The sequence below is a fragment of the Monodon monoceros genome, unplaced genomic scaffold, assembly GCF_005190385.1.
Source record: "Monodon monoceros isolate NGI ecotype Baffin Bay Population unplaced genomic scaffold, NGI_Narwhal_1 Super_Scaffold_1, whole genome shotgun sequence".
Taxonomy (NCBI): Eukaryota; Metazoa; Chordata; class Mammalia; order Artiodactyla; family Monodontidae; genus Monodon; species Monodon monoceros.
In genome coordinates, this window is record NW_021703765.1 from 41,966,945 (window position 1) to 42,039,033 (window position 72,089).

General features: G+C 37.6%; 1 protein-coding gene across 2 annotated transcripts; it reads left to right on the forward strand.

The window, feature by feature from the left end:
* Nucleotides 1-615: 615 nt before the first annotated feature.
* DSC3 (desmocollin 3) lies at nt 616-38,485 on the forward strand. Of its 2 annotated transcripts, XM_029227886.1 has the most exons (17): nt 616-689; nt 6,697-6,781; nt 8,737-8,936; nt 10,260-10,379; nt 14,479-14,634; nt 16,334-16,478; nt 19,028-19,194; nt 21,790-21,924; nt 22,312-22,497; nt 25,514-25,773; nt 25,886-26,031; nt 26,942-27,166; nt 29,303-29,518; nt 31,882-32,003; nt 36,006-36,248; nt 38,051-38,093; nt 38,174-38,485. In XM_029227886.1, the coding sequence occupies exons 1-16, from the start codon at nt 621-623 to the stop codon at nt 38,075-38,077; spliced, it is 2,502 nt and encodes an 833-aa protein (XP_029083719.1). In that variant the 5' UTR covers nt 616-620; the 3' UTR covers nt 38,078-38,093; nt 38,174-38,485. The 2 variants fall into 2 exon arrangements, with proteins under 2 accessions (XP_029083719.1, XP_029083709.1); XM_029227876.1 differs by lacking the exon at nt 38,051-38,093 and having other exon boundaries at nt 621-689; nt 38,174-38,371.
* Nucleotides 38,486-72,089: the final 33,604 nt, after the last annotated feature.

The window sequence follows — 72,089 nt, forward strand, 5'->3', positions numbered from 1 at the left end:
CCCCTCCCGTCCTTTATCTTATCGTGTGAGGCAAATTTGGGTAGAATACATATATTTTGCATTAACCAGGAGACTTTGCCCAGCATTTGATCAGATGTTGAAGGGAGTATCCGCTGGTCCAATGACAAGGGTGTTGCTGGCACCCAGGAGCGCCCGTGTTGGGGCAGGTATCCCTGCAGGCGGTTTTGGCTTCCGCAGTAGGAACGCGCCAAGCATTGTCTGCGAGGAAGACCCCACTGAGCTTTGGGCGAAAGGCGTGGCAGCCGGAGGCGGGGGAGGGGCGTGGGAGAGCTGGCAGAGAGGGGGTGGCCTGGACAGCTTTCCAGCGAGCGAGCACCCGGCGCGGCCTCCGAGAAGCCTAAGCGCAGTCTTGGGCAGCTCCCCAGAGGTTCTCGCGGTGATAAAACTTGAGAAAAAACGAGGAGGAGCGGCTCGGCGTCTCCCGAGTCCAATCCTGTCTCAGGAGTGAAAACGCCCTCCGGCACGCAAACCTGAAAAAGTCCCGGGCGACGTAACGAGCAGCTGAAAGAAGTGCACCTCCGCGCCGCCGCACCTCAGCGGGCTCTGGTCTCTTACGTCCCGCCCGGTGCCTGCGTCTTCCTCTCCGGCCCCGCACCCCGATGGCTGCCGCCGGGCCCCAGAGCTCCCTGCGCGGAGCACTCTGCAGGCAGCTACTGCTGACCCTTGTGGTGAGTGGAGCCCGGGCGGGGTGGGGCGCGACCACCTACCCGGAGCCGGGATGCGGCAGGGGGTCGAATGGGCACTGGTCCTGCAGGGGGAGCGGTGGGGGCGAAGCCGACCGAAAGGTGACATCCGCGGCTTAGCTCCATCTTGGGGGTGGGGGCGGGAGGGGCACAGACGAGCCAGATTCGGGGTCTGAGGGCTGAGGATGGGAAACGAGTCCTCAGTCAGTTCCGGACTGAGGGTTTTGTTTCGGGCTTGTTCGATTGTTTGAATTACGGGATGGGCTCCCGCTTCGCTGAGCTCTCTCGTGCGCCGTGGCGAGTGGGCTGGCTTGGGGTTCGCGCTCCTTTCCTGGCTCCTAGGGCTGGTGATGATGGTTGGGGTGGGTTTGGGTAGAGAGCGAAGAAGAGTGTTGGGTTAGGTTTTGGAGGATCCCTGAGTGAGTTACCGGGGCTGACCCCCTACCCCAGGGTCCCCTGGGATGGGGACGCTGGTGAGAGGAGGGGTTGGAGCGGTGCCCCTGGGTCCCGGCGTTGAGTTACCTCTGAAAAATGGCTTCCAGGTTTTGCCTCCGTTGAAGCAGCTCACCTGAGCGGTCCACCCGCGCTGGCCACCCGGAGTGGAACAGGGGCGCGAGGGCGTGCGCGGCTCCACTAGGGATGGGGGTTGGGTCGGCGGTGTGATGGGGGAGTTGGGTGGGGCTGAGGGGATAGAATCAGGCTGAGAGGAGTGTTGGGAGAGGCGTGGGACTGGGTGGTTCTTTGTCCGGCTCCAGGCAGGACTGCGGAAGCCCAGAGCCCAGCCTGGGGGTCTTCTATGACCAGGAAACCTGAGACCCCAGATGAGATCCACCCCGAGAGGAAGGTACGGACAAGTCTCGGAGAACTCGCGATACACAAAGCGAAAAATCGGGAACTCTGTGCGATTACGCGGAGCTGCGGGCGAGACCACGGCTGCGCTCAAGACATGCTCTGGAAAGAAGCTGCGAACTCCCGACTACCCCGCGCTTGGTCCGGTGGCGAGAGGACCAGCCTGGCTCGGGAGCAGGTCGACTCTGGCTACTTGGATTCTTGCTGCTCTCAGCCCCCAAGCAGGGCGTGTGGGTGCCAGCTTTGACTTCTCTTTGAAGTCTCTTTGAAGTCATTATTCATCGAGCTATGAATAATGGTTTAGTAGTTATGATCTAAGATATATTTATGGACAAGAAATTGTACAGATGAGGGCGTCGACCTGTCAGGCAGCTGTTCCAACAAAATGAGCTGATGAAATGACTCTTTACAAGTGGGAACTGCTCTCAAAGTGCGCTCTTTTGTGATATCTTTGAAAGTGTTTCCAGCTAATATGTTTAAAAGCATGAATTTAGTGTTTTGTGTTTTCCCTGCGAAAGGAATCCCGGAATGGGGAGAAGAAAACAGCGGAGGTGCTGTGTTCTCAAGATTTCTCGTGTATTCGCTGGAGGGGAGGGCGTGGAATGCGAGTATCTGTCCGGGTGGCGGGGTGTGGTGGTGGGAGTACTGGGGCGCGGCAAGGCAGGAAGGTGCCTGTACATCTAAACAGGGATAGCATCAGCTTTAGTGTATGACTTCCTTTAGGATTATTTTTTAAAAGAATTTCCTAAAGTTTAGATTAAATGGTCTGTCTGGAGACTTGTATACTAGAGAGTGTATATAGAATAATTTCTTTCACCTGCAATCCCCAGTTTACAGACAACTTCAATTTCTGTCCAGATGGATAAATTAAGACTTCTGTTGACCATCCTATATCTGTATTTCCTTTTGACTCCTAGGACTCTTTGGTATGATATTAAGGGCATAACATTTTAGAAACGCAGTTTTCATTTTATGGACCCCTTAATGGATTTCTCAAAGACAATTCCTTGTTTGAAGTGAGCTCTTCAACAGAAAACTGAGACTTTTAAGGTGTTAGCTTTCCCACTGAGCTGCCCCATAGGTTGTGGAATCTTCCCTTCTGCACTTTTCTCCTGAATCTGCATCCCTTTCCCACCTTTCTATCCTCAGTATACTCCAAACTGCTACAATTAACTACAATTCCTAATCATCCTTCCATACACATATACAAAGAAAAGGAAGAAAGCAGAGGGGGAAACTAGAAAAGAAACGTGTCAGATCATCCCATTATTGTTGAAAGCACTGAGTAGCTCTTAAAATGTTTCTCCTTTTAAAGTAGCAAAATTGTTAGGAATGGTGAAAACTAATTCACATTAGCTCAGTTGCTCAGATGTCTTCTGCCCTGTTGTAAATAATGAGATCCTTTTATATGTGTGTTGAATATTGTTTGCCATATCAAATCCACTTCGGGAATTATATTTACTATTATATATTATAAATGGTATGTACTTGGACATGGTTAATCTATCACTTGCTAAAAGGGCTCTTCAAAAGGAATTAAAATAGTATTTTTATTTATAACATAACATGCTTTTCCCCTTGGAGTATGTGAAATTCTGCCTGCAACCTATGTTGACAAACGGGCATTCTATCTTTTCAGACTTTATAGCATTTGAGAATAATGTGACTCCTTTAACAGACTTTTTTGTTATTATTGTTCTTGATAACATTTGACATATTCAATTTTTAAAATAAAAGTGAGTATAATACTTTCTATTATCTTTTGCATTAGTGGGGAAAAAAGCTTAGGACAAATAAAATAAGTAAATGCGAACTAGTTTATTTCAAAACCACGATCTTAAGGAAGTCAGAGTTGTAGTATATATTTATATCAGTTCATTATCACCTACCTTCTTTAATGGAGATTATTGGTGCTCATATTGAGATACAGCTAAATGGTGCAGCACTCTCTGAGTCACTAAATACATGTAAGCTGTGCACGTTTTTTGGCCCTGTTGTAATCCTTGTGGCAGTTGCCATCCCATATATGGCATCTCTGGTGACCTGCAGCTAATCATACTTTCCATTTAACTAGAATCCCATCATACAGAGTTTGGTTAGAAAGAAATTTAGTAGAATCATCAAAGCACTGAGAATACAGAAAGGTAAATCCTACAATTCAGGGTGGTAAGAACTTGAAAGGTAAGATTTCCGTCTCTAAGATGGCAAGTGTCCACAGGAGAAACGACGAATTGAAAATTCTGTAACCAATATGCTCAGTCAAGATCTCCTTTATGTTTCAGATACTCTATAAATTTCTGTTCTTTGGCTTCTTTTTCCTCTATTGAAAAAGGTGTTATTTTAGAAAGCCTACCTTGCCTATTCACTCTAAAATTGAACAACAGCACAAAAATGAAACACTGACACGTATGCCTGTGTTTTCACTCTCCCTTTGGCATTAGATAGTTCTATCAGGATTTAATGATTTGTATGATAAGCTTTCTATGATACAATTAATACAATTTGGACAGTACTGTAAAGTGAAACAAAGCAATTCATTTTTCCCAGACTAGAGTAGATAATACTTTATATTATCATTTTTTAAAACTTAATTTGTTACATTTTAATTTAAAGTTGCTCGCAACTCTAAGTTTTATGTCAGATATTTAAAGTTGTCCTGGAGGGTTCTTCATTAAAATAAATTCTTTTATAACTCAAATAGTCAATCCATAATTCATTAATCTTTAAAATTTTTTTTGTATGTTGTATTTTTTTGTTGTTGGGCACTCATCTGTACAAAAGTTACTTTTAAAATACCTTTAAAAGTCATTAGCTCATCATTGCTAATTAATGGTGGCTTTATTTTATGTTTTTACTTTATTTTCAGTAATATATCCAGTTCCCACAAACATAGTATCAAATTTCTTTATAATTCAGGAAACATGGCATAACTGAAATCTATATATGAATATCATCCTTTCCAATATCGATCCCTTATATTAATGAATTAATTGTACCTGCTTTCCAGTGATGTACTATACAGCGACAAAGATGAATGGGCTGCTGCTATATATTCAGCATGGATCTATTTCACAAACATAATTTGAGGAAAGAAATCAAGTTGCATATAATTGGCATATGACTACATATATTTAAAGCCTAAAGTTGGCAAAACAAACCAATTTTCTTTAGGGATACATACTCATGGGATTAAAATTAAGCAGAAATGGGGAAGTAAATGATTTACAAAAAAAATCATTCATTATTGATATTTGGAGAGGTTGAAGTCAAGAAGAAAATGCAGTTAGGGAGAGTTATATAGGGACTTTGAAAATAATAGTAATGTTTTATTTCTTAACTTTGAAGGTAAGTGCCCTAGTGTTTCTTTTATTACTTCTTAAAATACACGTGTACTTAGAGTATATCTTATGAAGAACAGTTAAAAAAGGAAAAAGAAACAAGCAATATAGAGGATTAGCAAAACCAAATGCTATCATTTGAAAGTATAGACCAACCTGCTATGACTGAACAAGTGAAAAATAGAGAAGGCACAGATAAGACAATATTAGGAATAAAAAGAGGCACAGTTATGGAGAGGACAGATGTTTTAAAAAGTAGATAATAATATTAATATATTATTCTAGTTCATTTGAAAAGAGACAAAATAGGCAATTTTCTACAAGATACAAATTACCAACGTTGACTCGAGGAGGTATACAAACTGTAAATAGACTTATAAAGACACTGAATTGGAAGCCAAATGTCTCCACATACACACACTGTCATATCCATCAAGCCCAGACCTGAGATAGGTGAATTTTTCCATAATTATATGGAACAGATAATCTCTACCTTATATACACTGTTTCAAAGAACAGAAAAAAGTGGAACTCTCCCTAACTCATTTTATGAGGATGGTATGAAGTTGAAAAGTAGTAGCCTGATCTTACTTGTGGACATATATTTGAAATACTAAAATAAGTGGCAGCAAACAAAACCAATAATGTATTTTTAAATATGTAAGGGCCTATTTATGGAATTTCAGTTCCATTCCATTCGTCTATATGTTTGTCCTGACACTCATACCACTCTGCCTTGATTATTGTATTTTTGTAGTAAGTTTTGAAATTGGGAAATCTTTCAGCTTTGTTCTTTTTCAAGTTTATTTGGGTCTTTGGGTCCCTTGCATTTCCTCAAGGATTGATTTTTAATTTCTGCAAAAAAAGTTATTTGGGATTTCAATAGGGAGTGCATTGAATTTGTTAGATGAATTTTGGGAATACGTCTTTTAATCTATGAAGGTGGGATATCTATTGTGAATAGAATTGCTTGCTTAATTTTGTTTTCAGATTTTTTTATTGCTAGTATATAGGAAAACAATCGGTTTTTGTATGTTGATCTTGTATCCTGCAACCTTGCTGAAACCACTTATTATTTTTTTGATAGTTTTTAGTGGATTCCTTAGGATTTTCTATGTACAAGATCATATCATTTGAAAACAGAGACTATTTTATTTCTTCTTTCCCAATCTGGATGCCTTTAATTTTATTTGTGTGTATGTGTAATTGCCCTGGCTAGAACCTCCAGTACAATGTTGAATAGAGGTGGTGAGAGTAGGCATCATTGTCTTGTTCTTTATGTCAGAGGAAAGCATTCAGTCTTTCTCTGTTAAGTAGGGTGTTTTTCATAGATGCCCTTTATCACATTGAGCAAAATCTCTTGAATTCCTAGTTTGTTGAAAGTTTTTAATTGTAAGTCGGTGTTGGATTATGTCAGTTGCTTGCATCTATTGAGATGATCATATGGCTTTGTTCTTTATTCTTTTTTAAAAACTATGTTATTGAGGTGAAATGGACACACAAAAAGCTGTGCATATTCAATGTACACCAATTGATGAGCTTGGAGATAAGTATGTACCCGTGAGAACATCATCACCATCTATCCCATAAACATATCTATTACCTCCAAGTTTCCTCTCACCTTCTTTATATATTATTATTATTTTCTTTTGGTAAGAACACTTAACATAAGATTTACTCTCAGCAAAAATTTTAAGTATACAATACAGTATTGCTAGCTGTAGATCTCTAGGACTTACATATCTTGCATATCTAAAACTTAGTTCTTTATTCTATACTGTATTAATGTGACCATTTTTTCCTAGGTCTTCAGTTTTGCTTGTGAAGCTTGCAAAAAGGTGATATTTCATATACCTTCCAAACTAGAGGCAGACAAAGTGGTTGGCAGAGGTGAGCAATTTCAAAACAGTGTTTTTTTGTTTTTGTTTTTGTTTTTTTTTGCGGTACACGGGCCTCTCACTGTTGTGTCCTCTCCCGTTGTGGAGCACAGGCTCCGGAGGCGCAGGCTCAGCGGCCATGGCTCACGGGCCCAGCCGCTCCGCGGCATGTGGGATCTTCCTGGACCAGGGCACAAACCCGTGTCCCCTGCATCAGCAGGCGGACTCTCAACCACTGCGCCACCAGGGAAGCCCAAAACAGTGTTTTTAAAACAGAAATTTAATTTACTTATGCTGGAAAGAGCATGTTATCCAATCTTTGCCTTTTGGAATTAGCCGGAACCAATAATTAGATACAAGTCAAGTTTAAAATATATGTTCTGTTCTTTAGAACTCTATAGAATTCTGTCATCGATTCTAATGAACATGTGCTAATCCATGCTTTTGTAGTCACTTATGTTTTAACAGTAAAAATTACATAAAGAATTACATGTAGAATGTAGCCCTTTCATTACTCTAGGATTCTAAGCACTTGAGAGATATAGGTAAGGACCTGAGAGAATCAGAGCAGTATTTTTATCAATGCCATAGCTGCAGTGAGAAATATAACAAGGTGAACTATTCCATTCAAAACTGCGCTTAATCAGCCATTTGCACACTTGAGAAGTTAGGGAACCTCAACCTTTCCCAACAGCTGGGAAGCTCTGTCCAGGTGGACTTTCCCTGTGGTACAGGGAATATTGGAGGAAAGCATCATGTTTTTTTCAGAGATATAGGTTGTCCCAGAGACGCCACATTAATTTTCAACAGTGTCCCATTTCTGGGAAGGAAGAAAGGAGAGGATGTAAAGAGAAGTCGGGGGTGTTCCTCCAGGGGAATAGACCAGAGGTTATCACTCTGCTAAAAATATGAACACGAGAGAAATGTGTCATCACTTCTAAAGATGTTCACTTCATTTTGACTTAACGTTTCCATCTGTGACAGATTTGGATTAAAGTGAAAACACTATACATGGGTAACGTGAATCTTTTGAGATGATATTACTTAAGTGAGTATTAGGTTATTACTTAAGTGAGTATTAGGTTATTACTTGAGTATTAGGTTATTACTTAAGTGAGTATTAGGTTATTACTTAAGTGAGTATTAGGTTATTACTTGAGTATTAGGTAATTACTTAAGTGAGTATTAGGTTATTACTTAAGTGTGTATTAATGTATCAGTTTGGTTTCTGTCAAAGCAGATAGTGGACGAATGGGATGGATTTGATACTTTTGATATAAGTATCAAAACACTTGTATGATACTTATATTTTATGACTTTTCACTTGGGAAAATTTCCAGGGGGAGAGGATTCCACATAGCATTTCACTGGGGAGCCCGGGAAAGCAAGGAACAGGAACACAAAGAAAACTCTGGGCCCCTGGGGCGTTGGTGAGGGTCGGGGTGGGGGGTGGGGGAGATGTGACAGAAAAGTGCTAGTGGGAAGAATTTAAAGATTTTTCTTACTTGACTGTTTGCCAAACTCATACACTCTGTCACTCTTTGTGTGAAACTTCTGGCTTAACACAGGTGTATCTTAAAAGACTCAGACTATATTGTTAAGGAAAACTTTTCTGTTTGTTTATCCAGCTGTGTGGGCGGGCAGGTAGCTCAGCTTTGTCATGATTGCAACACACAGACGTCTTTAATAGGAAGATCATTTTCATAAGCCTCTTAGAAGCATATAAAGGTTTAAAAAACCTTATTTAATACAAATATACAATACAGAATTGTCATTTTTTTAACAGAGAAAGTATTATCACTTTAAAAAATTACATGTAAAGAGTCTTAAGATATTTGATAAATGCAGAGTGATTGGTTCATTTCATTTCACTTCAGGATTTTGAAGAAGATTGTATAAATTATTTTAACACTGTTTTTCTTTTTGCATGTGTTTCTTACGTTACAACTTGGAAATTCCTACTTGCAGTTAATTTGAAAGAGTGCCTCGGATCTGCAGACCACATCCAATCCAGTGATCCTGATTTCAGAGTTCTAGAAGATGGATCAGTATACACAGCCCATGCTGTTGCGTTGTCTGATGAGAAAAGATCTTTCACCATATGGCTTTCTGACTCAAAGAAACAGACACAGAAAGAGATTCCTGTGCTCCTGGAACATCAGAAGAAGGTATTCAAAGTACATTGATATTTTCAGGCATGTTTTTCTTCTCATTTAAATACTCTCATTAAAGGTTGCAAAGAAGACAAAAGAAAAAATAGGATTTATTTTCCTCATCTTTTCTCTTCCTTCTGTTTGCTTTCCCTTCCTTCCTTCTCCCTTCCCTCCTTCTCCTTCCCTTTTCAACACTGATTAGACATTGGATCTTACTTTGTTAAATCTAAATGACACCTCCTCTGTGAAGGTTTCTTCCGCCTCTAAAGTCTACTTGCTTTTGTGTGCCAGTGTCAGTTTGGTTATCCCTCTGTTGTAGCATTGGGCATTTTTTATTAGTACAAACAATTTACCTGTCATTGTTTAAGGGCATGAATCAATCCCTTTTGTGTTTATAGCCTCATTTACACCAGACCCATAGTCAATAGGTACATGTTAAATTAATATTAAGTGCAGTAGTTCCCAGTGAATAAGAGGTTGATTTCAAGTGCCACAGTGATTCTGATGTTAAAATAGGATGGAAATCCTGGAGTATGTATGCGTCTGAATGGTATTAGCCACCACTCAGTGATTGACTGTAGTTCTAAATTCCATGTCATGAGGAATGCCGTTGTGAAAGTACTCACTGGATTACAACTAATCGATGTGAAGTGTATTAATGAAAAAGTCCTCTAAATGCTTAAATGACTGCTTAGATGGAAATCACTAAAAACTCCAATAGTACTTTCTACAATGATGGAAATGTTCTGTAATCTGCACTGTGTGATATGGTCACCCAATATTAATGGCTACTGCTACTTAGCATGTGGCTAGTACAACTGAAGGGTGGAATTTATATTTTATTTAATTCTAACTAGTTTAAATAGTCACATGTGGCTTGTGGCTACCATATTGGACAGTGCAGGTAGAGTGTTCAGGCAATGAAGAACATGCATTATCTCACTATAGTTCACCTGAGAGCATGAGGTTTTAGCAGAAAGAACAAGTAAGTGCTGTGTATAGATTGTCTGAAAGAGGATGTGTTCTCCAGCTCATTTTGGGAAGGAACAGGAAGAACTGAGTGTACAGTGATAATTTTCCTAACCTGAAAGTATGGTCAGTGTTGGAAAGGTATGTGAAATTAAATTCTTTGGTTCATGAAACCTTTAAAGTCTGGTTACATTCTTTCTTATCCTTCTAACACAAAGAAGACCTTATTATCTGGTCTTTAGTTTCAGCATGGAAATTCCTGACACTGAGCCTCTAGAGAGGTGTTAGATTTATGGTCCATCCACTATTTTACAATGAAGTAGGCTGTGATGCTTTTGTTTATTGTTAATTTTCTTTCTCTAAATTCAGGTACTGAGGAAGAGACACACTAAAGAGACTGTTCTCAGGCGTTCCAAGAGGAGATGGGCGCCTATCCCCTGCTCAATGCAAGAGAATTCCTTGGGCCCTTTCCCTTTGTTCCTTCAACAGGTAGGTTTTCCATTCCTTCTGATTGGGATTGCTAAATTAGTTCCAAGAGTCTGTTTTGTCCAGGTTTTAATAACTCTTTAAACATTTAAAAATCAACAGATTTGATTTAAGATATTCATGGAGAGTCATAAAAGTACATAAAATGGGAAAATCACTAAAAAGCTAATAATGAGAAAAACTAGAAAATCACTAAAAAACTAATAATAATAATATGAGAAAGACTCTACAGCCACTAAATGATCTTTATTAGTTTATTCATTCACTTAGCAGCCGGCTATAGAGCACCTACCCTGTCCTGTGGAAGGCACTGCTCTAAGTACTGAAGCTAGAAATACATTTAGTCATGGCCTTTGCTCTCATGTATTTTATGAGTCTAGTGAGGAAGACAGAAGTAGGCAAATGATTGCAATACTGCATGACGAGTGCTGAGATGGGGCTGGGTCAGGGTGATTTGAGAATTCATGGGCTGAAATGCTGTGAAAAACAGAAAAAAGACTTAGAGGGGGAGGCATCTGAGCTAAAGCCTGAAGGATGGGAGAGTGTCATGCAGGTAAATCACTGTGGAAGAAGAGAGGGGGACAGAGGTGCAAGCAAGCATGGTTCCTCGCGGGAGCTCACAGAGCTTAGTCTTCCTGTGTGTGATGGGCGTGGAGCAGGGAGATGGGGCAGAAGAGGCAGGCAGGGTCCACCCAGAACTGGCCAGGTGTGCTCTGCTAGATAGTTTAACTTTTTCCTAAAAACAAGATGTTTTTAAGCAGGGTCAGGTTTACTTTGCATAAAGATCCAAATGGAATATACACAATGGAAATAACGACTGAGTTGAGGCTATGGCATAATGCTTGCCTTTTTCCCTTACATTTCTATTACTGTGGTTGATGTTTAATACCAGTGGTGCCACCTGTGTCCTACTTGTTTATGTTTTTAACTATGCTTCCAGTGTCTTTCACACTTGTAGAAAATTCTATCCAGTTCTGGACCCTGGTTTCTTCTCTTAGATTATCGTACTTTAAGCACTGGTGAAAGCGTGTTAAGAAATGACTTCTGTTTGCCAAACTTATACTGGTCAGAGGTAATTTTGGTCTTTGCACTGTTAAACCAGTCACCACTTCTAGTCCTCATTTCCTTGTCGTGTGTCCATTTGATTTAGCCGACCTGTCCCTCCTCCTTCACATCGCTGCTAGGACAACATTCACCTAGTTTTCCACTTTTCTCACTGGCCGCTCCTTCTTAGTATGTTTCGCTGGTTCTTCTTCATTCCCACATCCTCCCAACCCTCACCACCCTGACCCCTCAGTCTCTAAATTTGGAGAGCTCCAGGGCTCAGACTATGACTATGAACCTTGTGTAATGTTTATTTATATTCACTCTCTCGGTGATCTCATCCAGCCTCATAGCTTTAAGTACTTTTTTTTTTTTTTTTTTTTTTTTTGTGGTACGCCGGCCTCTCACTGTTGTGGCCTCTCCCGTTGCGGAGCACAGGCTCCGGACGCGCAGGCTCAGCGGCCACGGCCCACAGGCCCAGCCGCTCCGCAGCACGTGGGATCTTCCCGGACCGGGACACGAACCCGTGTCCCCTGCATCGGCAGGCGGACTCTCAACCACTGCGTCATCAGGGAAGCCCCTAAGTACTTTTTATACATTGGAAACTTAAGACTTCATATCTCCAGCCCAAGTTGCCTAATTAATATTCCCACTTGGAATTTCAGTACACATTTCAAACTTAACGTATAAAAATCAAATGTTTGTGTTTTCTTATAAAAAATATCCTCCCCTCTCAGTTAATGGCAGCTGCATCCTTTCAGTTCTTGGGGCAGTAGAGTCCATTCGGTAAGGTTTTGGTTACGGAGAGCACAATTCTCTTTGAGGAATTAACAGAGGGATTTACGATAGTGTATTAAACAGTTTACAGAATTGTTGGGAAGGCTCAAGAAACAAACTTTAGGTTGAATTTTCAGGAACGAATCTCCTAGCTACCCCACAGAATCTATAACCAAGGGACATACTGCTTTCTTCATGATGGGGAAGCCAGTCATTTTAGAGCCGAAGTGCCACTGCCATGGTCAGGAAACTGCACTGGGCAAGGAACCACCACAGGCAGGAAGCTGCTCCTCCAATTGCAGCTCCAAAACAATCTTAACTGCTCCCATCAGTGTTCACAAAAAGATTGATCTATATCCTGTCTCTCAACATCCACGAAGTCTGTGAAAAACCATTAGAACTTCTGCTGCTGCAGGAAAAAAGAAAAAAAAATTGCACCACAAAGAGCCAGCAAAAACAGTAGAAGCAGCAAAAAGGAGGCATCTGTCTCCCTTATGGCTTCCAAATTTCATGCAAGCACACCTGACTGTCTGTATTTTAATTCAGAACCCTTGTTTCAAGAGACCCTGGAAAAGGGAGAGTTTTTTGGTTTGTTTTTATCTGAATCTTTCTAATATCTACACTATGAGAGGACACAGTAGAAGGAGGTGAAATCGATGTTGAGCCCCAATTTACCATATCCATCCATTCTTTATAGTTAAAATTTTAATTCCTGTATTATAATAGGATAAGGATATAGCCACATTTTACCAAGATCTCAAATCATAGTGGCTAAAGCATGACAGAGATTTAATCCTTTCATGTCAACGTGTGATCTGGTAAAGAGGTTCGAATTTGAGAAATCACCAGGGGCCCAGGATTCTTTCCGTTTTAAGCTTGGCCATCCTTCCAGGTTGAAGATGGCTCATCACTGTGTCCCATTGAGGGAACACACTCCTCCACTTTCTAGAGTACAGTCTGGATCCTGCATGTATTATTATTATTATTATTACTATTATTTTGCGGTACGCGGGCTTCTCACTGTTGTGGCCTCTCCCGTTGTGGAGCACAGGCTCTGGACACGCAGGCTCAGCGGCCATGGCTCGCGGGCCTAGCCGCTCCGCGGCATGTGGGATCTTCCCGCACCAGGGCACGAACCCGTGTCCCCTGCATCGGCAGGCGGACTCTCAACCACTGCGCCACCAGGGAAGCCCCTGCATGTATTATTTTTGCACACACCCTATTGACCTGACCTTTTTGTGTGGTCATACCTAATTGCAAGGGAGACTGAGAAAAGTCTTTCTTCCAGGCAACCTTGTGCTCAACTGTAAATTCTAATACTAAGGAAGATAGGCAGAATAGACATCAGGGGATACTTGCACCCACTGACATAGTGTCATCCCTGACTTCTGTCTTCACACCATGCAGCCAACCAACTGGCACATTCTGTTGGCTGTATCTTCAAATTATATCCAGAATCTAACCACTTCTCACAACCCCTATTGCTACCACGCTGGTCTAACAGTTCTCTCTCCCCTGAATTCTTGCAGTAACTTTCTAAATGGCCTTCCTGCTTCTTCCTTTACCTGCCCACCCAAGTCTAATCTTAACAGAACACCAAGAATTCTCCTTCTAAAATATAAATCAGATACTACTCTTGTCTAAATTCTCCATTGGCTCCCCATCTGACTCCAAGCAGAAGTCAGCATCCTTGGAATCTCTTACATGCCGTGGCCCTATTACTGCATTCGTCCTCCTCTCCGACTTCCTTTTCCCATAGTTCTGTCTATTCCAACCACAGTGGCCTCCTTGCTCCTTGAACACTCCAGGAACGACCCTGGTCTGGTTGTTTTGCACTTCCTGTTTCCTCTGCCAGGAAGAGTCTTCCCTATTTATTCTCATTCTTTTAATTTTTGTTAATTCCCCTCCCTAAGGAACATTACAACTGGCATTCCTTTCAACAGTATATGAGAATCCCTGTTTACCTCACCCCTGTCCACAGTGGGTATTATTGCTTTTTTCTACCTTTGCCAAATCACTAGATGGGAAACTGTGCCTTAATATGAGGTTGTCTTTGGCTACTATTTATGTTGAACATTGTTTTCATTAAATTTGAGCAGTTTAAAAAATCTTTTGCCAAATTACCATTGTTCATTACCATTTTGCATGTTGATGAAGTGACAAAGGTGATTATTATATTATTAAAGTCATCTCTTTAAAATAAAAAAATATATAAACATATAAGTTGTATTTAAAAATAGCATTTTCGTGAAAAATTTTTTACATATGCTTTTCCTCTTAGGTTCAATCTGACGCGGCACAGAACTATACCGTCTTCTACTCAATAAGTGGGCGTGGAGTTGACCAAGAACCTTTAAATCTGTTTTTCATAGAAAGAGACACTGGAAATCTGTATTGTACCCGGCCTGTGGATCGTGAAGAATATGATGTTTTTGATGTAGGACTTTTATTCATACACATAACTTTAAATGATTAAACTATAATCATAGTTTAAACTAAACTTCTGATAGCGCATCTACTCTTTCCTGTCTTCTGAACTTCTTCTTAGAGGGGATCTGAAAGACAAAGGAAATAGATTGTGTAATATTATGGAATACTTGGTCTGCTCTTTATCTCAACTTGTATTAGGTAAGCCTCAAATGAAGCCAAGAAATTTAATTGTATTTGGATGTAAATTCCAGCAAATTTGCAGGAGTTGGTTTTGCTTATGAGATTCTCTTTCTCTCTCTGGTCGTGGTACTTTCTCCTCTCTCCGAGACAGGGCCACAGTTGATTGGAAGGGTCCTCTTCCAGTGTCCTTCTTCTGCTCTGTGTTTTTTGTTTTTCCTTTTTTGGTCTTTGTTCCACCTGTCTAATTATCTGATGATATCCGAGAAGTATATAAGGAAGCAAAACTGGGAGACCAAGTCCAAACAAGGCATAATAAGCCAGCATTCTGATGTGGATGAACTTACATCAATGGGGAATCATTCAGACAATTTTCAGTGTAATATGGTCAATGCTCTGGGGTCATGTGGTACAGGGGGACCGATTCCCCATAGGAAAGAGGGATTCTCTTCCTAAAAGAAGAGGGAAGAGATGCTGGGTAAGTAAACTTGACTGATGTTCACCACATGACATTTCTTTGCTCTTGGCTGGAAAAATTTCAACTCAGTGTTGTAATCGCATGCTGAATAGAAATACATTCTATTTGTCCACCGACAGGGGTCTAGTTAGATAAATTACAGTATGTCTATGTGGTAGATGATTAGACTGCCAATAAATCCCATTTCCAAAGCATGTTTAAGGGCTTTGGGAAATGGTTACAGCATAAAGTCGTTTGTTTGCTTTTTGGAAAAAAAGGATATAAGCTTACAGTAGTATGATCTCAATTTTTGTGTACAAATATATACACAGAAGGGACTGAAGGAATACATCAAATGTGAACAGTACTTATCTCTGGGTAGTAGGTCATGGATTTTTCTTTTCTTCTTTTGTACTTTACAGAATTTTAAAATTTATCATGATAAGGATGTTTCTTTTATAATTGAAATAGTGCACCTTTATGGGAAAATTGTTTATATTAAAAATCATTTAAAAATGAAAAAAAGAAATAAGTTCTATTTGACATTACATTGCTTTTGATTAATTAGTAATGTGGAAACTGTTAAATGTATTTTGTTAGAAAACCTCTTACAAATATGTGATCTATGAGGTTAAACAATAAAGGGGCTCAGTAGTGACAAAGTTGGGACTCATTTAGATGATATAGTCAGGATTTTCCCCATTGCAGGGAGGTTAACTGTTCTTCCCAATACAATTTTATGATTATGGGGAGAATAAGGACTGTAATCCACGTCTCCATATTCACATTTAATTCCTTAGTCTCATGACCTGAGTAGTCTCTGATTCTCTGTACTCTGACCTAGGTTTTATTTGAAGTGTAGGCACTTCTACCAAACATTGGATACTTTTAACTGTAGTTAAAGTCTTTCTATGTTTGATGTTTTGATAACTAAAGAAGCATTGAATAGGAATTTTTGAAGTGATTTATTATTGAAAAGATTTGCAGAGAAGGTAGTAGATAAAGCATAGTATTCTTTCATGCTGGAATCTTTTATAATGGACTGTTGAACTTGCTTTTCACTGTTTTACAGCTGATTGCCCATGCGTCAACTGCAGATGGGTATTCAGCAGACTTACCTCTTCCACTGCCCATCAGAGTGGAGGATGAAAACGACAACTACCCTATTTTCACAGAAGCAATTTATAATTTTGAAGTTCCAGAAAGCAGTAAAATTGGTAAGACAACTTTTAGGAGTAAAATGTGCTATGTTAAATGTTTATATACTTTGTTTGAGAGGTTGAGTTTTTACTCAAAGCCAGATCATCCTGAGATGACACTGGACCAACAGCTACTTACCAGAATACATTTAATCCTATCAAATCTAATCAATGTGTAATTTACAAGGTATTATAGGAGTTTGTAGTGTTGTTGGTATGATACCAATGAATTATAAAGGCAGATAACAGTTATTCAAGCTTTGTACCATATTTGGCTTATATACTTTATTTCATCTTATTATTATGTGGGTTTATCATTATTCCTAGCTCCAAGGGAGGACATGCAGGGTAGAATGTACGATAAAACTAAAATCAATGTAGATAGTTTTATTAGGTTTTATTTAGGAAGGTGTTGAATGATATCCACTGAGGATACAATTTTTTAAGCTCTTATCTATATTGTCTCTTCTCTTTAAACTACTACTTTACTACTTCCAATTTAGAGTGAATACAGGAATAACTTTAGAGAAACTTGCATTGTGTGTTCTCCATCCTAAACACTTGCTCTCACATGTGGAAAACCAAAGTGTTTCACTTCAATAGGCCCTTAAATGTGGCATTCTTAATGTCTTCTGAGACTTGCAATATGGAGAATAACCACTCACAATAAAGTTGAAAGGAAGTGAACTCAACCATAGAGGATAAGCTAACTTGCTTATTAAAGTTTCTAGGAGTTACTTAGATCTTCAGTGGATTGTTGTAACTGCTCTTTCCTTTTATATTTTAGTTTGATAATTTGATGTCATAGATGTTAACCTCTTTATTACTCACATGGTGCAATTAAAAAAATTATTGTTGCTTTGGAGTTTAGGAAACCTAGTTTTTGATTCAGGGTCTGTTATTATTTCACTGTGGGAACTAATGGAAGTTCCTTTGAGTTCTCTGATCTATAAAATGAGTTAATTATGTTTGATGACTTATAATGTTTTTAACCTCACAAGTCTATGACTCTTACATTTTTCTATTTTCAAAGAGGGATGATTGGTTTTAGACTCTTTGTTGAACATTCTGTTCTCTTTGGTAGTAACAGAGAAGGATCTAGGGCAAACACTTTGATGCCCAGATTAACCCAGAATACTTTAAGCATATCACACCAGTAGGTTCAGCCCTGTTAAGGCTGTGGTACTCTGAAGGTGTTCTCTGAGTTTGCCTTAACTCACACACAGAGGGTTTGGGCAAAGGGTGCTCAATGAATAGTGAAATATAGCACTCATGGAAAAGAATTTTCAAGTCAAGATTTTAGGAAGGTTTTATGTAATAAGTAAAGGAGTTCTGTATCCAGAGAATTAAAATAGTGTTTATGTCTTCCTGACTGTCAATGAAATTGCAGGAAGAAAATGTGTGTCTTATAAAGATTATATAAACAGTTTTCTATGAAAAGATAATTTATTTTCTTATAATAATAAGATTATTACTTCATGTCTTCATATTGATCCACTGCAGAAATCTTTTTGTTACTTTTAAGTATGTATTTGGACATTCTCTACAAATTTATATCTATATCTATGTATACATATATATGTATACACATATATATATACTTAAGCACACATATACACACATATATAAAGTTTAAGGATATAATGACAAAATTATTTAAAACTAATACTTCCTTGCATTAATAGTTTTACTTGGCTTTTATTTCCCTCAAATATAAAATTTCAATGAATATATATATATATACATATATATATGTATATGATTGTATGTGTCTATGTATTGTTCCTCAGGCCAACCTCACATACAGGGCTACAGGCAAAGTGGTTCTATGTATTATAATTTCATGGGCATTGGAACACTATCCTTAGACTATAAAAATACCACCTGTATGTACTCTTTGATACCTGAAGTCCTTTATCAGAGCAATATTCTTACATTCCATACTGATGAAAAATACTAATAGCTCTAACTGCAGAAACAGTTAACTTAAATTCTCCCTGAATGGTAAACAGTATGAAATAAGATTAAGTGGGGCTGGGGGCAGTGAGGTTTGGATACAAATCTGGTGAAAGAGAAGGAGGCAAATCAAGAACTAGCAAAAAATAGAATAGAAAAGAGACTGAGATGTGAAAGGTCAACTTCATCATCTATCCAGTTATAACCCAAGTCAGCCTTGATTTAGTTATTAATCAAAACTTTGATTTAAAAAAATCTGATTGCTTAGGAGACATGGTTTCTCTCTCCAGCTAGGTTAGTTATTGCAGTATGTGGGAATATGTGTTGAAATTATTCTTGGATGCCATTTAAATAAGTTTTTAATAAATTTACTATCAAATAGTTTAAGCTGTGGGCAAAGTAAGAGTATGCCTTGATTCTCAGCATCAAAGTGTTTCATATTATAAATTTGAAGTCATCTTCATCAGTACTATGTAAAGATGGAATATCTCTGTTAAGAAATACATCGTAAATGAGGTTTCCACCATCACTGTTAGAATTTGAGAAGTGTAGATATGCCTAAACATATTTTGCAATTCTGGAAAGTAAAGACTCTTTTTTTAAACATGTAGGTACTACAGTGGGAGTGATTTATGCCACAGACAGAGACGAACCAGACACGATGCATACGCGCCTGATGTATAGCATTTTGGAGCAGACGCCAGGAAAACCTGGGATCTTTTCTGTGCATCCCAGCACAGGTGTAATCACAACAGTCTCTCATTATTTGGACAGAGAGGTAGCTTTCACAATCCGTAGATTATCATTTTACTTGGGGTTGAACCCACCACCCCCAATTTACTATAATTTGCTATCCTGTGGATTAGGAGTTTCTCATTTTATTTTATTTAGGCATAAGACAATAAGAATTCCTGGCTATGTTACCTGTTTTTATATTATTTCTATTTCCTTATGTAAGAGAAACCATGAGGAATAGAAATAAAGATCAACTGGTGTTCAGAAGGGGTGAGAAAAAAAGATATTGCTTTGAATGTTGATATTATTGAATAATACTTTATTTCTTGTGTATGGCTAGTTGGTTCCAGCTCAGTGTTCCAGCTCAATTCTCATGTAGGACAATTAGTGTTGCTTGTTCCATGGGTATAGATTATACCCTGATCCCTATCCAGTTATTATAGATATGTACTTTTAATCAGGAAAGGATTAGTTGAGATAAAGTTGATAGATTATTAAAAATCTGTAACACTATTTGGATGATAGTAATAGCATATTTTTACATGTATAGCACTTGATGTTCAAATTCTTTATGCATAATTTGATCTCATCTTTATAATTTCCTTGTTTGATTAGATAGAGGTTATATCCAATCTATAGGGGAGAAAGGTGACAGAAGGATTGATTGACTTGCCCAGGTCAGATTACTGCACTGAATCTTCTGATCTTGCTCTTGTCCATTTCATCAGCCCATATTTAACTCAGAGTCTTGCATTATTGACTGAGGCAGATCAATCAATTTCATATGTACAAAGTAGCTTTATTAGAACACTTCAGTGGTTCCCACTAAAACTAGAGTAACATAAATGGAAGGATCGATACGACTGGGAGAGATATTATAAAGAAGAAATCAGCAGGATTTGATGTCAGAGCAAAAGGGAGAGGTGGTGAGAACCTATAAAAAAGAATAAAAAAGTACAAAGGTTTTATTTATTATTATTTTTATTTTTGTGGGGTCAGGACACGCTATGTGATAAAATACATAATGGCCATAATAAATGGGAAAGTTTGAAGGGAACAATATGAATGTGTTTTGAATCTGTGGAATATTTAGAGATGATATGGTAATCAAGTGAAAACAAGGATTTTTCCTAATTTTTCCATATTGACAAATGAGGCTTAGAGAAATTAAATAAGTTAAGGTTACACAGCTTGTAAGATACAGATTTGGGGTCAAATCCAGATATGCTTGCTTAATCAAAAAAAATATAATGGGATTTTGTGGGGAACAACCATGAGGTGTGTTGTAGGGGACAATACAGGAAGTAAAGAAATGAACAAGGGAGCTAGAGAAACTGCATTTAGAAGAAGAAAAAGCAGGGTCTCAGAGAGTGCTGGAGCCTGTGGAAGGAGCGTTTCGGGGTGGGAATGTTGGTTTCCACCGTGAAAGAAGGATGAGTAAAATAAAGACCAAGGAAGGGAGAGAGGGAAATAGAAAATGAAGAAGAACAAAAGGAGTGGAGTGGCTAAAGAAGAGTAAAATAGAAGGAAAGGCAACAGAGGTGATTGTGTCACAGACCAGGGACTCCATTTCATCATCAACACACCATTTGCAAACTCCATTCGCAGAAGTCAACAGTGACCACCTAATTGCCTAATCCAAAGGTTAATCATTAAAACTCTCTCTAGTGCTGGCAATTATTAAAACTCTCTCTTCTCTTGGATTTCTGGTTCTCCTCCTGCTTCTCTGATCTTTTGTTTTGAGTGTCTGTCCTTTGCTTCGTCTTCTTACTTCCCTCCTGCTTGAAATGCTGTTGTTCCTTATATCCTCAGCTCTTCTCATCCTTTAACCTCTCCCAGGAAATCAGATTCTTGCCATAATCTCAACCACTATCTACATACTGCTGACTCCCAGATTGCTGTTTCTGGCCTTGAACTCCCCTGAAGTATAGGGCCATCTATCCAGCTGTCTTCTGGACCTTTCTCCTTAGATTTCCCATAGGAACGTAAAATTCAGTATCCACCAGACAAAACTCAGTTTTTTCGCCTCTCCTTGCCAACCTTGCCAGTGTTCACTTCCTCAGAGAACCGCTGTCTTCCTGTATTGGTTGGTGATACTTCTGTGTGCCTGTTTTCCAGGTAGTACACCTGAGCAGCATCCTCCACCCCCTCTTTCTCTCGTAGCTTGTGCATACCATCTGTTCTTAAGTCCAACGCCATTCTGACTTACAGATAACTTTCCTCACCCTTTCCTTTTGTCCTCATTGCTAATGCCCCAGCTTTGTACTATTTCAGGAGGCTTTAACTGGTTTCTTTGAATCTCAGCTCAGCTTGCTCCAAATTGTGCTCGACCTTCTTTTAAATATATTCTTTCTCAAACTCAACTGTTTCTATTTTGTGCTCCCACTATGACTCCCATAAAACCTTTCCCATTACCTGCTGCTTAAGCATAAGTCTACGTTCTTACTCTGGATCTTGTAATTGAATTTCTGCTTACCTTTTCAGCTTTATTCCTGTCTACCATGTCTTTGGGTATATACAAATAGGGAAATCAAATAAAAGCATGGATACACACCAATAGAAGTGTGAATAACTGAGGTTTCCTTTATAAATCTAAACAAGGTTTTCAAAGCTAATTAAATATTTGCTTTGTTTTTAGGTTGTACACAAGTACTCATTGATAATGAAAGTGCAAGACATGAATGGTCAATTTTTTGGATTGATGAATACAGCAACTTGCATCATAACAGTAAAAGATTCGAATGACAATCTACCCACTTTCAGACGAAATGCTGTAAGTAGATAATATCAAAATTGATCTCTACTGTTATCTTTATTTAATCTGAATTAATAAAATATTTATCATACTTTGAAGTATGCATGTTTATTTTATCAATAAAATGAAATATCTGACATATAAATATCTTTTATTTATTCATAATAGTATTTATATTCTCTCCCTTTTGTTAAAGACCATAGCATTAGTCTTTTATTTGTAACAAAGTTCTTCATTCATTTAAAAGATAACCCTTAGTAAAACAGTGCTTTTGTGATTCATATTTTAAAATAATCTAGGCAAAAGCTGTAAGAACAAGTACTTTTGGAGTGGAAGAAACATTTTACTTTATTTGTAAAAGTTTCCTTTATAAAGTAAGTTTTTAATGAGCTTTCTCTGTTTCAGTATGAAGCATCAGTAGAGGAAAATACGTTCGATGTGGAAATCTTACGAATACCTATAGAAGATAAGGATTTAATTAACACTGCCAATTGGAGAGCCAATTTTACTATTTTAAAGGGCAATGAAAATGGACATTTCAAAATCAGTACAGACAAAGAAACTAATGAAGGTGTTCTCTGTGTTGTAAAGGTAAAGTAATAATGAGTAATAGACAATTTGGCAAGTTAAGTTTTAATCAACTAATGGTTTAATCAACTAAGTAGTTTTAGATCATAGACTTTACAAGTTGGAAGAGAACTTAATCTATTTAGTTCACTTGTTCTGCTTTAATGCTGCCTTTCTTCTATAATTTGTTACCAGCTATTAGGCATCTAGCTTATGCTTGAACAGTCTCAATCGTAAGAATCTCTGTATATCCATTGGCAGCTTATTCCATATCTGGAGAACTCTAATTCTCAGAAGGCCTTACTTTTACTGTGCCTAAATTATTCTCCTTGTAACCCGTGTCTTTGGACCAGGTTTTATCTCTAATGTTATACAAAACAGGTATAATCCTTTGAAAAGGCTGTGATGTCTATTTGAGATTTACCTTCTCTAGGATAAATATTCCCAATTCCTCTAACTATTCTTTACATGATATAATTTAGAGGCTCATATTCTTCTCTCTGTGTCTCTCTCTCTCTTGAATATATGACTGGTTGTATCTGAACTTCTTAAAGGTAATATTGAGGATGAAATATAGTATTACATCAAACAGCACTGAATGAACATATTCTTTGTTCTATATGTTGTATTTTTGGTAGTACTGTTACATTCTAGGGTCCAGGTTATAAGGGCAGAAAAGGCTCTTTTGGGAAGGACTCTTGCTTTTATATTCCTTACCCAGAAAAAGAAAGAAAATTGTCCTGTAGTGTAAAGCAGCACTTGCTGTGTGCGCTAATGTTAAATGTCATTCTTATAACAATTGTACAGAAGAGAAAACTTAGTCTCAGAGACATTAAGAAACCTACCCAAAGTGACACAGCTCAGATGTAGTAGAGAGAGGATTTGAGTCTATGTTTCTTTGATTCCAGGTTATCTGCTCTTAAGCCCTGTGTTAAATTGCTTTGCATAGCTCTGTGATCTTGGAAAATTAGCCTCTGTATTATCTGTAAAATATAAATAATATTTCTCTCTGCCTTCCTAGTAGCTGTTCAAATATGATAAAGAAAATGAGAGCACTTGGTAAACTATAGGATATTAGTATTATATTTTTAGAAGTCACATCATGTTCTTGGGAATAGTGTTATAATTTTCCATAATAGATAACTTTTTTGAAACTGTAGAGTATGAGCTAATTCAGTCTTTAGCTGGGTGTCCTGGGTAATCTTTCCATCTTAGTATTTTCTCTGCATTTCAGCAACAGCAGCAGTGCATCAGAGCTTGAGTGAGGAAGACAGTTCTTGGTCATTCTCAACGTAGAAAGTCCTCACATCCATCTTCACAACAATACATTTTCTAGGGAATTGTTAGCATCTTAGTGCAGATATGGGATATTTTTGGACAATTTTTTTTCAGTTGATGAAACAAGAAGGTATCCTATGGTTGAAGAGAATTCATATTTTTTCATTCATCATTGATTTCATCCCACCAGATTTCTAAATCTTGCAGAGTTTTAAGCTACTACAGCAATATCCAGTTTAAGCCTTAAAAGATTGCATTAAAAATCTCTAGGGCTTTTAGCAAGTAACTCTAGATTGAATAACTGCACCTCTTCTAGGGCAGCAGCTGTTTTCTAAATTTCCATCCATTTCTCATTGCTAGCAGACTCTCAGCCTGATCATAGCAATACGAGCAATTTGTGAGGTAGTGTTCATTAGCGGCAAATAAACAGATATTAATCCTTTTCTCTCTTGGCGCTCCAGTTTCTGGGATATTAATAAAAGAATCAAAAAGAATTTCACATACATTTTGTAGATTCTAAGATTCAGAACTTTTCTTGACTTCTTATTGGACTTGTGGTATTAGTATCTCAGCTTGATAACACCTAGATGTGGAGATGTGGAGAAAGGCTTAAACCCAAAATTTTACTCATCAGTTTTAATTTTGTTCAATGTTCAGCCAGTGATTATTTTGATAAGCGGAAAGAGAATGAAAGAAAAAGTGCGTTAGCTTTTCAGTACAGTGTAAAATACTGTTTTATGGATTTGGCTTGTTTGCTGTATAAAAATCAATTGTAACCAAAGAATTGATTTAGAAGATTTTAGAGGCTGGTGAGTCAATTAAGCAGAAGGTTTATAGTGTGGTGGTTAGGAAAATGGACTCATACCAGACTACCTGGCTTGAAACTCCAGCTCGAATGAGTTTCTTTTGGCTTTGAGAAACCCAGTTTATTTCCTCTTCTTCACTTTCCTGCTCTCTAAAATGGGGATGACGATAATAATAGTGCCAATAGCACATATTTTTCTTACCCCTCTGCATTCTTCACTGTGAGAGTTTCATTGGATAAACTACAAACAATGCCAAAGTATAATTCTCAAATTGTCAAAAATAAAATTTTCATAAAAATAGTTAGCATGGGTAAAAAGTTTGCTTAACTCATCAGTGAGGGAGGGACTCAGCAAAAAGCCAAAGCAGCTTCCTAGAAGAAATGAGAAGCTGTATGGATTTTGATAAAAGGAAAAGCTGAAATAAAGATTGCTTAGTTATATGCCTTAGAGGACAATTAAAACATGCATTTGAAATACCATTTCTATCAGAGAGAAAATAAAATCACTGCACCATTTCAGCTTTAAGTCAACATCTAGTTTTATAAGAGCTGTAAAATGTCTGGGCCCTCATCAGTGGTAAATAGTAAGTTGAACCTTCTCCGAGAGTCAGATGACCCTTAGGCCGGTCTTCTAAATAAGGCCAGAAGAACACGGTCATGTTTTTGCATTATCTTCAGGTTCAGAATAATTTTCCTTAGTAAGAATGAGCTATAAAAATATTTTAGGAATTGCTTTCCTACAACTCCATAAAACCACCTGCAGAAACTTTCTGACCACTCTTGCTAAAGGCTTAGTGAAGAATCACCTCTCTCTTTAGCAAAGGATAAAAGTCAATATTGGCTAAGTGAGAGCACAGAATTTATGTAGCACTGTTCATATCGACAAAAGATCACTTGCTATTTGAAATACCAAATGTATTTTACACTGATGTTCATATACTTGTCCTTTTTTTAAAGCCACTGAATTATGAAGAAAACCATCAAGTGATCCTGGAAATTGGAGTAGGCAATGAAGCTCCATTTACTGGAGATGTGACACTCAGAATGACAAACATGAACAGAGCCGTGGTCACAGTTCATGTGAAGGATCAGGATGAAGGGCCTGAATGCAGACCTGCAGTCCAATATGTACAGATTAAAGAAAACTCCCCAGTGGGTTCAAAGATCAATGGATATGAGGCATATGACCCTGACACTAGAAGTAGCAGTGGTTTAAGGTACAAAGAAATCTATAACCACATACTAATTATGTATTTGTAATAATTGAGACAGTAATATATTTTAATACATTTTATAGTGCTAAAAACTATTTTTACTTTTTATTAACAGGTACAAATTATTGCATGACCCGAAAGGGTGGATCACCATTGATGAAATTTCGGGCTCACTCAAAACTTCCAAAATCTTAGACAGGGAGGCTGTAACTCCCAAAAGTGCCTTATATAATAATGTTACAGTCCTGGCAATAGATAAAGGTAGGACACCAGCTTTCATCTGGTATGTTATAAAAGAATTAGAGAATAAACTTCATTTATTCTTGTGCAGAATTATCCTTGTGCTAAGTATATAGAATTCTTAGAAATTACTTTAAAGATTGTTTCTATTTATCTTAATCATCAAACAAGGTGAAACTGCTTGGTGACATGAAACCATGCCTTATTTATCTTTATATCCCTAGCATGGCAGCATCTTAAATGCCTATAGATCTCTATGTCAGAGGACAGAGATGAAACTTAAGTCTAGGACTAGATGAAATGGTCTCACCAGACTCTTCTAGATCTCTTTACATCATTTTAAATTGAGCTGTTAAATAGCTCAGCTGACTATTAAGTCAAAATAATTCTTTCCTTGAATTCTGTTCCTTAAAGTAACCCAGAGTTTCTCAACCCTGGCTACGTATTAAAATAATTTGGGACATTTAAAAAAATATCAAGGTGTAGACACTACCTCAGACCAACTGAATCAGAATCCCTGGTTGGGGAGCCTGGGCATCGTATATTTTTTAAAATCTCCCTAGGTGGTTTAAATGTGTACCAGGATTAGAGTAACTTTTCTGTAGTCACTTTACTGTTCCTTAACATCTGGACCAAAAGAAACCCAAGGAAATAGAGAGTTTGAAATTCAGACATTTAGTTTTACTTTTTGGTAATAATTCTGGTAAAAGTTTTATGGCCAGTTATATCTGATACTATCAACAGCATACTCATTTTAGGTGATCTACAGGTTTCATTTATCCATCTACCTTCTTATTTACCATTTTCTCTAATGATCAGAGTTTATTTAAAAAAAAAACCCATACATCATATGTAGAATCTAGTTGATTATTTTTCTTAAGAAACTATAAAAGTCTATGAACTACACTAAACTTTTTTCCTTTCTTCCTAGATGGTAGATCATGTACTGGAACCATTGCAGTTAAAATTGAAGATGAGAATGATAATCCACCAGAAATACTTCAAAATTATCTAGTAATTTGCAAACCAAAGATGGAGTATGTTGACATTTCAGCTGTTGATCCTGACGAGCCCATCCACGGCGCTCCATTTCACTTCAGCTTGGCAAAAACTTCTCCAGAAATCAAAAGACTATGGACCCTTGCCAAAGTTAATGGTATTTCATCAAAAATAATGATTTATATCCTCTGAAATAAGTGAGAATGGATTTACTGCTTTACTCACGTGAAGCATAATGTAAAATGGATTCTCATGAACATATTTTAGAAGGCTAACTTTAACTTTTGCACACATTGTGTGGGACCTGTGTTTTATATTGTACATAAAATGAAAAAAAATCATAATTTTTATGAAGGCAGAATTTACATTTACAACAAAGACAAAAAATCCTTGTTAAAATATTGAGCAACTTATCATTAAAACAAACTGTTCTTGCTATGTTTTTGAAGTAACTACTGTGCAATGAGGAAAGAACAGAAGGTGGGAGGCTTAAATTTTAGTGTAAGCAAACTCTGGAAATGAGAGATCTGGGTATGTGGGATAAGCACTCTATAACATTCTGGAAGGAAACATGGTGGGCTGTGGACAGAGGCCTGGCATTGAAGCCTGCAGTGCAGACTGCTACAGTAGTGGTTTCTGAGGTGTACAGTTTTCTATGTTATAGCCATAGTTCACTGCTGTTTTGTTGCTATGTTGTGCTCTTTCATGCAATTCAACTTTTGCATATGCTGTTCCTTCTGCCTAGACTACCTCCTTCCCACTTCTTAGCTTGATATTAATTCATAATATTTATGGAACACCTACTATCTACCTGTTGTATCTACATGTAATCTACATGTTGTATTCTTATTTGTCTACCTTTCTGCTCTAATACGTGACTTTCTCAGAACATTTGTAACCCATCTGTGTATTTCCAGCACCTAGCCCAGTGCTTGGTAGACACTAACTACTTAATAAATGTTTGTTTAATCAATAATTGATAAACAAATATGCATGAAATCAGGAAAATACTAGGGCAATAAGTAAATCAGGGTTGTTAGAGTTTAGAAGGTTTTAGTAGGAATGCCGAGAGATTTGGTGGGAGTGGTGATGAAGGGCCTTATGTACTAGCTGAGGAGGCTGACCTTTGTATGGTTGGTGACAGCAGGTACGCATTGAGAGTGTACAAGTAAGGCAATGCTGTACCAGGTTTATGTCTTAAAAACAGTGACATTGATAACAGTTAGGAGGGCAGTTTGAAGAGTGCAGAGTTGAGTAGCAGGGAAAGTCAGAGGCTGCTGCACTAGTACGAGTGAATGGACATGAATATGGCTCTTGGTCTTGAGGTAATGAATAAGCCTGTGGTCTTGAGGGACGAGAGAGATTTGAAGGATTTTACTTTAAACACAATATAATCCTGAAAAGTTCCAAATAAACCTTAGTGGTAATTCACATTCCTCTGGGGAGCTTTGTGTCTGAGGTGTAGCCAGAAATCTTTGAAGTTCTCAACAGCTCTAACAGTGCATTTAAGAAAGGCTTAGAAATTACAGATCACTTCCAGGAGGTGCATTATGGTATTTTGTCATTTCACTTATTGAAAAACCCAAAAGATTGCAATTGCCATTGAAAGTGTGTGGAGCTTTTGGTCAGTTGATAATAAAGTCATTGAAATAAGGTAGCAAGTTCATTGGGGAAATATCACTGTTCGTAAAAACTTGTATTGTTAGGATATAGATATGTCTGTGTTTATGTAAGCCTTATACCTAGCCTGGGTGATGTTAATTAGTTTTCTGGTATTGAGATTACTTCCACAGGGAAGGTGTTAAATACCAAGGGTCAGTTGCCCTTTGAGAAATTACCTTATACATAAAGACAGTGGACAGGTACCAGAAGATAAATGGATAAGAAAATATGAACTTAAGACATCTCTTGTGTGTAACTATTGGTGTTAAATTTTTATGAGTACCATAAACTGGTACTTTAGAGAAATGCTTGGAGTGTATGTCAAGAGCCAATCTAGCATCATTAGCTTGTAGATAAGGGAGGAAATAAGGGAATACTAAATATTGCTGAAAGGCTGCTGGGTCACTCCAATGCCAAATTATTTCTTTAAGCCTCTCTTCTAAAAAGTTACAGTGGGCAACATACATCTGGTGATATTAGTGCCTGAAAAGGTTGAAGATCGTCATCTTTTTTTATCCATTTTCACACGGAAGGTGGCTCCTTGAGAATAGTGTCTTTAAAAATAGGTGTGGTGGAACAGATGTTAGAGGAGGAATCAATGTTCATTAAAAATATCATTCTTTTCTTTCAGATACAGCTGCCCGTCTTTCATATAGGAAAGATGCCAAATTTCAAGAATATTATATTTCCATTACTGTAAAAGATGGAGAAGGTCAATCTGCAACAAAAACCTTGAGAGTGAACCTCTGTGATTGTACTCATCCAGATCAATGTCGCGTGACTGCAGGAGCGATACTTGGCAAATGGGCGATCCTCGCGATACTTCTGGGTATAGCATTGCTTTTCTGTAAGTCCTTTTACTTACCTGACTTTGAAATATAAAATAAATATCTGAGTGCAGGAAAAGGTCTTTAAAAAGAAATCTTGTCCAGCTATCTGTCAGGTGTGAGTCCCCTTTACAAATTCTTTTTGTATTATTTTCTGAGTTCTGAGTGAATATTTTCTGTGGGAAGAAGCAAAATCCTTTTTGAGATCAAAGATTTCATACTTGGACAGAACTGTTGAAAATGCCTTAGATTTTGCCAAACCTGTCAATGTATAACTTTTATTTCTTGGTCCTCATACTACCCCTTTTAAGGCTAAATCAAACAATCTAAAACTTCTGCCATATGCAAGTCCACTAAAAGCCACTTTCATGTCATGTCATTTTCATTTCAGCTACAGACTTATGGGAGGTGTTCAAATCACAGCAATCTCTCTTCTTGGGTATATCCTACCAGGTTAATTAAATTCTATTAACCTCCTCCTAACCAGTTATGTAGTTCCCAATGGTGCCGTATTTTTTCTTCTCTTTTCATTTCCATTCAATCCTTCAGCTTACTTTAGCTGTTGTTCCTTTATTCTGTGATAGGACTAGTGGTTAAGAGTAAGATTCTGGAACCAGACTGTCTGGGTTTGGACCCTAGCTCTATTATTTGTAAGACATGTGACCTGGGGCAAGTTACTTCACTGTGCTTCAGTTTCCTCATCTGTAAAAAGGGATAATTGTAGTAGGTTATTTTATGGGGTAGCACCGGAGATTCATTGAGTTAATGCATGTGAAGAGCTTAAAACAGAGCATGGTACATTTCTAATAAGTGTTTATTATCTTTTATCAACTCAAAAAAATAAATATATATTGAACACCTGCTATATACCAGAACTGTCTAGGTGCTTGGAATTCATCAATGAACAAAGCAGACAAAAGCAAACAAGCCAAAACAAAGTCTGCCTTGTGACAGTAAAGTAATAAATAAATTAAATGCTGTGGAGGAAAAAAATAGAGCCAGATAATTAGGGTCTCTGGTGCTGTAAAGTGTGTGTGGGTGAGTGCGGGGGATGGGTGCTAGTGATAGTAATTTTCAGTAGATGGTTGGGCCAGCCTAACTGAGAAGGTTATCACTGATGGTTTTTGGAAAAGGTGAAAGAGGCAGCCAAGAATACTTAAGGAAGAGCTTTCAGTCAGAGGAGAAAGTCAGTTCAAAGGCCCTAAGGTGAGGGAATGCTTGAGAAATCAAGGAAGGCAGGGAGACCAGTGTGGCCTGAGAGTAGAGAGAGGATGAGGGAAGAGGAGTGTAGGAAGTGGAACCAGAAAGGTAACAAGGGGCCACACAGAGTTGGCAAGGGTTGGTACACTTTTTCTGTGAAGGGCAAGATAGTATATATTTTAAACTTTGCAGGCCATATGGTTTCATTTGTGACCAATCAAATCTGCCCTTGTAGCGAGAGAGCAGCCATAGAAAACATTTAAACCATAGGCATGGCTGTGTTCCATTAGAACTTTATTTATGGACACTAAAATTTGAATGTCATATAATTTTCCCGTGTAATAAACTATTATTCTTTTGATATTTTTCAGTCATTTAAACATATAAAAACCACAGCTCATGAGTCATACAAAACATGGTGGGCTGGATTTGGGGCCGTAGGTTGGCAATCCTTGGTATAGGGGCTTGTAGAACATTGTAAAGAGTTGTTGTTGCTGTTAGCTTTATTATCATGTATTTCAACCTCCCACAATTACGATGTAGAATGAAAATTCTGAATAGGCAAAATACAAAGTAAGTTTAATTAAGATACTTGGAGATAAATCTATTCTGGGAAGAAAAGTCTGCTTTGTTATCTTTTCATATTGGCAAACCATTCTTTTGGGAATCAGTAAATCTCTTTAAAGTCTTTGTCTTAAAAAATGTCATTGGGGCTTCCCTGGTGGCGCAGTGGTTGAGAGTCCGCCTGCCGATGCAGGGGACACGGGTTCGTGCCCCAGTCCGGGGGAATCCCACGTGCCGCGGAGCGGCTGGGCCCGTGAGCCGTGGCCCACGGAGCCTGTGCTCCACAATGGGAGAGGCTGCAGTGGTGAGAGGCCCGCTTACCGCAAAAAAAAAAAAAAAAAAAGTCATTGATTTTTTAAAAATTCATGATTCAAAATACTTAAATGATGGGTGGAATCCAAACTCTTGAAGATATGTGTATCAAAATATACATATAATCACTTTAAATGTTAAAATCTAAGCTAAATCATGGCCTGTTCATTTAGAAGGGCCAGGGTAATTTGTGGGACACCATGCTCAGTGACTTGTTTTCCTCCTGTGCACCTTAGGTAATAAGAAATAAAAGATGAGTATTTTATTGTGTGCATGTTAAACATTTTTGTTTTTGTTTTTAACTCAGCTATATTGCTAACTGTAGTATGTGGACTTGTTAGTGCCAGAAATAAAAAAAGTTTTCCTGAAGATTTGGCACAGCAAAACTTAATCATCTCAAACACAGAAGCACCTGGAGATGATAAAGTGGTAAGTAATTTTTTTTTGAATTTTTGAATTTTATTTTATTAATTTTTTTATACGGCTATTTATCTCTGAGTAGTTCCCACAATTTCTTTAACTCATCCTCATGAAGTTATTTCAGAATTTAGGAGTTAATTTCTATTTTTCATTTGATCAGATTCTGTAGACATAAATATGTTATCTGTCAATATTCAAATATTTTTATAGGGCATTTATTAAACCAGATGTATTGTTTTAGTTATCTTTTTTCTACTCTCTAGTGTTATGGTTTAAAACATATTATTTGATGTTGTGAATTTATTATAAGAAGAATCTTTTTGACTGCTCTCTACAATGTATATTTTCAGATATTGTTTGTTTATCTAACTCTTTGACCATTTATAATAGGAAGAACTTGCTGAAAGTTCTCAAGATAAACTAAAAATATCAAAAAGATATATGTTTACAAAAAAGTGTGTGTTTGGGGGGGCAGATTGGAACAATACTGCCACTTTCTTTTCTTACATATTTCTTGGGACCTCTGAGGTGCTTGGCACTATGCTTCTTGTTCTGCGGGAAGTATGTAAAAAATTATTACAAGGCATGTTCTTCCCTCGAAAAGATTTCAATTCATTCTTGAGAAATTGAAAAATAAATAGGAATGTGACAGTAAACTATTAGCCCCAATATGATAGGCACTGGTGGAGTTCAAAGATACTGATGATACATAAGTATATTCATGATGTCTGGATATCAACCAGAAAGGCCTGGTGGAAGAGGTACAGATTACTCTGTACCATAAAGAACACGAAGGGTTTGAAAGTGAAGAGATGGAGAAAAACAGCCTAATGAATAAAAAAGGAGATGACAAAGTTTAGGGATTATTCACCAAATACTAAATAAATTGATTTGAAATGGAAGAAATGATGTTTTGGACTAGAGGCTTGACACTTAGGTTCTGGAGGGAGAAGATATAGTAAGAGAGGGATGGGGGATGAAACTTTTTTGTGGCACACTAAGGATTTTGGATTTATTCTCTTGGTAAGGGAGAGCCAGTCAAGGCTTTCTGCACGAAAGTGGCATAACGTGAGCAGTGTGATACTGAATCAGTAGGGTGACCAACAAGAACAGGAAGACGTTAGGAATGGGGAGGATAAAGGATTAGGATCTTTTGATAATTTAAGCATGAGATAACTCTACTAGGATAATGGTTATTGGAAAATTAAAATAGGGATGGATAAGAAATATTTTAAATGTATAAATAAAATTGTTTTCTTTTAAGTAATAAAATAAAAAGTGGAGTCAATGTGACAGAAGCTATAGCCCGGGACAGTGACTTTATATCAGGCCTTTTCTGTATCTCAAGGTGATGATGCCTTTCTTATCGACTATTTCTTTCACTTCCTTCCCACCATCAGGCAAAATCATGACTCCTCTATGCTTGACGTGCCTATGTGTGGAACCCTGTAATTATCTCTCCATTCAGGAAATAGATTTAGCCCCATGATCGTCCTTGACTCATAGTAAGCTCTTATTTTATATCTGAGAATGGAATGATTGAGCTGTACTTAATTTTTTTTCTTTGCCATTTGATGCTGGAGTCGGTGGCATTGATCGGCCACTTCACCATAACATACACCTATTTACCTGTTCTCTATTAGGAACACTTCTCAAAAGGACTTGAAATTGTTAATTTATACCAGCATATAATTTTAGGCATATTTTTACAAAATGCAACAAAATTTCACGGTGAATGTGTAAACTCGTTTTAATACAATGAGTAAAGGTGGTAACTTTAGTTTTGAATCTGAGTTTAAGTCAAAGGCATTCAGATGGGGTTAGGAGTTGTGTGAAAAATCAGGACTGGAAAAGTAAATTTGAAAATCACTGACATGGAGAAGGAGTTGTTGATGCCCTATGAGAATAAACTTGGAGGAAGGAACAGAGATTAGAGAATGTGAAACAGTACTGTGGATTCAGCTTTGATTTTAGTTTATTTTCAGTTCTCCCTTTATTAGCTTAGAAATATGATCTCAGTATGTATTTATAATGACAAAGTTGTACCCATCAAGGAGATTTGACAAATAGGATTTGTGTGTGTGTGTGTGTGTGTGTGTGTGTGTGTGTGTGTGTGTGTGAGTGATAGAATTTTACTGTAGCAGCAACCTAAGCAAAAAATGTAGGGTAGCAGTGCCACCAAATGGCTACTTTTCAGTTCTCTTTTCTGGTATTTTTTTCAAAGGCAGTAAAATAATATGTTTGACTTTTATAGATATATTTCAGATTCAGTAAATTATCTGAACTTGAAAATCTTTGTTTTGATAGAGACTCTGCATATTAGATAGAAAAAATAAATTGGTAAGAAGATGACACAATGACACCTGATTATAGCGGAGGTCTTGTCATGAAAGTGATGGTTTAGAATTCAAACTGACATGCAGAGGTTATTGCTATAACTGAACATCTCACCTGTGGCCTGGAGGGTTGGTGTTCAGTTCCAGCATTAAGTTAATGTTTAATCAAGACTTTTCCATTTTAAAATATTCCCTTGACTCTTTGTCCTCCCCTAGATCCCTCCATATTTCTTTTTCTTTGAAACTGAATTTTTTGAGAGAAATATTTTTTACTCGATTTCTCTATGACATTACTTCCTGTTCATTCCGCACTCCGTGGAAATTCTTTTGACACAGATCACCACTGGCCACTTTTTTACTTGACTCTCATGGGTGCTTACTTCATTTGAACCAGTTCTTACCCTACTTGGATTTTTTCTACACCATTGATCTTACCGTAATCCTCTCTTGGCTAGAGAGTCATGGCTTTTTGGTTCCGTATTATCTCAGTGGCTATTCCACATCAATTCTGTCACAGCTCTAATTCCTTTATCCACCCTTTAAAACATGATGTTTCTTGTCATTCTATTCTTAGCCTTTTTTTCTTTTGGTCTTCAGTTTTCTCTGGGTGATATAATTTATTCCCATGGCTTCAACTCCCCACTACATGGAAGTGACTCCCAGAATTATACTCCAGCTCAGATCTCTCACCTGAGCTCCAGACCACATATTCATATACTCATTTTGGAAATCCACAGGTTTCTCGTTTACCACGTCCAAAATTGAATTGCTCACCCTCCTCTCACCCGCAAGTGCATCCTTCCTCCCTGTTTCAGTGAATCATACCATCTATCTAGTTGCACAAGCAGGACACATAGGAATAATTCCTGACCCTTCCCTTTGCTGCCTCATCCATCTAACCACCAGTAAGCACTCTATGGAGTCCATCCTCTTCTGTTAATCATCGCTGCTTTGACTTTGGCTTAGATCCTTATCGTTTTTCACCTATAATGTTTCACTGACTGATATCCATGACTCTAAACTTGTCTCCTTCTTATTTGTCTTTCACATTATTGCCTAAAATGATTTTTTTTAAATATGTCCCTTGCCTGTTATTAAAACCGTTCTTTTAGTCCCCATAATCTTCAAGATAGTCTAAAAATTTTAGCATGGCATATAGATCTTTATGTCCTCTGGCCTTTTATAACCTCTCTAGCTTCCTCTCTTCGAACTTTCTGTGGTAGGCATTCTCGACAGGCTGAAGTTGGGAACCCCCAAGGAACCCCATTTGGCTTTGCCTCTAGACCCTCTTACAGATAATGCATTCTTCCTCCTATTTCTCAGTAGGAATCCCTCAGCTCAGAGTTTTCCCAGTTTGCGCCACTTACTTTCTCCGAGTTTGAATTTTCATGCTCTTCCTCTGTGTCCCTACAGCATTCTGTGTTCACCTGTACATCAGCATAATCACATTCTTAAAGTAATTGTCTATTTTTCTGCCTCATTGGAGTAAGAGCTTCTTGGAGCCACTGAGGGACCTTGTCTCTATCTTTGCACCTAATTGGAAAATGATAAATGTCTGTTGAATGAATGAATGAATAAAAGGTTGAGTAAACGAGCTGTCTCCTTTGCCTTCTTGCGACTTTACTTGGAATCCATTTACTCCCTATATGAACTGTCTTATTTTATCTTATTTCAGTGTTCTGCCAATGGCTTTACGACCGATACAGTCAACAACTCTAGCCAAGGCTTTTGTGGTACTATGGGATCAGAAGTCAAAAATGGCAGGCAGGAAACCACTGAAATGGTAAAAGGAGGAAACCAGACCTTGGAATTGTGCCAGGGGGCCGGGCATCATCACACCCTGGATTCCTGCAGAGGAGGCACTGTGGAGATGGACCACTCGGAGTGGTACAATTTCACTCAGCCCCGCCTTGGTGAAGTGAGTTTTCTTGAGTGTTTTGACCCTGCAATTTAAATGTCCAAGTGGAGGACATTAGGAAATTGAGATTAATATATATTTTCAGAAACTTCTTTTTCAGATTCTCCAATGTATCCTTTCTCTCTCACTCTCTGATTATTCTTGCCCCTGCTCTTTGATTTTGTTACAGTATTTGATATAAAAGTTTTTATTTCATGTGTCACATTTCTCTTAATTTCTAAAATCTCATGAAAATTGGAGGATTCTACTATCCCTCACTAAAGTTGCATTTCATTTCTAGGTGTGTGTTTATCTCATGAACTCTTTTAATATAGAAGAATAGGGAAAAAATCTCATTCTCCACAATCACAAAAATCCCCAAATCAAATCTGCATCTCTCTGTGAAAACAAAGCATCTGTACAGAATTCTGGAGTGAATATTAAATAATATGGTTCATATGAACTATTTTTTCATGTAAAAAGCGTCATGCATGTATAAACTGTTTCTAATTCAGAGGAAAGCAAGGATGTGAAAGATAGGGGGGTTCAATAAGGGATTTTCATTCCTGGCACCACATCAAAATTCCCTGGGAAGCTTTTAAAAAATACTAATGCCTGTGCTTCACCTTGAAAGATTCCGATTCTAATTGGTTTAGCTTTTTTTTTTTTTTTTTTTTAAGCTCCTCAGGTGATTCAAACGTGCAGCCTGAGTAGAGGACCACTGAATTAAGTATTCTTTCTGGTACTAAGTTTTCACTTCTTTTATCAGAGAGTACCAGTGCTGTTGTAATACAAACACTGGTCCAGAAACCCTAAAGCCTTTGATGGACTGTAGATGGGCAACATTCTGTGACATGGCTGTAGGTTATCATAGGTCCACAGCATATTTATATTTTTCATCAAATTCAAATGTTAATCCCTTTTCTGTTTCTAGACAGTCAGTAGCCATGTAAGATCAGGCTGAGGAGGAGGGAAGCTTAAGAAACACTCTTAGGGGTGTTCTCCAATGTGCATGTCAGGTAATGGGACGTGAGGCTAAAATGGTCATGAAGAGAGACACTTGCTAACGTAAGCCAAGGTAATAAGCGCTGGGTTTGAGAGGGGATGTGTACACAGGTGAGAAAGGGGAGAGGTGCACGAGTTTGACAAGTTGGCACACAGGCCAGTGACAAAGAGCGAGGGTAAATGTGGCTGAATGCTTGGTCTCTATTCTGGCCAGGTTTTTGCAGTGTGAGTTATCTTGATTATTTTAAATTTCACTGAAACTTTTTGGTGCATCTTTTTATTTTGTCATGGTTTGGCTCTCTCGGAAGCTTGATTCTGAAGACAATGTGGTAATCTTACTGACATTATATCTGCAGATGATAGCGATTTTTGTTTATTGAACATGTACTATGTGCTGGACATAATAAGGGTATTTTTCATGCATTATTATTTCATCATTTAATAATGATCCTGTGAGATAGTCATTGTCTGTATTCCTATTTTAGAAATGAGGAAACTGAGAGTTAAAGATGTTCAGTATTATAACTTGCTCAAAGTCATGTAGCTAGTTGGTAAAGCCAAGCTATGACTCCAAATCAGGACTGCTTGACTATCCAAGCTCAAATTCCTAACCGCTATGCATATTGCCACCATTTTGTGGACTAGCCTGACCTCTAGATATAAAATTTAGGGGTAAGAATTTAATAATAATTTAAATGTACTTAAATATAATGTGTATACATAATTTTGGATTTGTATGGATTACTAGAAATGTAAAATATACTGACTTTGTAGTATGGCTGTGATATAGACCAACCATGTGCATTTTTTGTATGTAGGAATCCATTAGAGGACACACTGGTTAAAAATTAAACAGAAAAGGTAAATAAAAAATAAATTTTATGTTTATCTTTCAGTATGTTTAAAACAATAATACAATCCCTTTCTTTTGAACTTTACAGAAACTGCATCTATGTAATCAGGATGAAGACCACATGCCGTCTCAAGATTATGTTCTTACGTATAACTATGAAGGAAGAGGGTCTCCAGCTGGTTCTGTAGGTTGCTGCAGTGAAAAACAGGAAGAGGATGGCCTTGACTTTTTAAATAATTTGGAAACCAAATTTACTGCCTTAGCAGAAACATGCACAAAGAAATAATGTTACAGTGCTACAATTAGACATATCTTTGTCAGACATTCTGGAGGTTTCTGAAAGGGATATTGTAAAATTTAATTTATATCTAGATATATATGAATATGAATATATATGAATTTTTCTAAAATTTTTGAATTATGCTACATACCAATTTCTACTTTAAAACAGTTTGTTACTTATCTTTTCAGGAAGTTTAAAATGTTAAAACAGATTTTGCCTCTTTTACTGCTGAGTAAACAGACAACCAGCAAATCTCATGCTATAGCACTGGAATTAAGGTCTATAAAGGACCTCCTCTTCTTTGCATATGTTTTTCCAATAAATACATTGGCTAAATATTAGTCCAACAATAGAAGCTGTATTTGACTGACTATAGTAGAACAGCTCTCTGGGCTAGAAATTCCATCCTTATTCCAGATTTAGATAAAAGTAGAATATTAATCGTTATGGTAAATTATGTTGGATTTTTTTAGCTCTAAAAAATCAATAGCACCTGGTCATTTGCTCTGAAGGCTGCTAGAATTTTGTTTTTCTTCTGGGTAGCAATTAGATTATGAAGAGCAGTTCTAGATAATAGATTGCCCTAATAAGGTCTCAAAAACACAGAGCCACAATGTGAAAACTAGACCAGGAAAGTGTAGACCAAAAAAAAAAAAAAAATGTGTTGCTTTTATACTTTTGAAAGTGTGTTTTATGGTTTACAAAAGTCCTGTTATGAGGAATATATCTAAGTTTCCTTAATCTCGAGAAAGAAAACTATATTCACCATACAGAGTTATTGCCAGTATTTTAATGTAAAGATCTTCTGTTGAGATTGTAATCACAAGTCTTTTTCCTGAGATTCAGAACTACCTTTGATAACTTGCCAGTAATGAGAATTATGCTGAGAAAAAGTTGCTTTTCTTCTCTTGAGAATTATACTTTCATATTCTCATTTGCAAGTTTAGCACATATGGCTCTTTATTTTCTCTCGACAGTAGTCATTTGCAATTAGAATATCTTATCCTTAGATGGACTGTAGTTACGCCATTGAATCAGTCTGAAGAAACAGACTCCCATCGTAGTTACAGTAGCAGTGAGCATTAACATTCATTTCTATTCACTACCATTTTCAAATGAAATACATTATTCCTTATTAAAGCAGGTAAATATTACACAATGCTATAATGAATCAAATGAATATAGGGAAACTTAAACCTTAGGTGCAATTTAATATCTTCCAAGGTGTTGCTTAAATTTTGTGCTTCTCAAATTTGTTCACATGCTACAGCCTCTGGAAGGCCTTGCAAAATTCCCCAAAGCAATGACGTTTAAACTTAAAATAATTAACATCTAATCTTATGATAAACCTAATAGCACATTATTATGTACTCACTTCAAATGATAGTTTAAAAAATAGACAACAAATAATAGGTACCACTAGTTGAAGAAAAGTTTGAAAGAAAAATAATAAGACTAAATTAATTTTAAGATTTTGCAGCTATGAAGAATTGGGACCTGCTCCCCATACCCGACCCTGCAAAAAAAAATTCTTTATTTTACTTTGGAGGCAGAATTTGTTGAGCTAGCCCATGAAGTAGCAATGTTCGATAGGAATACAGTTTGAACTGGATATATGTATATATATACACATACATACATATTAATGTTTATTGATTAATGGTCAAATATATAACCATTAATCATTAATGGTTAAATATATAACCACTAGTCATTAATGGTTAAATCATTAATCAATGCAACATTTAAAACAAAGTGAAAAACAACATTTTAAACAAAGTGAAAAACATTTAATTTTAAATGAGGCAGGGGTGTGGTATGTTCTATAATAAATATCCAGGATTTAAAAAATAGAGAACTTATGTTTGGTTCTTAGGTGCTGCATGATAACTAAGCATGTCAGGAAATAGTTCATGTACATTTATGTAATTTGTTTAGAATTGTATACAGTTAATTAAACTTTTCTGGTTTCAGTGGAAAGGAAAGAAGGGATCACGCGGAACTGTAGATTTGCTTTGCAGTCTCCTTCTGCATCTACAGACTGGGAGCAAACTGGTGACTGGCTATCACAGCTAGGGCTCCTTGACTTCCAGTGACAGGTTTCCAGAGATGAAATGTTTTTCTTGGAGCTAACACTAAAAACTTCTTTCAACCTAATTCTGGTAAAAGTAAATCTTCTACAATCATTTTCATTGTCTCTCCTACCAATCGACATTTAAAAAAATTTAGAGCCAAACAACCATGTTCTCTGGGTCAGATTTTAAAGGCTAAAGGGGGCTGGGGTGGGGTAAATCTTACGAAAGTGGGGCGTGACTGTCCTAAGACCTCAAATCTGTCACCTTTACACTGTGTTCTAATCCAAGCCTGGAAACTATAAAATGTCATTTCCCTAATCACTGCCCTGTTTTAAAGAGACATAGATGTGATTCAAGGAAATCAGCCCTCCCATCAGGCCCCCTTTCTTTAATCTCTCTCCCAACCTTGTCAATAACACTTAGCTGGCAAATACTCTGGGCTGTCAATCACCCTTCAGTATAAATTACTTTTTCCGGGTTTGCTTTCTTACGAGGATTTTTTAAATAATAGAGGAACTAAGAAGTTTGAATTCATGAAAGAAAAAGATCACGTGGTCAGGTGGGGACACAGAGAACTCCAGGAGAGGGCAAGCCCAAGTGGGGTATTTGCACAGTCAGAGAGGAACATGAAAGCCCAGGCCTTCAAGGGCAAAAAGAGAGGCCACAAAAGGGACATGAGTGGTACACACTGAAGCAACATTGTTTGCTTCTTAATTTGTCCTAGGCCAGGCCCTTCCTTTTCCTTTTTTCGCAGGCCAGTGGCAGCTGCCGTTTGAGTTTGGTGAAGTGTCACCAACCCTTTCTCTGCCTCAGCTTATTTGGAGTGTGGAATCAAGAAGAGAGCTGACTCCTTGCTGAGTCTGAAAGCGTTTTCAGGATGGGCCTGAACTGGTTGTGCAGGACAAACACGGCATTCATGGGGAATACTGGATTCCTAATGAGGCCCTCTGGTCGCTGAGATAGATGTCTTCAATTAAACAGGTGTCTGAATTTTCTATGTGATGCTCCATTTTCTGTTTTCTAATTTGCTCCTGAAATCTAGCTTTTTAGACTTAGACATTTTATAGAGTAATTTTCCTTTTAAGGGCTTCTTGTTTTTAATGTAAACATTTATAACATACAGTATTCTTCTTTCCTTACATGTGTAAGGTGAAAATTATGCTATTTTAGTGTGAAAGAAAATATCTTTTTGAAGCTCTAATTTTTCTTCCAGTGAATGTTCTTGAATTTTCATGTAAATGTACAAATTATTTTTTTCTTATTTTTGTAAGGAAGCAGCTGTCTAAAATGCAGTGAGATTTTGCAACGTTTTTAACAGAGCTTTAATTTTGCTGTTCAGAGAAGTTACTTTGCTTTTAGAGAAACATGGCAGGTTAAAATAAGCAAAAATTTAATGTGTAACGCAATATTTACAGATCTGGGATATAATAAAACAATGTTAACTTGATTTCTTGTCTTTGCTATTTTTAGAGATTAAATTATTCCAAGGTGGTCATGCTGCAAAATTGTGCTTAATACTGGAATGGAAACAGATCCTTAGTAATAGTTTCATTGTATTTATAGGGAAATACTTTAGAGAAGGGGTCATTACCAAATTGTCAACATCATTATACTATTTGGGAGGAGGTCACCATTTGGGGCACAGCTTTACAAATATTAACTGTCTGCTAACTGTCTATATATCTGTCTATCAGCTGATTTTGACTGGTGAAGAAGTATTGTAAGGTTGTAATTGCAGAATGTTCCAGAATTAATACAGTGATACAGGATTCTTACTTGGAGGGGCAATGTAGTCAAGGAAAAACATTATGAGTTAAAAAAAAAAAATCAAGCAATATTCCATTCTTGGTTCCACATGTCCAGCAGAATTCGTTTGGTTAGATTTTGGGTCATAGTGGCTGAGAAGCATGGAATCTAGAGTCAGATTGTTTGAATCTGAATCCTGGCTCTGCCACTTATTAAGTGTGTAACTTAAGAAAGGCTACTTATCTTCTAAGTCTTAGTTTTCTTATCTTTAAAATCAAAAAAGCAATACCAACTTTACGGAGTTGTGGGGATGATTAAATGAATTCATATATTTAAAGCATGTAGAACATTGCCTGTACATAGTAAAAGATTTATGAATGTTATGTATATAGGAAGTAAAATTATGTAGTTGAATATAATACAAAACAATACCTGATCTCTTTTTGGAGAAAAGGTTATGGTTATATAGGAGAAAAGGATAAGGGGGGAAGAGACACTTATTCCCCCCCAAAATTTGTGCTCATAATACACAAAACAATTCTATAGCATGTTTTTCTTTCTGATAGGTTGTTTTTATTCCCCAACCCACATCCCATTTAAGCAACTAAGTCCTTCTGTTTTTATTAGATTCTGTGTACGTGTGCCAGAGAATTAACACCTAGAGATTCAAGGTCTAAGCCATCCAGGTAACCCTGATCAGACTAAGAGCTGCCTTAATGACCACTTGTGTGACCAACCACCAGACTGTCTCCCTACTCAGTGCCACTTGCCACTTGGTACCACTCAGACATCTGCTGTGTTTGAGCACAGTGTGAAGACACCTGGGGATGCACAAACATGTGGGCAGTGCCAGAGAAGCACGCTGTTGTTGTCACGTGTAACTTCAAAAGCAGAAGTATCTTCAGAAGGCAATTTGAAACAAGCTAAAACATTGGCAGAAACACCTGCAACCTATGTCTTCTGTCATTGTTCTATGTCCTGTGGACAGCACAACAATAGTGGGGAAAATACACACTTGGGATATTATAAGCTAGTATTTTACTTAGGGGCAAGCTAATAGATATAATATTCTAGAAGAAACCTGAATACTTGTTACCAAGTTCCCACGTATTTATTAAATTAATTTTATTGTTTTTTTTCAAACTACGTAACGTAAATACAAGCTCTGTGATATGTGATTATACATTTTTTAAATTAAAGGATAGGTTTCCATGTTACCTTATTAGATTCACTTCCTGTGTAGAGACAAATTGTCTGTGGTGGTGAATTGTATTACTGGCGACAGCTGAGACATTGGCATTCTGACTCATAGACTATGCAAGTTTCTCTGACGTGATGCGATGAGTTCCAAGCAAAAGTGCAATTTCACAAAGATTCCTGCTACATTGAAATTTCTGTGTTCTTTTTCTTAATATGAATCATCATAGTCAAGTTAAAGCAGATAGAGAATAATAGAAGTTTATTTGGGGGAATGCAAGAAAACAGCTTAAACGTATTAGGCACAGAAGGAAAAAAAGCAAAGCAGAGAGGAAAAAAGTGATGTGAATTTTATTAGAATCACATGCTTTAGTCACATGTTGTTCTGTGATTCTAATTTGGTGATACTGGATGTACCTGGTCCACTCTGGGAATGGTCCTCAGAATTAAATATGAATACTTCCCTCAGTCCAATTCTCAAAACACTGTATTTTTCAAAAAGAAGCCTTCTTCACCTCACCCTCTTGATTTGGAAAGATCATGTATGATTTAGAAGGAATTCTATGTTGTATGTGTGTAAACCTAGAACACAGATAATATCCATGATCACAATTCCAGATGTAGAAAATATGTCAATATTTTTTCATAACTTAATTTGTCTTTATCTTGACAGTCCCCTCACACCCTATGTAGCTGGTTGGCCATAATAAAATAAAAATGGACATTTTATCAGACTAAAAGTAGGGCTCTTTTTCACTCATCTATTCATGGATTGTGTCCGAGTTTCAGAGAGTTTATGCTACTTCAAGCAATTGGGGATCAGAGGGAAGGATTTCTCTTCCTGAGATCTTCAGATCTAGGATGCCCCCTAATTTTTTTAAACTATTTTACTAATCCTTGAAAAAGTTGTAAGCTCCTATTTTCTGACCAGATTTTTAGGTAATTTAATTGAGCAAATTATTATCTCAAGCAGCAAATTAGACTAATTTCCCATCTCCAGTCTACACACCAACACTCATACCGAATGTGTAATGATAGAATAAGATTATTATCTTGATAGATGAGGATAACACATTAGAACAACGATCCAAAGAGAAGCACAAGAAAATAAAAACACACATGTATACACAAAGAAAACATCAGCTTTCAATTTGAATGCAATTTATGTTCTAAATATCTACAAAGGTTGTTTGGCTCATTACAGTAAAATTATTTAACTTGCCAAGTAACCTGGACAAACTATTTAATTTCACTGTGCTTCTGTTTATTGTCTAAAGCAAGTCCCTTCCCTCCCCCCACCTCCCTCCCTCCCTCCCTCCCTTCTTTCCTTCCTTCCTTGTCAGTCAGTAAATCACTGACAATTATTTCTTGGTCAACTACCACATGCCAAGCACAGTTCTAGATGCTAAAGATGCAGCAGTGAATAAAACAGCAAGTCTGTTCTCATGACAAATCCCAAGAAGGGAGGGGAGACAGATAATGAACAAATGTACAAATACATGCCATGGAGCAATGAATGATGTAAAGAAAAAAAGCAGAAAAAGGGCACACAGAAATATGGGAGATTTTTATTTTCTTAAGCAGTGGTTATAATTATAACAGCCTTTATAATTAGGTGACTTTTGAGCAAAAACCTGAAGGAAGTGAATGAGGAAGCCCTGTTGCAGGGCTGGGGCGGGCAGAGAGCGTTCTGGGGAAAGGTAATAGCTAACCCAAATGCTCTGAGGTAAGATTTTGCTTGGTGTGTTCCACGAAGCTGGTGTCGCTGAACTTGAGTGGAAGAGAGAGGAACAGTGGGAGGGCCGGGGAGGGGGCGTCACCGTGGGAAAATCCTGTAGGGCTCTGTGGCTACCGTAATGGTTTGGGGTCTTACTTTGGATAGGGTAAGCATCCACTGTCAGGTCTTCGGCAAAGGAGACACATGAATTATAACAGCAGTTCCTACTACCCAGGTGAGATGAGTTAGTACATAGAAAGGGTTTTCTTCTTCCTCTTTCTCTCTTCCTTCTTCGCTGCCTTCTCTCTTTTAAAATTTTCTTCTCTTCTCCGCTTCTTCCTCCTCCGCATTTTTTCTTCTCCTTCCCATCTCTTCCCCCCCCCCCCCCCCCCCCCCCCCCCCCCCGCTTCCTCCTCTTTCTTCCTGTTGTCTTCTATTTACTGCCTCCTCGACTTAGACTTGAGTTGCCTCCTAACTTTTCTACTTACCAGATCCCTTCCTTCACATGTCACGATGGAGGCGCCCACGTAAGTGACTTTGGAATGTCACAGGGAATACATAAATAGGCGTGAACCGGCAAGTGTTCTGGGGGGAACCAAGCTGCCAATGTCAATGCTTGGCATCTTGTTTCTCCTCCAACAATGGGAATCTAACTTGTCTTCGAACATGTCGCTACAGCCATGAGCCAGGTCTGATTTCAGATCTGATGTTTGCCTTCCAGCCAGCTTATGTCACCTTTGAATGGTTTGTCTCCACCCCAAGTCAATCCATTTTTCCTACAAGGCTTGAAAAACATCCCTCTTAAACAGAGCCTGCGCGTCTTTACTAATCTGATGTCATGTATTCCACAGTTTAGGTTTTCTATTTATCTCTACACCAACAGTCTTATAATTTTTCATTCTGGTAAGAAAGGGAAAGGACATAAAGATGTATGTTTCAAGGAGCCTATCAAATATTTACAGCTCGATTTTTTCTTTTCTTTTTTTTTTTTTGCGGTACGCGGGCCTCTCACTGTTGTGGCCTCTCCTGTTGCGGACCACAGGCTCCGGACACGCAGGCTCAGCGGCCATGGCTCACGGTCCCAGCCTCTCCGCGGCATGTGGGATCTTCCCGAACCGGGGCAAGAACCCGTGTCCCCTGCATCGGCAGGCGGACTCTCAACCACTGCGCCACCAGGGAAGCCCCTCGATTTGCTTCTTTTAGAAAGTTTATTCAATTTCCACTCTGTTTTTTTGTTCCTAAGTGGTTACAATGCTGAAAATTATATAGAAAATTTCTCAAATCAATGCAATAAACATTTCATTATTTGAAATTGTCAAAAAAATGGGGTATTCTACTTCCCTGCTTTTCAAAATTTAAAAGAATATGTTTTTTGAAGTTGCTGCAGGTTAAGTTTTATATATGTCATTTAGGTCAATTTGGCTGATCAATTTGCTCAAATATTGTATTTTTTACCACATATTTGGTCTGCTCATTCTATCACACATCTATACTGAGAGGGGTGTGTTAAAACCTCCTATTATGATTATGGATTTGCCTGTCTTAAATTTTTTGACAATTTTATATAAAATTTCATATCTTTCTGTTGAATTGATTTATCACTATGAAGTGTTTCTTTTTATCATTTGTAACATTTTTAGCCTTAAACTCTAAGTTGTTTGATAGTTATACAGCTATACCAGCTTTCTTTTGCTAAATATTTTGCTAAGAGTATATTTCTTTCCCTTTCCTTTAGTTTCCTCACATCTGTGTCTTTATTTAAAGTGTGTTTCTTGCATACAGCATGTAGTTTGATCTTGTCTTATAATAAAGGAAAAACCTTTTAACTGGGTTAATTCATTTATTTAAATATTGATATAGTTGGATTTCAGTCTACCATCTTGCTATTAGTTTTCTTTTAGAACCATCTGTTTTTTGTTACTTCATTCCTCTTTCCTTACTATATTTGCATCAATCCAGTTAAAAAAATTCATTATATCCCTACTACCAGTTTTCTACATTTACTTATTTATTGATTTGCCAATTAACCAATCAGTTTATTTATTTTAACAGCTTTATTGAGATGCAATTCACATACCATACAATTAATCTAATGTGTAATTAACTGAATATCTTCATTATAGTCAAAGTTGTGCAACCACGACCACAATCAATTTAAAGACATTTTCATCACCCCCAAAAGAAATCCTATAGTCATTAGTTATAATCCCCTTGCACCCCCAGCTATATGCAGCCACTAGTTTACTGTGTTTCCAAAGATTTGTCTATTCTGGACATTCTATTTCAATAGAACCATATAGTATGTGGTCTTTTGTGACTGGCTTCTTTCACTTAATTAACATAGTATTTTCAAAGTTTATCAATATTGTAACATGTATATTATTTCATTCATTTTATGGCTGAAAAATACTCCATTGTATGGCTATACACATTTTGTTTATTCATCTTTGATGAACATTTTGGTTGTTTACACCTTTTAGCTATTATGAATAATGCTTCTATGAACATTCATGTGCACATTTTTGTGTGGACATACGTTTTCATTTCTTTTCTATGTAGCTAAGAGTGAAATTGCTGGATCACATGGTAATTTTATGTTTAAATTCTTGAGGAACGGTTAAAATGTTTTTCAAAGCAGCTGTACCGTTTTACATGACCACAAATGTGTATGAAGGTTCTGATTTCGCCACATCTTTGCCAATGCTTATTATCGTATGCTTTTTGATTGTGGCTGTCTTAGCAGATGTAAAATCATATCTCACTGACAAACAAAAATACACCAAAAAAAAGTGAAAAGAAAGAACAACTATCTCTTCCAGTTTTTGCAGACTGGCTTTTTGTTGAGACAGTCCTTCATGGATCAGTGCAAGGTGAAAGCTTAAGGTCTTCTGATGACTCTTCTGAACCTGCATCTTGCCTAGGCGTGCGTGTGATATTCTAAAATCCCCCATAAAAGCAGCTGCTTTTGAATGTCCTGATTTCTCAAAGAGTTTCACTCCAGATTCTCCTCCAGATCTCAGATGGTCTATTGCATGTCTCTACCTATAATCTCTTACTCGCGGTGTCTGTGAGTTTGTAGCCCCCTTGTAGCTTTTTTGAAGAGTGTTTGCCACTTTACTCTGCCTGCATTTCAAGTTATGTGACACAGAGACTAGTGAGTCAGCCCTTCAAATATCCTCCAGCCAGATTAGAACATACCTACACAATAACTTACAAATAAGGTCTGTTCTGTTCCCTCTGGTCCAGATATGAGGGGAACTGGGAACTGGATTGCTGCTGCTTAAGACCAAGCCTGCCACTGTACCAGGGAGGAGGTGAAGGCAGATAAAAACACCACAAAACTTTGCCACCATTTTGGAGATGACTTTTTTGTGGTTGGGTGTTTGCTATGTCACAAACCTTTGTGTCTAGAACTCTTGCAAAGTTGGTTTAGATAGTTTCTGGTTGTTTTGTAGATGTTTTTATGTAGGAAGGAGAGTTTGGACCTTCCTACTTTGCCATTTTGCTGATGTTGGATTCCATAGAGTTTTTAACTACACAAAAGATTCCAATTTTTTCCATGTTTCTCCCCACTTTCTGGCATTTCACTTACCAGATATGCTAAGGAATGAAAGAAAATCAAAGGATCCATTGTTTACTGCCCAAAAGTTGAGCTTTATTCCCCATTGTGTTGTGTTACAAGTAAGATACTAAATACTAATGATTCAGGCTCAATGACAGTATTTGCATATAAAATTATCTATAAAATTTTTCTGACTTGAGTAATATTGTTGTAAAATATCTTATGGTGCTATGTTTGATTTCCCTTTAGAGTTGGTAAATATCTTTATGTTTCAAATGTTTTTTAATATACTTCAAGTATCACATTTTATTTCAAGTCATAAAATTATTTGCTGTCAATTTAGAAGAAGGAATACCTGTTTCTCCTTTTTAAAATATAATTTAAAATATCTACTAGCATTGCCTTCATGTTTAAAATCCTTTTTTTGAGATTTCTTATGTTTTTCATTTTCAAGTAATGATTCTTTTGAGAAAATGTAATAAATGGACATAGGAATTGTCTTTGTGAAGGTAATTTTCAAAATGGTGTTGATTTAATCAACCCAATTAATGTTGTAATTATGAGATATCCTCACAAGTAGGCTTCAAAGTTGGTTTTTACTTTCAGTTATCTTTTCAATTAACTAAGAAGTGCTTCACAGCTAAAAATTTGTCCAAACAAGACCTTTGAGAATAAAGGGGCCATTTTGAGAGAATGACCAGCCAAGCAGCTTTAAAGGATTATTCTCGTAATGAAGCAAGCGTAAACATTAAAGAGATGAGGTGTTTTATGATTTTGACAGCCTGTGAGAACATGCCAAGAACTATATTTAAAATAGATAACCAACAAGGACCTACTCTAAAGCACAGGGAACTTGGCTTAATATCCTGTAATAACCTAAATGGGAAAAGAATTTGAAAAAGAATGGATATTTGTATGGGTATAAATGAATCACTTTGCTGTACACCCGTAACTTAACACATCATTGTTAATCAACTGTACTCCAATGTAAAGTAAAAATTTTTAAAAAAGGACATGCCAAGATAGTAATGACCACATGAGCCGATAACTGGTAATATCATGATCAACCTTCTTGTGCATGTATTTTGTGAATATCTTTGATTATCCCATTATACTTTTTATATTTCTGGCTTCTTAAAAAACAAGTATTGCTATAATAAAATAATACAAACTCATTATTCAAAAATATAAACATTGAAAGAAAAGTATAAATAACAAAATACATACCATCCCTGAATTTTACCAGTCTGAGCTATCACAGTTAGAGATCTTTTCTATTCTTATGGTAGCAAAATTTCATCACCCACTGAGCTTTGTGTCCTGAAAGATGAAGAGCTGTGTATGATCTTTCTATCTAAGCTGAGGTCTCAAGGTGAACCCCAAGAACTCCTACTCATGGTGGCTTTTCATTTGTAATTTCCAGGTCTGCTCACTCAAAGTATCTCGGAATTGAAGGCTATTAGTAGGAATACTCAGGATTTAGAAACAATTTATATTCTTTTCTCAGTATTCTCTCTTTGGGGTGGGGTGGGGGTCAGAAGCTGTGCTACACGAAAATTCCACACGTCATTTCTTTCTTTACTTTGGTGTTGCTTTTCAAGGTTTGGGGCACACGGTTAAGCTTTATTCCTTATTTCATTGCAACTGGAGAATTTATCACAACTGGTTTTATATTACATTATGTTGAACTCAATTTGAGGAGAAACCATTATAGATTTATCTAGGTGTGTACACATTAGGATGTCATATTTTAACATTGTTTACCAACATCATAAATCTTTTATCTATTATTTACATCATGCCAAGAATCCAAAAATTATCAATAACAGACGTTACAAACTATCTGTCCTTGGCCCATGAAAACAATGGTAGTGTTTGAACAAAATATTACCCTAGTCAATTTTTAAAATATATTAAAGATGAGTTTATACCAAAAAGCTTATTTAAGGCAACACTTAGTCATTGCATTTATTTTTATTCTTACTTGCTGTCTGTTTAATTTTTACACAGATGTTCTAGCTGGAAAAGAATACCCCAAAATCTTGATATTTCAACAACATTTCTATAGTATAAATATTTTCTCCTGAAATGGATTGCAAATTTAGACATGATTATTTTTCATTAGAGTAATAATGGAATTTTTTTTTTTTTTTGTGGTACACGGGCCTCTCACTGTTGTGGCCTCTTCCGTTGCGGAGCACAGGCTCCGGACGCACAGGCTCAGCGGCCATGGCTCACGGGCCCAGCCGCTCTGCGGCATGTGGGATCCTCCCAGACCGGGGCACGAACTCGTGTCTCCTGCATCGGCAGGTGGACTCTCAACCACTGCGCCACCAGGGAAGCCCTGGAAATACTTTTTAAATATAAATATTTTAAGATCATATTTTAAGTTACTTTGTGTAATGTGGGAATTTCCTTTTCCATGAAGGTGTGAGAGTAGTGAGAAGGAAATGGATGGCCAAGAAGTATTCCTACTTCTCAAGGAGTATAGAATCCTAATTGGACATGGGTATATTTCTGATACTTGGTAATGAGTGGGGTGTCTGATATTGATGAGTTGAAGGGTATCTGATGAAAAAGATAAACATATATACAAGATGATAAAAGTCAACATTTGAGAATGTGGCCAAGACCTTCAGAAAAAAACAATAGGCTGATAGCAAGAGAAATGGTGGGCAAACATCCTAAATTGTGACTCTGAAACCCAAAACTAAGGTCAGAAATTTATTAGATAAGTTGCAATTCTTGTTTAGAAAAATAGACTCTATGCCAGAATTTAGAGAAAGTAAAAACAAACAAACAAATAAATAAAAACTAGAACTCTGGAAGCAAAAACATCCAATGGGACAGCATTCAAACTGAGGGTTTAGGTTATTTATATCATACGAGAATCTACTAAAATTTAAAAGGGTTTTACTGAGGCCCAATGGGAAAGAAATGTTCAAGAGAAGCAAAAAAAAAAAAAAAAAAGTAAGAGAAGGAGAGGAAAATTCCCCGCTATGATTAAAATATAGGGTGGACCAGCCAGAACCATGGTTCCAGTGGAAATGGTTTCAGTTTTTCACCATTGAGGATGATGTTGGCTGTGGGTTTGTTGTATATGGCCTTTATTATGTTGAGGTAAGTTCCCTCTATGCATACTTTCTGGAGGTTTTTTATCATAAATGGGTGTTGAATTTTGTCGAAAGCTTTCTCTGCATCTATTGACATCTCAATAGATGACATCTCATATGGTTTTTCTCCTTCAATTTGTTAATATGGTGTATCACGTTGATTGATTTGTGTATATTGAAGAATCCTTGCATTCCTGGAATAAACCCCACTTGATCATGGTGTATGATCCTTTTAATGTGCTGTTGGATTCAGTTTGCCAGTATTTTGTTGAGGATTTTTGCACCTATGTTCATCAGTGATATTGGCCTGTAGTTTTCTTTCTTTGTGACAGCTTTGTTGGTTTTGGTATCAGGGTGATGGTGGCCTTGTAGAATGAGATTGGGAGTGTTCGCACCTCTGCTATATTTTGTAAGAGTTTGGGAAGGATAGGTGTTAGCTCTTCTCTAAATGTTCAATAGAATTCGCCTGTGAAGCCATCTGGTCCTAGGGTTTTGTGCATTGGAAGATTTTTAATCACAGTTTCAATTTCAGTGCTTGTAATTGGTCTGTTCATATTTTCTATTTCTTCCTGGTTCAGTCTCAGCAGGTTGTGCTTTTCTAAGAATTTGTCCATTTCACCAGATTGTCCATTTTATTGGCATAGAGTTACTTGTAGTAATCTCTCATGATCGTTTGTATTTCTGCAGTGTCAGTTGTTACTTCTCCTTTTTCATTTCTAATTCTATTGATTTGAGTCTTCTCCCTTTTTTTCTTGATGAGTCTGGCGAATGGTTTATCAATTTTGTTTATCTTCTCAAAGAACAAGCTTTTAGTTTTATTGATCTTTGCTATTGTTTCCTTCATTTCTTTGTCATTTATTTCTGATCTGATATTTATGATTTCTTTCCTTCTGCTAAGTCTGGGGTTTTTTTGTTCTTCTTTCTCTAATTGATTTAGGTGCAAGGTTAGGTTGTTTATTCGAGATGTTTCCTGTTTCTTAAGGTAGGATTGTATTGCTATAAACTTCCCTCTTAGAACTGCTTTTGCTGCATCCCATAGTTTTGGGGTTGTCGTGTTTTCATTGTCATTTGTTTTTAGGTATTTTTTAAATTTCCTCTTTGATTCTTCAGTGATCTCTTGGTTATTAAGTAGTGTATTGTTTAGCCTCCATATGTTTGTATTTTTTACAGATCTTATCCTGTAATTGATATCTAGTCTCATAGCACTGTGGTTGGTAAAGGTACTTGATAAGATTTCAATTTTCTTAAATTTACCAAGGCTTGATTTGTGACCCAAAATATGATCTATCCTGGAGAATGTTCCATGAGCACTTGAGAAAAATGTGTATTCTGTTGTTTTTGGATGGAATGTTCTATAAATATCAATTAAATCCATCTTTTTAATGTATCATTTACAGCTTGTGTTTCCTTATTCATTTTCATTTTGGATGATCTGTCCATTGGTGAAAGTGGGGTGTTAATGTCCCCTACTATGATTTTGTTACTGTCGATTTCACCTTTTATAGCTGTTAGTATTTGCCTTATGTATTGAGGTGCTCCTATGTTGGGTGCATAAATATTTAAAATTTTTATATCTTCTTTTTGGATCGATCCCTTGATCATTATGTAGTGTCTTTCTTTGTCTCTTGTAATAGTCTTTATTTTAAAGTCTATTTTGTCTGATATGAGAATTGCTACTCCAGCTTTCTTTTGATTTCCATTTGCATGGAATATCTTTTTCCATCCCCTCACTTTCAGTCTATATGTGTCCCTAGGTCTGAAGTGGGTCTCTTGTAGACAGCATATATATGGGTCTTGTTTTTGCATCCATTCAGCCAGTCTATGTCTTTTGGTTAGAGCATTTAATCCATTTACATTTAAGGTAATTATCGATATGTATGTTCCTATTCCCATCTTGTTAATTGTTTTGGGTTTTTTATTGTAGGTCTTTTCCTTCTCTTGTGCTTCTTGCCTAGAGAAGTTCCTTTAGCATTTGTTGTAAAGCTGGTTTGGTGGTGCTGAACTCTCTTAGCTTTTGCTTGTCTGTAAAGGTTTTAATTTCTCCATCAAATCTGAATGAGATCCTTGCTGGGTAGAGCAATCTTGGTTGTAGGTTTTTCTCCTTCATCACTTTAAATATGTCCTGCCAGTCCCTTCTGGCTTGCAGAGTTTCTGCTGAAAGATCAGCTGTTAACCTTATGGGGATTCCCTTGTGTGTTATTTTTCCTTTGCTGCTTTTAATGTGTTTTCTTTGTATTTAATTTTTGATAGTTTGATTAATATGTGTCTTGGTGTGTTTCTCCTTGGATTTATCCTGTATGGGACTCTCTGTGCTTCCTGGACTTGATTGACTATTTCCTTTCCCATATTAGGGAAGTTTTCAACTATAATCTCTTCAAAGATTTTCTCAGTCCCTTTCTTTTTCTCTTCTTCTTCTGGGACCCCTATAATTTGAATGTTCATGCATTTAATGTTGTCCCAGAGGTCTCTGAGACTGTCCTCACTTCTTTTCATTCTTTTTTCTTTATTCTGCTCTGCAGTAGTTATTTCCACTCTTTTATCTTCCAGGTCACTTATCCGTTCTTCTGCCTCAGTTATTCTGCTATTGATCCCTTCTAGAGTATTTTTAATTTCATTTATTGTGTTGTTCATCATTGCTTGTTTCATCTTTAGTTCTTCTAGGTCCTTGTTAAATGTTTCTTGCATTTTCTCTATTCTATTTCTAAGATTTTGGATCATCTTTACTATCATTATTCTGAATTCTTTTTCAGGTAGACTGCCTATTTCCTCTTCATTTGTTAGGTCTGGTGGGTTTTTATCTTGCTCCTTCATCTGCTGTGTGTTTTTCTGTCTTCTCATTTTGTTTATCTTACTGTGTTTGGGGTCTCCTTTTCGCAGGCTGCAGGTTCGTAGTTCCCTTTGTTTTTGGTGTCTGTCCCCAGTGGCTAAGGTTGGTTCAGCGGGCTTTGTAGGCTTCCTTGTGAAGGGGACTGGTGCCTGTGGTCTGGTGGATGAGGCTGGATCTTGTCTTTCTCGTGGGCAGGACCGTGTCCGGTGGTGTGTTTTGGGGTGTCTGTGGCCTTATTATGATTTTAGGCAGCCTCTCTGCTAATGGATGGGGCTGTGTTCCTGTCTTGCTAGTTGTCTGGCATTGGATGTCCAGCACTGTAGCTTGCTGGTCATTGAGTGAAGCTGGGTCTTGGTGTTGAGATGGAGATCTCTGGGAGATTTTCGCCATTTGTTATTACGTGGAGCTGGGAGGTCTCTTGTGGACCAGTGTCCTGAAGTTGGCTCTCCCACCTTAGAGGCACAGCTCTGAGTCCTGGCTGGAGCACCAAGAGCCTTTCATCTGCACAGCTCAGAATAAAAGGCAGAAAAAATAGAAAGAAAGAAAGAAAGAAAGAAAGAGTATAAAAAAATAAAATAAAGTAGGATAAAATAAAATAAAGTTAATAAAAAAAATAATTATTATGAAAAAAATTTTAAAAACTTTAAAAAAAAGAATGGACAGACAGAATCCTGGGAGAAATGGTGAAAGCAAAGCTATACAGACAAGATCTCTCACAGAAGCATACACATACACACTCACAAAAAGAGGAAAATGGGAAAAAATAATTTATCTTGCTCCCAAAGTCCACCTCCTCAATTTGGGATGATTCGCTGTCTGTTCAGGTATTCCACAGATGCAGGGTACATCAAGTTGATTGTGGAGCTTTAATCCGCTGCTCCTGAGGCTGCTGGGAGAGATTTCCCTTTCTCTTCTTTGTTCTCACAGCTCCCGGGGTTCAGCTTTGGATTTGGAGCCCCCTGTGCGTGTAGGTCGCCTGAGGGCGTCTGTTTCTGCCCAGACAGGACAGGGTTAAAGGAGCAGCTGATTGGGGGGCTCTGCCTCACTCAGGCCGTGGGGAGGGAGGGCTGCACAGGCTCCCAGGAGTGGCGGTGTGGAGAGTGACCCGTGCTCACACACAGGTTTCTTGGTGGCGGCAGCAGCAGCCTTAGCATCTCATGCCCGTCTCTGGGGTCTGCGCTTTTAGCCGCGGCTCGCGCCTGTCTCTGGAGCTCCTTTAAGCAGCGCTCTTAATCCCTTCTCGTCGCTCGCCAGGAAACAAAGAGGGAAGAAAAAGTCTCTTGCCTCTTCGGCAGCTCCAGACTTTTTCCCGGACTCCCTCCCGGCTAGCTGTTGCGCACTAACCCCCTGCAGGCTGTGTTCACGCAGCCAACCCCAGTCCTCTCCCTGGGATCCGACCTCTGAAGCCCAAGCCTCAGCTCCCAGCCCCTGCCCGCCCCAGCGGGTGAGCAGAGGAGCCTCTCGGGCTGGTGAGTGCCGGTCGGCACCGAACTTGTGTGCGGGAATCTCTCCGCCTTGCCCTCCGCACCCCTGTTGCTGCGCTCTCCTCCGCGGCTCCGAAGCTTCCCCCTCCGCCACCCGCAGTCTCCGCCCGCGAAGGGGCTTCCTAGTGTGTGGAAACCTTTCCTCCTTCACAGCTCCCTCCTACTGGTGCAGGTCCCGTCCCTATCCTTTTGTCTCTGTTTATTCTTTTTTCTTTTGCCCTACCCAGGTACGTGGGGAGTTTCTTGCCTTTTGGGAGGTCTGAGGTCTTCTGCCAGCATTCAGTAGGTGTTCTGTAGGAGTTGTTCCGCGTGTAGATGTATTTCTGGTGTATCTGTGGGGAGGAAGGTGATCTCCGCGTCTTACTCTTCCGCCATCTTCTCCTGGTCCCTATATATATATTTTTGGTTGCACCGGGTCTTAGTTGCAGCAGGCTGGCTCCTTATGTGGCATGCGAAGTCTTAGTTGCAGCAGGCACGTGGGTTCTAGTTCCCTGACCAGGGATCGAACCCAGGCCCCCTGCATTGGGAGCGTGGAGTCTTATCCACTGCACCACCAGGGAAGTCCTTTAAATATGTTCCTTTAAGTCATAAGCCTTAGGATAATTTGTTATTCAGCAATAGATACTTTTTACTTACTTTTATTTAGTTGTACTGAATTTTTAGTATGTTCATTAAAAAAGCATATGACTTTTCTGTTGGCAAGCTGGGAGTTTGATAGCTTCCAAAGTCTTCGTTTAAAATTCCAAAGATTCATAGCGAAGGAAAATATCAACAGAGTGAAAAGACAACGTACGGAATGGGAGAAAGTGTTTGCAGACTACATATCTGATAAGGGGTTAATCTCCAAAATGTTTGAAGAACTCCTACAACTCAATAACCAAAACTAATAACCTGATTAAAAAATAGGCTAAGGACTTAAGTAGATATATCTCCAAAGAAGACATACATACAAATGGCCAATAGGTACATGAAGAAATGTTCAACATCATTAATCATCAGGGAAATGCAAGTCAAAACCACCATGAAATATCACCTCACACTAGTCAGGATGGCTATTATCAAGAAAATAAAGGACAACAAGCTAGGGTGTGGAGAAATTGGGACCCTTTACACTGTTAGTAAGAACAGGAAATGGTGCAGCTGCTATAGAAAATAGTATATTTTTTCCTCCAAAAATTGAAAATAGAACTATGATATGATCTAACAATCCCACTTCTGGGTATTTATCCAAAAGAATTGAAGTCAGGATCTTATAGAGATCTTAACACTCTCACGTTCATTGTATTGCTATTCGCTATAGTCAAGATGTGGAAACAACCCAAGTTTCCACTGACAGATGGATAAGGAAAATGTAGTATACACATTCAATGGAATGTTATTCAGCCTTATAAAAGGAGGGAATTATTCAATATGCAACGACATGGATGAACCTTGAGGACATTAAATGACATAAACCAATCACAGAAAGACAAGTATTGCATAATTTCACTTATATGAAGAATCTAAAATAGTCAAATTCATAGAAGCAAAGAGTAAGAAAGGTAGTTGCGAGGGGCTGGGAGAAGGGAAAATGGGGAAATGCTGTTCAATGGTTATAGAGTTTCAGTTATGCAAAATGAGAACGTTCTGGAGATCTGCTGTGCGACACTGTAACAACAACACTGTATTATACACTTAAAAATTTGTTAAGAGGGTAGATCTCATGTTAAATGTTCTTACCACAATAAAATACAATTTAAAAAATTGCAAAGATTAAAAATATCTGAAATAAAATGGAGACAGTTCTATCATTTTAGCCAAGCTTTGAAAAGTTGAAACTCTATTGGTTAGGCATTGATTAAGAATATTCACTTTGAAAAAAATCAGCCTCTTTCTCACTCTTTCATTCTGTCTCCAATATCTCTGCTTTCTTAGGCCAGTCATCTCAAACTTTAGTCAGGTTGTGTTAACATTGTATCCTGTCCTAATTTTATTACACATCTAACTTTTTTCCCCTCTCATGCGATATTTGATGCTTATATTTCCCCGGTAATTTTGAACTTCTTTCCAAGTGAGCAAGCTGTGAAAACTCTACTTTCTCTTTCTCTCTCTCTCCACTGCCTCCTGATTTTGGGCAGGTCAAAATCACCCTGACGTCCAATGCCCTAAAATAGTAAACTACTGTTTACACTTAGAGGTACTCAGTAAATTTAGAAAAGCGGATAAGTGAAATGAAAATCAAATAGAAGATTTCATGAAGAAAATACTCATCACAAGTTAAATTTATAGAATTATAAATTAATCTGAGTTTAGTGATAATCTACTCTATTTCTGAAAGTAATTACTGTATGACACCTTCCAACCAAAGGGCCACTCCTTTCTGAGAGTTCAAACTGTGATTTAAGAAGTGGCCACTAGATGGCAACATATATCGATAAATTAGACAGTTTTCACAGGTCAGCTCAGAGTTACACGGTGCACAATTTTCACACAAAAGATTTATTTTAAATTAACTGAATGATTTACATCTTTTAAGATAGATGAGAAATTTTTAAAAAATAGTCTAAAACTGTTGTCTAGGGAATTTTGGAATTTGATGGTATTTTCAATGTTAACAAATATTCTGGGTTGATAACAAAGTGAATTGTAATCGCAGTATTTGTGGTGTCAAAAATGCCAGTTTTGTATGTAAGAGATATTATGGATCTTGAACTGTAATCTTAGTTCTTTGAGTTATATGCTCTAAATCTGCATTTCTTAATGCAAGTTAATAGCAGAGTTTAAAAACCTGGATTTATAAAAGGTAAAATAGTTCTTTTTTGTGAGACTTTTCAGACTTCATATGTTAATGTGTATTCTTTCTTTTCAAAAGGAATCTTATGTATAATTCCTCCAATGGACGTTCTTTTGTGAAACATTTCCTTAGGAAGTAGTACTCCACAATATCCCAGTGAAAATGCCATTCTGAGGATTTCTAAGCATGACAAATAATATCATGTGAAGCAATTGTAGGCATGTGAGAAAATAGGAAATACATGTAAAGTAAGGAAATATAGAATATGGGGGTCCTAAATCTAAACTAATGTTTTAAAATATTGCAATTTTTAAACTTTTAAGAAGTACCTAAAAGTACCTTAAAAGTTCTCATCACAAGAAAAAAAATTCGTAATTCTGTGTGGTGATGGATGTTAACTAGACTTACTGTGGTGTAAAATGTTAAATGTGGTGATCATTTCATGATAGGTACAAATTTTGAACCATTCTGTTGTACATCTAAAGCTATTATAATGTTATATGTCAGTTATATTTCAATTCATAAGAAATTAAGGTGTAAACTCTCAAAGAGCAACTTGGTAGCAAGAGAAAATATGGCCAGGCAAGAAAGTCTCAAGTGGTCCAAATGGGTAGGTGGTACTCAAAGCTGACCAGAGCTTCTTTGATAAACAAAGGCATCCAGATGGAGAGTAGAAGAAAGGAGATGAGCAAAGATAATGGTTCCCAAAAGAAAGAGAAGCAGAATTAGTGTAGGAGTGAGGAACACGCCCTCTGAGGCATCCTAGGGCACAGGGGGGGAAAAAAAAGTACCTAAAATTCATCGGCTGATCATCCAGCCTGAAGATAAATTACATCCTGTTCTGCAGAAGATATTGGGAATATTAAAAATCTTGTGTTAATGAGCCCAAATCACTTGATATAATCAGAATGGATTTTTGCACATTTTACTTACTTCTTTATGAGAGAGGGAAATGGGGCCGGAGACAGGAAACCTGGGATTGATTTTTAAAAAGGAAACTCTCAGGCTGTCACGGACAGATCTTTTACATTTTCTTGTAAAAACTCTACTATTTCTCACTACAAATTCATGTTCACATTGGTAACACCCTACAAGATACTGCAGCGTGAAAGACAGATTCTGTTATGGTTTCTACCAGGCCAAATTGAGAAATTACTTGGTAAGGTGTCACTGCAACCACACACGGTGGGACTAAATATCACACACATTTTCTCCATGAATAAATTTGTTACCAGTTCCATGTGTTAGGCATGAAAGGATTCACGTTGATTAATAACCTCTGGTGGATGATTTTGAATTAAGGAATCAATTTTGATTTATCGTCCTAGGCTGCCATCCAGTGGTTACTTGAGAAGTGAATAAAGTGGAGAAATCTAATGTTTAAATAAATGACTTGAGCTCTCCGCTTCTGTGAAATAAGAGAAATAAGGGACTCAAGCACGCACGTGCCTCCTGTCTGCAGAAATAACGATATTGGGTGGCATTCCTTCATTTATTTTCTCTATCTTTCACCCCTCGGAGATAGGCTGAGTTTAAAATAGTCGCTGCATGATGTGTGAAGGAGACAAATCCTGAGAGGACTTAACCGTTCTGAGAAATAATTGTCTCTTATTCTTAAATATTTCCATGGGGGGAGGAAAGAAGGACATCAATTTTCACCTTAATTTTCGTTTGATCAGGAGACCTCATTTCTTTCTGAACAGTTTGTCTAAACTAGGTTTTGAAAAGTATCCATCATATCCATATAGTAATGAAAAAGCTAAAACCCACCAGCAGAGAGCTGGGCTGATTTATTTTGGAATGCGAATACTTCAGGTTTTATCTTTTTTTACCTTAATGAAGCATGGTGCTATTATGCAGGTGATCTGGACATGAAGGGCAAATAATCTACCCTGTTTATAATGGAATGAAAGTCTCTCTGAGGCAATTCAATGTAGAAACACTTTCATTTATTCACTGCAGATAATGAATTATCTTCTGAAAGAAGGGTAGCTCTTGATCACTTGTTTATAATTTAAAACAAATTACTTGTTCTTTCAGAGTTGTAGCTTATGAAAAGATAATTTAATGAACATTATATTAAGGATTAATCTTAATAATAATCATCTTACCCCTGTATTGTCAAACCAGTTAGTCATTAGTCGGTATACTCTAATCAAGGATTTTTCTGTTAACGTTTCTATTTTACATAAATAGATGTGAGGAAGTTTCGTATGTACATCAAAGTCATAGAAGAACACAGAAGTTGAAAGAAAATGAGAATTCTAAACTATTGATTCAGCTTTATGTTTAATTACTCATTCATATAGCCCTTGATACTGCATTCTAGAAAACATTACTAATTGGAATTTTCTTATGAAATATCTATATATGACACCTCTGTTAAAATAGTAACAAATCATGACTTTGCCTAGTCAAAAGGAAAGCCTTGATGCTAACTTGCTGAAGTTTATTTTATCCCATTTCTGCTTTCTAGTTACCTACTAAATAAGGATATTATCTGTCAGATATTGTGTTGAAAATCTAGTTGTATACGATATTACCACTAAATAATCCTTTTATCTTTGTACTGCATGTCGAATTTAGTAAACATCATATTAAAATGTAGCCACCTTATCAATTGTAAGTACATAGTTATAATCATTTCAAATTATACTTAATTTCCTTCTGTAGGAGAAAAAAACTATATGCATAACAAATCAATATAAAATGAAAAAAGTAAACAAAAGCTTGCTAAATAAGTAACAAAAAGCAATTCTCCATCAAAGCCTCAGTAATTACTGTGTGGAACAGGCTGCCCTTAATACAACAATTCATTAATTTTTCCAAATGAATTATGCAAGCCAATATTTTCTCTTCATTAATGTCTTGTTGAAGTCATTAAGTTTCATTAATGAATAACAAAGGAGCAATTGGGTCTTTATTCTAACTGATATATATTAATGTGCTTAACTTGAACTAAAATGTGTTTCCAGTCTGTAATCAAATTTGAATCAATCAAGTCAACTTACCAGTCAAATGTCCTTTTGGAGCTCCAGCTGCTTAATGTGGGTGGCTCTGCACAAAGAACAAACAGAAAGTGACCCAGAAGGCTCCATGGCTCTGCCAAATATCACAACAATTCCTAATTACAATCTGTTTGATTTTCTAAAGGAGGATGCTGGTGCCTCACATAGAACTCCATTATCTGATTCTAATTATGATGAATGTGAATAAAAGCTTAAAATTAATCAGTGTAAGATAAATGACTATTAGCTAAAATGCCAGTTCCTTCCCCAAAGAAGTAAGAGAACAGATACATTTCTGCCAATGTTAGCTCTGTAAGAATATGAACACAAGCAGGTATTATCATTCCATTTTCATGTGAGATGTGGCTTATAAATATTAAAAGTGTCTAAAGAGCAACAAAGCTCATCTTGTTTACATTTCATGGCTGTCTATATGAAAACAAAGAATACTGGTTATTGGACTACCTAATATAATGACATCATGACCTATGGTCTTACTGCTGGGATTAAGCCTGGCCACACCCTTGGGGAATGTCTGAACAGAAACACTAAGACACTGAAACACTAAAATATTAAGATGCTTGTATTGTCCACCAGTTCCTCAGTCCACAGAGGGGACTCCAACACCAAAGGTGCTTCTCTATTTTCTAGATTCTTCAGAAAGAAAGAAACTAAGATTTCTCATCAATACAACCTTCTATTTTCTACTTTTATATCTTTGCAATGAGACCATTTTCATTTACTTATAGAGCATCACACAAAAGATGGTAGTGTATCAAAGTCATCATTACACTTCTGAAAGAGTAATGAGTGCTTTGAGGTCCTTTTAGAAAAGCTTCAGTAGTTCAAGTTTTGCTGGATTTATGTTATGACATCTATAATGACAAGCCATCTGGATGAAAAGTAAAAGTTCTGTGAATTAACCAGATGTGTCCAAGTATCTAAATTTTCAGCATCAAAAGACTGAGTGAATTTTTAATCTTATGATAATTAGCTTTCTTGCTTGACTGAAAGATTGGAAGATTATTAACACCACTAATGGACAGCATCAGTCAGATGTCTTTTGGCCAGCATCCCTTGATTGTAAAGAATTAGTAGAGGGCAGTGCTTAAGAGTGGGGCCTTGGGAGCTAGACGGTACCGGGTTCAAATCCCACCTTTCCCTCTTGTTAGCAGGCTACCCTTTGAGCAGGTCATAAAACCTTGCTATTCTCATTTACAGTACGAAGATTTTAATCATGTCTACCTTCTAGAGTTGATATGAGGGTTATAGACACTGTCTAACATAACACAAGTTTGTGTCTGTGTGTGTGTGTGTGTGTATTCACTTAGTAATTTATTGCTCATTTTGAAGTTTTTTTATAAGTACTTAAGAGATTTAAAACTATATCTCTTTTTTATTGAAGTACAGTTGATGTCCAGTATTATATTATTGAAGTACAGTTGATGTACAGTATTATATGTTACAGGTATACAATATAGTGATTTCACAATTTTAAAGGTTATACTTATAGTTATTATAAAATATTGGCTATATGTCTTGTGTTGTACAATATATCCTTATAGCTTATTTTATACCTAATAGTGTGTACCTCTTAATCCCTTACTCCTTTTTTTTTTTTTTTTTTCGGTACGCGGGCCTCTCACTGTTGTGGCCTCTCCCATTGCGGAGCACAGGCTCAGCGGCCATGGCTCACGGGCCCAGCCGCTCCGCGGCATGCGGGATCCTCCCAGACCGGGGCACGAACCCGTGTCCCCTGCATCGGCAGGCGGACTCTCAACCACTGCACCACCAGGGAAGCCCTCCCTTACTCCTATATTGCTCCTCCCCTCTTCCTTCTCCCAACTGGTAACCACACACAAGTTTTAAGTAAATATTAGGTATCATTGTTGCATGCATATTTTATTTTTTTCACATATTAATGTCTTTAATGTCAGGAACTGGCTTAAAATCCTGTATGCCTAGCAAACAGGAAGTACTCATTAATTATTTAATAAACATATTATAACAACATTTTCTTATGTTATATAATGCCTCCTTTTAGTGTAGATTAGGTTTTTAAAGCCTCCAAGCTCTACCTGATACTGTCCATCAACTGATTAGCGGTGTCTCGTTTGGGTAAGGAGTTCCCAGCAGATACATTTCTTAGAAAAACGTTAGTTGAGAAAGGTAGAAATTTCTTACTACCAAAATTTAAAACCATGTCAGAATAGGTCATTTTGCTCTCTATTATTATGATAAAAGCCCTTCTACTACAGATAAGCACAGTGAGATTTAGAAATTGCTGAAACTTGCCCAGCTATTGTCGGGGTGGGGGGAGAAGTGGGATTTGAATCAGGTGTTGTCTAACGTCCAAGGCCCCACTCTAACCACTGCCCTCTACTAATTTCACAATCAAGGGATGCTGGTTAAATGTCATCTGAGTGATGCAGACCATCGGCGGTGTAATAATCTTCTAATCTTACAGTCAAGCAGGAGGCTACCTTAAGATAAAAATTCAGTCAGTCCTTTGATCCTGGAAATTTTGATATTTAGGTATTGCCATATTATTGTGACAAAGGCACATACTGTACATTATGAAATATATCCTTTTAAAATGTTTAAGAATTATACAGAAGTATGAATTTTATTTTATTCCTTTGTAGATGTATCTTATATGCACTTATTGAGTCCCTATTACATAGGAAGCTCTGAAGATGCAGAAGTGAATTAGGTATGGCTCTTGCCCCAACTTGCAGGCCAAAAGAAGGAGGCAGGAATAAATACAATTTCAATATAACTGTAATGCAGTATTGTAGATATGTGTGAAATCTAGCAGTGCTGAAAGGATGGGGTGGTCAATTCTACCATAGGGAGGGAAGAGAAGGGTCAAGACAGGTGTAACTATATATATATATATATATATAAAATGGAATATTAGTCAATCTTTAAAAAAAGGAAATCCCCATTTGTGACAACATGAATGAGCCTTGAGGACATTATACTAAGTGACATAAGCCAGCCACAGAGGAAAAAATACTCATGATTCCACATATATGAAGTATCTAAAATAGTAAAATTCATAAAAGCAGAGAATACAAAAGTAGTTGCTAGGAGTTGCAGGCTGGAAAAATTGAGATTTTCAGTGGGTATAGAGTTTAAGTTACGCTAGTTGTTAAGGTCTCAAAATCTGCTATACAACAGTGTCTAGTGTCTATAATTAACAACACTTCAAAACTGTTAGGAGAGTAGATGTTAAGTATTCTTAACACACACACACAGAGAAACCAAAAAACCCACACGTACACACAAAACATAAAAACAAAGGGGCACAAGGAAACTCTGGGAGGTGTTGGACATAACTATTACCTTCATTGTGGTGATAGTATAATGAGTGTTTGCATATGTCAAAATTCACCAAATTGTACAGATTAAATATGTATAGTCCTTTGTATATCATCTATAACTCAATACAGCTGTAAAAAGAGGAGAAACAATTACGAAACACCATGGTCCATTTGGTGAACTGCAAACAATTCAGTTTGCGACGCAGAAGAGCGCAAGAGGAGGAGATGTTATAGCGAGAAATGACTTTGGCTAAATAAGTTGGGAATGGATGCTGGAGGATTGTGTCTGTCATACTTCAGTATATGGGCTTAGTGCTGGGGTCAACATTAGCCACTGAAACACAGATTTTAAGAAAGATCACTCTATTATGAATAAGGAGAATTGGAAAGACTGAAGACTGAGAGACCAGTTAGGAGATTATTATAATAGTCTGGTTGAAGGGTGATGATGGTTTAAATGAGTGGCTCTCAGTGCCGGCTACATAATAAAACAACCTGGGGAATTTTTCAAAATTACTGATTCCTGGATTCCACTCTAGATGAATTAAATCAGAATCTCCACGGGTAGAACCTGGCATGGGTATTTTTTTAAAAATCTCCAATATGTTGTAATATGCAGCTAATTTGGGGAGCTCATGGCCTGGATTATGATAGTAGGAGCAGAGATGGAGAGCTGAATTGGAGAGTTTTTAAGGTGTGAATTGTAGAGCAGTGCTTCTAAAATTTGGCTGTGTATAAGAATAAACAGAGGATCTTGCAAAAATTTCAGATTCTGATTCCCATAGGTCTGGGGGGGGGCTGAAATCTGCATTTCTAACAAGCTCTCAGAAGATGTCAAAGCTTTTATTAGTCTTTAGACCATCTTTTGTGGAGCAAAATGATGTACTTTATAGGGCAGAGGGAGAGAGAAAATATGTCATGAATGGTTTCTTGTTTCTTTTTTTTTTAAATAAATTTATTTATTTATTGGCTGCGCTGGGTCTTCGTTGCTGCACGTAGGCTTTCTCTAGTTGCGTCAAGCGTGGTCTACTCTTCGTTGCGGTGCGTAGGCTTTTCATTGTGGTGGCTTCTCTTGTTGTGGAGCATGGGCTCTAGGCATGTGGGCTTCAGTAGTTGTGCCTCGCGGGCTCAGTAGTTGTGGCTTGTGGGCCTAGAGTGCAGGCTCAGTAGTTGTGGCGCACGGGCTTAGTTGCTCTGCGGCATGTGGGATTTTCGCGGACCATGGCTGGAACCTGTGTCCCTGGCACTGGCAGGCAGATTCTTAACCACTGTGCCACCAGGGAAGTCCCTGGCTTCTTAGTTCTGATTAGAATGAGTAAGAAAATCTGGCAATAAAAGTTGGGAGAAAGATCATGAATTCAGTTTTGAGCATATAACATGTAATGTGCCTGGGAAAACTATGAGAGAACATGGTGGTTCTAGAGCTTGGACTAAATATCTGGGCAGGAGACAAAGATGTTTACGTCATCAGCCTCTTGAGAGTAGCAGAAACCATAGGAGTTGATAAAACTGCCTGGGTAAAGTGTGATTTGTGGATGTGGCCAAAGACGGAGTCCCAAGAGCTATAAGAATGGGACAGTAAGGGGCAAGTTAACCACTAGTGGAAAAAATAGTAAGAATTTCCAAGATATGGAAGGCTAGTCCTTGTAAGATAGTGTCACAAAAACCAAGGTAAGAGAGAGGGATTCACGAGAGTGGTTAACGCTGTCAAAACCTGCTTGAGTCCCTGCAAGATAACTGAAAGCAGTCCATGGGATTTACCAATAGTCACTGTTGATCTGGGTGGAGGTGGCTTCAGAGTGCCAGTGAGTGGACAGTGGATTGGAGGCAAAGAAGTAGCGCCATATTTCTTAGAGATGCCGGCTGGACTGTGGAGGGAAGAGGGAGAGGCAACTAGGTAGAGGTAGTCACAGGGTCCAGAGAAGGGACTTTTAAAAATTAACTTGTCTGCACATTAATTTTGACCATCTATCATTTAAAGAGTTGGTTTATTATCTCTCTTTAACATATGAAAAAAATACATTTTTAATTGATTTTGGCCTGATCCAGTATTTTAATTTACACTTTGCTGCTAGTTTAAGTCACTAAATACCACCTTAATGTCTTTGTTTCTAATTCTCTCTTTTTTTTTTTTTTTTTTTGCGGTACGCGGGCCTCTCACTGCTGTGGCCTCTCCCGTTGCGGAGCACAGGCTCCGGACGCGCAGGCTCAGCGGCCATGGCTCACGGGCCCAGCCGCTCCGCGGCATGTGGGATCCTCCCGTACCGGGGCATGAACCCGTGTCCCCTGCATCGGCAGGCGGACTCTCAACCACTGCGCCACCAGGGAATCCCTCTAATTCTCTTTTTAAATCTGAATATAAATTGCTCACAAAGGGTCTTTAAGCTCTAACATAGACAACTTTCCCCATTCTCTGGTTCCCAGACTCACCAGCTATTCTCAGGTCCTTCCTCTCGGGCAAGTCCACTTCACAACATCTGTTCTCAGCACCTGTTTTCCACGGTGTCTAAGCTGGTAGTAATTTCCTTACTCAAGGCTTCTCTGACAATTGAGGGTGGGTTTTTATCCTTGAATGTATATTAGAATTACTTTTAGGAATACAGATGCTTGGGCCTCCCCCCAGACCATTTAAATCAGAATCTCTGAGGTAGGACCCAGGTCCATGCATGTGATTCTTCTGTGCCAGCTGGGGTTGAGAAGTATCGCTTTATAGACACTGGGACTTTTAGCTCTTCTGCACAGTGAAGAAAACCAAGATACCTGTTTTAACAGGTTAATTCCTGCATATCGGATGAACATATTGATCTTGGGAATATTATTTTTATAATGTCACAAAAACCTATTGAAAGAAGAAAGAATGATCCTAGGCAGAAAGTTTAGGGCTGAGATAATTCCTGGGAAGGAAGTGTGAATTCAGATAGGAGACGGAAGGATCTAGAAACATTATCTGAAAATCTATGAGGCTGAACAGAAGCTTGGAAAGATACTAGAATCAAACCAGAAGTAGCTGGAAGAGTGACAATGAAATTGTACCTAGGACAGGACCACAAGGGACAGATGATTTCATGAGATTGTGTTTACAATGGAGGGAAAGAACACTAGCAGCTTGGAGTGTCAGGTGGCTTTTAGGAAAACAGTCTCTACTTGAAACATGAAGTTGCATCTGAATTACAGACAAGGATAACCTTGCTTTATCAAGAACTCAAGAAATAGCCTCTCCAGGCTGGAGCTAAAATACGTTAGGAAAAAGAAAGCAAGAGTTTGGCAAACTCTTATAACCTGGCTCTTTCCTAGTAATTTGCCAACAACAGCTCCTCATTTCAGAGTATAATGATTCTTGTTAATTCTGCATTTGACATATGGTTTAAATGGGGTTATATTTAAATTCCCATTTCTGGCTGTGCCTGTGACCATTGATTAATTTGAAGAGATGTTTCTGCTATGAGAATAGATGACCCATCAGTCAGTTGCTAAATGATCACTGCAATTTAGACCTTGGCACTGAGAATTTTATTCAGTTAAGTCCAAATGACCATTTAAAAGCACCAAATTTAAACTTTCTTTCATGACTGAACAATTGCCTAGTTCTCAGTAATATAAAAGCCGAAAAAGTATAATCAACCAGACAACAAGCTAATTTAGGGCAGAACTAATTAAGTGTAGTTTTGCTCACACTGCAATCAATTTTAGTAGTTTTCTGTCTTTTTAAATTATTGAAAATAAAAATTAGAAAATGTTTAAATCCATTTTAAATTCCTTTAATAGCTAAGTTACAATATTTGAAGGATAGATGTTATTAGCTCCTACAATTATTCCACATTTGTCACAGTAATTATGAACTTGCTACTGTGTTTACTGTTGCATTAATTTGGTTATAAATGCCAAAATGGTTTTCATGAAATACTTCTTTGCTGGTAAAGCACATTTAGTATGTGGTACTTGTATTGAGACTTCATAACTTGTTACAACATTAATATGTAATCATTATAAAACAATAAGGTAATACTCATAAAGGGAACAGCTATTAAATCTAAGATATTAGAATTTATTAGATTGCTAATTGTAATTTATATTGACATAAAATAATTTAGCTTAGCAATGAATACTTATTAGGAGGAAAGATTTTACTTCTTAGGCATCTTTTTGACTCTAGAAAAAAATTTTCTAGTTTGTGAAGGAAACAATTTATTTAGTGACCTATGTTTCTCCTCATCTGATACTCTCATCGACGTTAACGAATTGGTTTTCTAGAACTATGCGTCCAGCATAAACACTACATGTGGCTGTTGAGGTCTAGAGGTGTGGCCATCCTGAATGGCGGAGGGCTGATTCAGATTTTGACTATTTAGTATGACAAAATATGTATAAAGTATGTTATTGCTATTGTTATATTGGCTACATGTTGAAATAATCATATGTGGATATGTTGGTATAAATAAAGAGGCGGGCAGCAGTCAAAACAATAGAACCCTGAGGCTCACACTAAGGATTTTAGATTTTTTCCTAAATGCCTAAGAAGACATCAACAGGTTTTGAGATGAGAGTAACAAGACTGTTTTTTTGTTTTTGGTTTATTTTTTGCGGTACGCGGGCCTCTCACTGCTATGGACTCTCCCGTTGCGAAGCACAGGCTCCGGACTCGCAGGCTCAGCGGCCATGGCTCACGAGTCCAGCTGCTCCGCGGCATGTGGGATCTTCCCGGACCGGGGCACGAACCCGTGTCCCCTGCTTCGGCAGGCAGACTCTCAACCACTGCGCCACCAGGGAAGCCCAAGACTGGTTTTTGAATAGATAATTTGGCTTCTGTGGTGGGGGAGTGAGATTGATGTAGAAAAACTGGGATTCTTTCACTAATCCAAGCAGTTTAGGTGTGAGTGCTGAGTGGGGAGAGGGACAGACTGATGGCTTTATTTTGAGAGTAGAATAAAATAAATTGATGACAGAAGCAATATTCTGGAATGTGCTTAGACAAAGACATATGGAGGGAAAAGTCCAGTTTGTTTGGCATGCAAGTTCCAAATTTGCCCTGTTTATTGACCTAACTTAAAATTCAGTGTATCTGGGTACATAGCTCTGTAAAATATCAGAAACCCATTTAGTTGCATTTTAGGATAACAAGGGATCTCTCAGAAGAGCCTGTACCCTATGTCTTCTGAAAGCATTAGATCATCAAAAAACTCACTGACCCTACTGACACATTTGCAGTCATAGAGAGAACTGTATTTTACAGTAGTGAAGGTGATTTTGTGTGCTATGCTATTAATCTTTATGAGCCTAAAGATCACCAAAATTCAACAAGAAGGTAAAACTAATTATCCAAAGATGTGAGGGGAAAGAATCTGTGCCTTCCATGACTTTTATGTATTCTGCCTAAATGGAGCCTTTAAATTGAGCCTGCAACCCACTCAGTGAGATGCTTTTAAAAAATGAGCACAACTCAGACATTTTTACTTTGAATGCCTCACTCACTATTTAACATGCTGTCTTCATATACTGTCTACATTGTTAAATTGCTTGAAACTGCAGAGCAGTCAAGCAGTACACAAATTAAGCCACAAAGTAATCGGATTTCAATCACTAAATATTCACAGCTCAATTAAGTTATTTACTGAGATGTTTGTCTTAGCTGTTGAAATCTTTGCATATTTATAGGCACTTCACACTAATCTTTTAAAAATATCCTGATGTGAAAATAAAAAGCCACATTTGTTTTATAAGGTAGGTAAAAATTATGGCTCCAGGTATTTATTTATTTATTTATTTGCAGTACGCGGGCCTCTCACTGTTGTGGTATCTCCCGTTGTGGAGCACAGGCTCCGGACGCACAGGCTCAGCGGCCATGGCTCACAGGCCCAGCCGCTCCGCGGCACGTGGGATCTTCCCGGAGCGGGGCACGAACCCGCGTCCCCTGCATCGGCAGGCGGACTCTCAGCCACTGCGCCACCAGAGAAGCCCGTGGCTCCAGGTATTTAAAAATGAATAAAAAGTCAATTACGTTCAAGTTTTCCAAGAGTATGATTTGGTATCTATAATAGAAAGCTGACTACAAATTGCCTGATTATGCTTTTGTTTCTGAAAAAGAATATTGAAAAAATATGTGATCCATGTTACAATTTAATCTTCTGTTCTTCCCTCCATTTTCCGATGTTATAGATGGATCATATTTCTCAGAATCGGCACTTCTATCTTCTGCTTCATATTTAACCATAAAATTGTGAGAATGGCTCTGTATAACTTGGTTCAATTCAACTTTTGAGGTTTCATTTCCTTCACAGCAATGAAGGGATAATAATAGCTACCTAAGACAAGGTGGTTCCAGTGTTCACCTGATAAGAGTAAAAAACTCTCTTTAATGCCTGGTAAAAAATTTGTCTTAATATATTTATAACATGTGATAACAATGGCTAATAGTCGTAGCAAGGCCTTGCTAAAGACTTAGACCCGATTTAAAGTGCTTTACAAATATCTCCTTTAATCTTTAGAGCCTACTTTAATATCCATTTTACAAATAAGAAACATTTTTAGGCTGGAGGATGTTAATTGCCTAGCTTGGTAGTACATGACAAGAGGCAGAGAAGTATATTCTAACTAGATCTGTCTGAATTCACAGCCTAAGCTCTCAAATATTATACTTTATTCTCTTACACCAAGTGATATAACCCATTGTATTAGTCTCCTATTGCTACAGCAACAAACTACTACAAATTTAGTGGATTAAAACAGCACGAGTTCATTATTTTATAGTCTGAAGTCTGAAATGGGTCCTACAGGATTAAAAACAAAAGCGGAGTACCTACTGGAGAGTGGAGGAGAGAGTTCATTCCTTGGCTTTTCCAGCTTCTAGAGGCTGCTTGCATTCCTCTGCTTCTGTGTCCCTTCTCCTTCTCTATTTG

Bases quoted from the DNA above. Each gene is read 5' to 3' on its own strand.
- DSC3 (XM_029227876.1), top strand. From the start codon at position 621: ATGGCTGCCGCCGGGCCCCAGAGCTCCCTGCGCGGAGCACTCTGCAGG. The intron at 16,479-19,027 runs GTAAGACAACTT...TTAAACATGTAG, and splicing joins TCCAGAAAGCAGTAAAATTG to GTACTACAGTGGGAGTGATT. The intron at 21,925-22,311 runs GTAAGTAGATAA...TCTCTGTTTCAG, and splicing joins CCACTTTCAGACGAAATGCT to TATGAAGCATCAGTAGAGGA.